This window comes from Brassica napus, unplaced genomic scaffold (assembly GCF_020379485.1).
Source record: "Brassica napus cultivar Da-Ae unplaced genomic scaffold, Da-Ae ScsIHWf_2707;HRSCAF=3468, whole genome shotgun sequence".
In the NCBI taxonomy this organism is placed as follows: Eukaryota; Viridiplantae; Streptophyta; class Magnoliopsida; order Brassicales; family Brassicaceae; genus Brassica; species Brassica napus.
This window is the reverse complement of record NW_026015991.1, coordinates 1-60,606: the sequence shown is the minus strand read 5'-3', so window position 1 is coordinate 60,606 and position 60,606 is coordinate 1. Positions and strand designations below refer to the sequence as shown.

Genomic DNA, 60,606 nt, shown 5'->3' with positions numbered 1-60,606 from the left:
ACATTATTACCCATTCAAATAAAAAGATTAAACAAACACATCCACATAGAAGATATCCAAGATAACCAATCTCGAAAGGGACACAAAGGGCGGCAACAACAGCTCCACTGGCTCCAGCCTCTTGTCTTTATTAAATATCTACATGTCCAATGTCAACATGCCAATGCTATTTTCTTCTTATGAGAAATACATAAATTCGTTTAAAACTCATTAAAGTCCAAATACTCAGAACTGTCACTCATTTTATAGTTATTTCTACAAGTCTTTATGTATTTGTTTTAAAGGTCCGGTAAGAGCAACATGTTAAAAATAAATAAAAACATATAACAAACATAATAAGGATAATAAAATTATTGCTTAATACACACAACTTTACACAACTAAACTCGAGAAAAAATACTCAACAACTTAATATAATTATGTACTCTCAACAGTACAAAAAAAAAATTAAAAAAGAACAAATAATAAGTCTCAGTGACACACAAACAAACAACACGAACTATATCATCACATTACTAACCAATTTAGTCCTTCATAAGTGGAATAACAATGATACACAATTCATCATCACAACTATAATCCTATAACAATAAAAAAACTTGAAAAACAACTCAAAACGTAAAATTCACAACTACAATAACCCTAGCAATATTGAAATAAAAACAAGACTCTTGTCCATAACTCCGCGCTTGCGCGGAGCAATATCCCAGTATAGGTGTACAGTTGATATTGTTCAGGTTTTCTTTAAGATTCTAAGAGCATCCTTATTGCTAGGACCAAGATGAAGTTCTTAGGATAGTTTATTAATATATGTAGATTAAGAGATGAAGTTAAGATACTTGCGTAAAAGTGGAGATTATTGGTAGATACTTTTGTTGGTTCTTAGTTAAATAGAAAATTTAATTTTTTAGTAAGTTATTTGTGTTTAAAATAAAACATATAACATTAAAATAGAAAACATAAGAAAACTACAAAGTTGAAAAAAAATTACAAGGTTGAAAAAAAAACATTAAAATGCAAAAAAACAATTTTTTTATTCAATTCATAAAAACTTAAACATGAAATGTTAATTTTTCAGTCCTAAATTGATCCCATATATTTTTGATCAAATCAAGTTTTAATTGTTTATGGACTGGTCTATCCCGAACTCTTACTCGACGATCAAGTGTATTGAAAAGCTCAGTAGGCATCTGACGCAAAAGAAAAATCCCCATCTTGAAACGTGTCATCTTGAGTCTCTGTACGTCGTTCATCTTCGACAATCATATTATGGAGTATGATACATGCTCTCATAATATTTGCTATCTTGGATTTGGGCATGAAATCGCCGGCGAAATTTGGGATGACGGAAGAAGAAATGAGAAGAACGATGGGATTTCAATTTTGCCACCTTGTCGGCGTCGAGAGAGTTCGAGAGAAGAAAGAAATGAGAAGAACGAGAGAGACACTCCTTTTCGTACACAAACCCTAGACCCAACTAACATGTGACACCTGCCCCTGAAAGACGTGTCCGAGAACTTCTTAACTAAGAAATGAGATGGCCCTTTTGCAAATGTTTTCAATATTTTTCATTTTTATTTCGACCCATAATACTAGAAATGGGCTTAAGATATGGCGATAACCATGCTCTAACTATTTTTTTTATCAAGTAAAATACATAGATGACGTTGAAAAAAAAAAAAACATAGATGACAACTGTGAGAACAATTGTTAAGTATTGGTCTTTTAATATGTCTACAGGAGAGCAAGCGTAAAGATGCAAGGCTTTTGCTCTTGTGTTCATAACATAGAGAAACCTCCCTGCAGCTGGAAAGAATTCGTCAAGGTTTACTCGCCCGTTCTCCTACTTGTATTCATGAGCGTTTTTTCTTGTTCTTATTCGTTCTTGATAATCTCTTCTTCTTATAAGACCTTAGGGTTGACATGACTGAGCGTTAATAGTATTAGCTTTAGTGGGATTGAAAAGGCTACGAGCTTGATGTGTTGGTGAAATGACACAAAGAGAGTGTTCCTTGACATGATTCTTTGTGTCATTGCACCACACATCAAGCTCCAAATCGTTGAGCTTAGCAGAACAATTCAAGAGTAACTTTGTTTTCTAAATTAAACAAATTTCGATTACTTGTGCTCCAAGCTCCATCCTTTGATTACATTTCATGTTTAATTTTTTTTTTTGAATTACCAGGATGTTCAGCCGTAATCACCAATGCCCGAAACACACATCATGTATTAATATTAGTTTCGTCCTAACGGTCAATCAAACTGGGGATCTGTGAATGGTCAGGATCCTTTCCAGTTGAGCTAATGTCGACCTATGGTCATGCTAATTTTTTTTCCTGCCTGTCTCCACTTTACTACTAACGATTTTGAATAATTTATTTGTTGATTCAAAATCTGGAGATGTTCCACGCCACCTAACTGATAATAGTCGTTGGTTATTAAAATCAAGAAGCCATGTATAGAATGAGTCTAGGCAAAATCTAAAGCAATACTATTTCTAAGAAGACATCTTATTCTTGGCTCTGAAACTTTAGTGATCGTCGGTTAGTCTCTTGTGCTTTTGGATAACTCACACTCCTTACTCAAATATGAAAACCCTTTACCAATTAGCATGACAAATCATCTTCAAAACATACATGGCACACTAGACTTATGTAGAATAAGGTTAAGCCAAAGTCTTAGCATATCCATTAAATACATGGAGGAGTGGTAGTTATTACTTATTTCTCTATACTATACCAGGAGTCAATACCATGACTCAGCTGATTTTTAACATTGTAATAGGTACCACAATTTCAGATTCTTAGAGATATTTTAGATGACAGAAGAGAGAGAGAGCCAACAGCATCTCTATCTATCTAATCTGTGGTCGCTTGAATGATGAGTTGGACATAGGAAGTGTCATCTCTACCCTTGATCTTTCTTGATTTTGCATCACCTGACTAGTTACTCCTCTTCGACCACCAGCCCCTTCTCCAAAACTCTCACCAGAGCTCTTCCTCCGCCTCTCGTTGTGTCCAGCTAAGCGTCTCCGACAGCTTCTTTTAGCTTCATCAAACTCTGGGAGCTCGTGAAACCTGTTTCAAACCATTCAAAGTTACAGCAAGTGTGTGGGCTAATAAAACTCAGCAAAATTTTGTATGGTACCTGCTGCATTGTTGACAGAAGCGTTGTTTAACGCCTGCGAGATAGACAGAAGATGCCTTTGCATGAACTTCGCACACTTTGTGTCTCCGGTGATACTGTTTAGCCTCTTTCAAGTCAGTTGTGCATCTATCTACTTGACAAAGCCGCGATGAGACACGGTTGCTGCTAGATCCTTTAAACCTATCCATCACTCCTTTCCTCTTTCTCCTCTCTCTCAACTTCCTCTTCTCCATCAGTATCATTCTCTAATTCTTCATCCGCATGGTAAGTTGACATAGGAGCCTTCTTTTTCAGATACCCTAGTCCTTGTGCTTTTTTTGCCCTCCATTTCTGGAGAGAAACTTAAAGCTCTAGTCTTATTGGAAGCTCTTGTAGGCTAAGAAATGTTGAGGAATGAGACTTGGTGATATTGTTGACGAGGTTGAAGCATTTTGAAGTGTCTAAAAGGTGAAGTAAAGTTGGGTCATGGACCACTGGTTTTTGTATGCTTCTCTGGTGGAATAAGTGCATGATTACGTTGATAAGCTACCTCAGAAAAAAAAGAGAAAATAGATTAGATAGATTGGGTATAGAAACTCATAAGATGTTTTTGACAGTTTTCATTTGTTTGTTTTTTAGTTATAGACTTTGGTTTATAGAAGTATGACATTTTCATTTGTTTGGTTGTTTCAGACCATTTTATCTTGAAGATATCATTGGTTGCCTTAGAGAAGATGTTTTTTATTGGCCTGCCACTGTATGCAATAGTACATACGGTCCATAGTTTACACATGGACTTAACTCTTTTTCTTTTTTTTGGAACACACACATGGACTTAACTCATAAACCAGTTTCTTCTGTTCTTTAGGAACCAAACAAAAGTTTATCAATTATTTGATGTGACTCTTGAATTCCTTTTCTTGCTGCAGCAAACCTTGAGTATTCTTTTGCTAGGCACAAATCTTAGGATTTGCTCTCTTGTTGGTTTTGCGTTTGATCGTGTTTACTTGATGTCATAAGCATGATGATGTATGTTAGATGTGTCTGGACCAGGACAAAAAATAGAATAGATGCTTGCTTATATACGATTCTCTTCTTCTTTTTTTTTTCTGCTAGGATTTATTGTCACCACGCTTATATAAAGACTAGGATCGGCCCGCCCTACGGGCGGGATGTAAATTTTAAATAATTAAAACAGTTATATATGAAACTTTACATATTAATTTGATTCTGTATATGTTATTGTACGTGGAGACTAAATAAACCAAGTTATTTGTATATATTATTATTTTTGCGTAGAATTATGTATTATTTTGAATCAATGAGTAGATCGCAGGAAAAAATCTTAGGGGTTTCTTACTTTTTTATATTTTTTCTGTATATATTGTGTATTAAATCTTAGTAATGAATATAAATTAATATACATTTCGTTACATTAGAATATGGGAAGAATATAATTTTAACCTAACAGTATTTGGATGTACAAATTTGTTATTTGTTTTTTTTTAACTATCACTATTATATTTATGTGTATCTAGTTATGTTAGGATAATTAATACTATATGGATTATATTTTATGGGGCTATATATTTTGTATGAATAAGCTAGTACGAATAAAACTAATTGTGTTGATTTATTTGACATATATTTGTATTTTGTTGTATGAATAATGTAGTAGATATATTCCATGGATATACTAAATCATTCGAAACACAGTAAACATGTATTATGGACCCTGTATTTGGTAACCAATAATTTGACGTATGTGTAAGTGTTAACATGCTTTTTTTTATTAAACCGAGAAATGTAAAACTCTTAAATATGACGGAGTCGTCTATACCGAAATCTAGGTGGTATAGACTGATGATACAAATTATGACTCAATCTATACCGAAGAACTCTCTTTTTCCTCTGCTCTTGTCACTCATGTTGGTTCAGATGGTGTTTGTCTCTCCTTTTACCTCCAGACTTCATATATATAACAAACACACAAATGCATGCAACTTTAAATCCAAAAAGAAACGGGTCCGTGATTGACACCAAAAAAATTTGAAGCGGACTATATGTTAAACCATACTAAACCAAAGAAGGCTGTATCTCCCTCCAGAACATAACCCTAAATGTATGACAGGAAACTTATATTTACAGGTTAGTGATTAACTCTGTGAGAATCTCCTAGTCATGTCACGGTTTTCATGCATGTGGCAACTGGTAAACGTAAATCAAAACTTGTAAATGGTCAGCGCCTTTCCTATCGAAACTGGTGTACCACTTAAAGAAGGGCAATAGAGATGGTTAGTTGTGTACTTAAGAAAAAAAAAAGAATATTATTGCTTAAAGATAATTTTAGACAATAGTTCAGAAAAAAATAGAAGAAGATAACTGTAAAACTTCAGTAAAAAAAGAAGATAATTGTAAACCTCGATTGTGAAAGCAAAGCTCTAAGTTTTTAACGTGACGATATAAACAAACTCCTTGGTTCTTACGAAAAGATGAGAAAGGGAATTCAAGTATCAAGACGTTCCATCAACCTGAAGAATCTCAGTGTCAAGATCTTAGCCAATGACTCTCAGTAATTGAATAGCATGAAAAGTAACAGACTAAAAATGATAATGGAACTCATTACAGCAGCTATATGAAGATACAAAAACAATAAGTATGATTCCCATATAATAAAAGCTTGAGGAAACTACGAAAGGAATTCGGCTAATTATCTACTATAAGTTAACAAAAGTATAATAATACCAGTTGAAGTGAATCCTGGTTTTGGTGGTTTGCATAGGATCTAACTCTTTCTTCAAGCATAGTTGCACATCTAGTCACACCCAGCAGACTACGCTCAGCACAGATCCCACCTAATACTGAGAAGATCAACTTATTATCTCTGAAAATATCACTGCGTTAATGCGTATAAGTTGATTGTTTTTACTTTTACCTGAGATTTCAGGGATGGTAAGACATTCCAGAACCTTAAGGTCGCATCTCCTCCTTCAGTTACAATCGTCTTTCCAACAGGTGAGGCCGCAAGGTACAACAGGTTCTAACAGTTTCAAAATTTAAAGGATCCATTTCCTTGAGCTTTTGCATGCAGCCTTTACTGTGAGGATCGAAGATACTCCAAACGAAGTTATAAACTTCAGAAAAATCAGTTATAAACTCCAATCACTAAAATAACGTCTACCATAAAATAAAAACTTAGAATCATGTCTGCAATTGTTTGAATAATTACCATACATTTAGCAAGCTTGATTCACCGTTCTTGAACATTGGGAATCTGATGGTCTTCTGCTTGACCTTCCTAAACCAGATGCTGAAGGAAGCAATTGTTGAGAAAGCAACTCGACTGGATGAGAGATGAAGATAGAAGATGTTTCAGTTATTAATCACCTAAATACTGAGTATACTCGATGTCAAATACACCTTGGATAAGAATATTGACTCACCTTAACGTCCACCATGAGCAATCGATATCTAGATGAGTATTTTGGAGATCGCGATTCCCAGAAGAGACATACTAACATATTTATAACCGATACTGCCGACGGAAACTACGGAAATGAAGATCTCGTAGTTGGCGTCTGAATTAATGGGATTAAAGACGTAAAAAAGACGTACAGAAACGGGTAGGACACTCGACCGGCACCGTCTCCGCTAAGAACACACCTGTTCATCACCACAGATTAGGGTTTGCGCAGTAAGGTGGTAGCATGGCCGAAAACAAAGAACGAACTTAAGCCCAATCTTTAGACAAAGCCCATCTGATTTCCAAGTTAATGAATCACTGCGTTTTGATAAAACTGGACACGTGTCAACCGCACAGAACTCGAATTTGTGACATGGAATCCCATGTGGCTTCACCAGGAGAGAATCAACTCTTCTTTATATAATTAGATTCTTTGTAGAAGTGGGGAATTACGGATTGAGAGATGAATATAGAACAATGAGATTACTTTAATTAAAAGGTTGATCCAAACAGACATCTTGAACCTGAAAGAGATTTGTTTTGAGTTTTTTTTTTTGGATCAATTTTTGTTTTGAGTTTAAGGTTATTTTTACCTGCTTAAAAGTAACAATATCTCTCAGTTTAGATTTTTTAACAGTGTGTTGTGTTGTGGAGGATTCATCGCTGACAGATTCCACTAACTACCTCATAACTATGAATTAATAGAGTCACTGAAACAAATGAATGTAACTTTGAATCTTTGAGTTGAACAGCTAAAGAAGTAGTAGCAAACAGATAAGTTGTTTTACTTACTCTTTCACCGGTTGACTGATAAACTTTGTCATCATCTTTTTTACAGTTGAACTTTTGTTTTCTTGGTGTTGAATTATATATCTGACTGAAACTGGAATACTAATTACTGGTTAGTGAAAGAGACAAGACACAAAGGTTTCACATGCCACATTGTACTCTCTCCCAGACGGAACTTAGTTTTTTTGTTTTATTTTGCAAAAGCTGCATTTGTTGTTTCTACAGAACTGAACATGTAAACTTGTCTCTATGAGTTTCCGGTTTGGTTTGGTCTGGTTAGATGATTAATTATTCGGTTAGAATTGTAGTTTATCTGGTAAACAAATAAAAGTATATGTAATTCAATGATGAAATTTGGATTCGGTTTGAGTTAGCTTGGTTTTAAAAGCATACACACTCTCTGTTTCTTAAAAAATGGCATTTTAACATTTTTTCTTGTTACACAAAAATATCATTTTAGAATTTCAAAGCAAATTCTATTTAATTTCTGCTTAATATTAATTGTAAACTGCATTGATCTTATAAATAATTTTATTTATCTCAAATAGAATTAGTCAAATATGTGTTATTAATAAAAATATAAATACATTTTAATCATTTTTTAGTCTGTATAAAAAATGTTAAAGTGACATTCTTTATGAAACGAAAAAAGAGTATAACTGATTGGTTCATTTTTGGTTTAGTGAAAATGATTAATTGTGGTATTAATGGACTCTATTTGTCCACTTGTCACATCTCCTTCACAAGGACACTGTATAACCAATAGATAATATTCATCCGTTGCACAAAAAAAGATAATATTCATCTGTTTCATTTTAGGTATCGTTTTAGATTTGTGCATAAAATTAATAAATATTTAATATTTAATATTTTTAAAATAAAAACATCGTTAACTATACATCTAACCATATTTAAACCAATAGATAAATAAACTGAAGAATATAAAGAATTATATATCATATAAAATTAAAAAAAATTGTATTGAAATTTGAAAACATCATCTAATTTGAAACGGAGGGAGTAATAAATAACAATAATGGTTCGTTATATGTTAACGTTCATTTGATTTTCTTTGGTTGGAAATGAAATTTTAATATAAAAGTAATTCCCTAGAAAGCTTCTCTAGTAAAATGTTTTTTTTCCTCTATATAAATTCATTCATACTCATGCAAACAATCCAAAGTTCAACCACAAAATAAGCTTCACATAAGAGCAGAGCAAAGCATCCTGCTAATAAAATAACAAAGCAAAACCAGACTTCTCATATTTTCAAGTGTCCATTTCCAACTCTTCATTTTGGCCAATATTATAGAATCAACCTGAGTATATGACCTTCAGCTGTGCATGAGGAGTTGGCCATTCTCGTTTCGGACCACCCATGGCCATGATGCTCCTGTTAATCTTTTTGCTGCTGACCAGAAAAACCAATGTTGCATTTGACTAGTAAAATGTTTGACATTCAAGTTTTGGACTATCTAAAAAGAATAGTAAAAAACAAAGATTCCAGAATGTGACACCCCGAAAAGAAGATCTTTTAAATCCACCAACATAAGAATATATGACAACTGAATAATTTATTTATTTGATTGGATCTCAGTCATATAGAAGAGTCCATGGGGTTGATATCTGCATTAGGCACGTGGGTTTGGTTTATTCGGTTAGTTCGGGTGGTTAGTTCAAAATTCAGTTCGTTTGGGTCAGTTGAAATTTTACCAAAGTAAAACGAAAAAATTTGGTTCAGTTTTGGTTAATTTGATTTCAAAAATTTTACCGAAGTTTTTGGTTATGCGGTTAGTTTAGTTAATTTTCAGTTCAAATTTACTTATTTTGAATTTTTTTTACTAATTTCTTTGGTTAATTCGGTTATTTTGATTCGGATGTTGGTTCAGAATTTCAGTTAGGATTGGTGTTGTTTGAATTTTTTTTAGAAAACCGAATTAACCGAGCAAAACCAAAAACCAAACTTTTTCTAGTTTCCGACCCGAACTTTCTAACCGAACACCAAACTTTTCGGGTCGGTTCGGTTTGGGTAATAGCCGCAGGCCTACTGTGCATGTTGCAGGCATTCAAACGTTTTTTTTTTAAATGGTTGGATCCTTTTAGTAAAGATTCTTCTCTGCATGATTTCCTTTGTTCCCCCGCGTCGTTCTTTAGACGTTACCAAACAAAATGGACGTAACTATCCGTAGGACCGTAACCCAACACTCCAATATATCAAAAGATGCCTTTGTTTTCTTTAAGAATTCAAACTATATATGTTTTGCTCATATCAATTATATTATGCCACGTATCAGGATCTGTTTGGATTTGCCAAGAAAACAAAATTATGTATATGGTTAACGCTAAATATAAAATAACTTTTTTCAAAAAAAAAATTTTGAATTTTTTATAAATGATTAAATCCCCTAGACTATATTTGCGAATTGATTTTGCCACATGTTTTTTCTACAATCAATTTCACAAAACAAATATGACATGACTACTGAAATTGATGACATATCTTATAGCTTAATATGACATGGACAATTGTATTTAATGTTAATTTATATTTTTGGTAAACTTTTCAAAATATGGTACTAACTCATATATTACATTTAATGTCAATTTATATTTTGGAATTTTTTTTAAAATATAGGAATAACTCATAAATTATTATTAAAATAAATATATTCAAATATGGTACTATAAATTTCGAAATATAATTTAATTATATATTTTCAAATTATACAATTTTATTACTAAAATTTTCAAAATTGTATACAATTTTTATAGAAAATTAGAAACATTTAATCGTAAAATCATTATTTTCTTATATATCTACAAATTTTATAAATATTGTTTAATTTTAATTTTTGGTAATTACACAACTCTTACAAATCTATTTAATATGTTTAATTAAAATAAATAGATAGAAAAATCTATCTAGGATTATAATTTCAAATATATACATGCATATTCTTAAATATTAATTTTATATTTAATTAAATAAAACTTATATTAAAATGTTGATATGAAAAAGAAAATTTAAAATATTAATAAAATTTTATTTTAAAATATAATTTATATTTATCTGTTAAAAAATATTTTAATTTTTTTTACTGCACATGGTGCAGGAAAACACCTAGTTCTATGGAAATGGTTCTATGGTTCTATTAAAAAAAATAGTTCTATGGCTTGCTATTTTTTTTTAATTATTCACAATGTATAGAGCCATTTTACATATACATTAAAACTATATAAATTAATAATTTTATAATTATGATAATTTATTTATTTATAGAGTTATCAGTTTAAAGATTCTTTTAGATTGTATTTATATAGTTTTTATTTTCAATTTCTTAGAAAGGAAGAAAATTTGATTTTCACAACAATATATACCAATTAAATTTTGTAAATTTGGATTTCGTCTCTTTTGTTAGATTATTTGATATTTAAAATATGAGAATTACATTTCATAAAATATAAATGATTTTTAGTTTTAATATGAAAAATACATAAAATATTGAAATGAAAAGACATAGATGAATTTATTTTTAAAATAAACATTAAAATATTTTCTTATGTTTATATAAATTGTCTGTAAATTGTATATAAGCAATTATGAATTTATAATTTTAATGGAACCATGTATATATTTAAAAGTTTTCAATTTTGTTTTTTTTTTTAATTGTATTGTCAAATCTTATAGTAATTTAGTTTGAAAATAAAACTTTTAGTTAATTATTGAATATTAATTTATAGAGTTTTTACTATATGTATTATATTTTCAGGGTTGTAGTAGATATGGTTTGTTGATATCAAACTACGAAACACAAGTTAATATTGTGATATATACATATATATCATTTTGAAACTAATAATCACTATCAGTTTCTTCTGATAATTCAAATTCTAATATTAATAATTTAGTTTTTATTTCTTGAATATCTGGTTTATTTTGGAATATTTCGTTTATTTTCTTTTTCATCTTGCATTATGTGAATCTATGTCCAGCTCTTTTACAATTTTAACAGACTAATTTTTGTGCATTTATTGGTTTATATTTTTTTTCTTCTTTGAATGATATTTGATTAGTTGTTTTTTGTCATCTGTGTATTTTATTATTGGTGTATATTACTTTGGTGTATATTACTGTTTGTTTCTACAAAATAATAAATAGAATATATTTGTACAAATACGAAAACTACTACCAAGAATCATGATGACAAACAAATGGAACCTACGAGAAAACTTATGCAACCAAGTGTAATTAAAAGACAAGATTCTCTATCAACCACCACTCAAAGTGTCGACACCACTCAGAAAAAAACACATATTAAAGCACTCAACATGCATCTTCTACGATAAATATCTCTTTTATCAATGAAGAGAGGGATATAAGAGAGACACAAGCAATTAAAGTTTTCAGATTTCAAGCTTTTAAAGTTTTAAAATCTACTTTTGTAATTGATATATTAAAATTTGTACTTTAATCCAAACTCAATAAAACGAGTTTATACTCGACATTTAGCGCCTCTCTTCTTTTAGACTTAAGCCTTAGCAACTCTCGACCTCAGTAAGTACCCTTTTAAAGGTTAATACTTAGTGTCTGGAAGTATCGAGTAGACTTCACATCATGTATCACTTAAAGACAATATTCCCATTCAAGTATCAACCACGATTCGAAGTGTCGGCATCACTAAGAAAGAGAGACGTATTGAAGCACTCAGCATGCATCTTCTACTATGAATACCACCTCTCTCAACATGGTTTATTTCCTTGTAAAGACCATTTTCTTCTTCTATTCTTCTTATTTCAACATGGTTTATTATTGAATTTTGGATACCTGTATCTAGTGAATTATCCCACCAATTGTTTAATGCTTCATTATATCATGTTACTAGCATAACATATGCTTGTTATTAGAATTATCTCTAACTTTAAATGTTATAGCGGCCTTCCTCGTTTCTTGAATTAAGTTCATTATTTTATATTCTCAACGTCCATCAATATTCCATTCATATATATCATCTCCAGTTTATACATTATTAGTATATTTATGGTATTTTTCAAATAATAGATCAGGTTGAGTATGTCGTCGATAATAACATTTTATAGATTTTATTTTTTATTCAATTAGTTTCTTGATTATTTTTTCTGATTGTGAGGATGTTTGAATAGAATCATTATCATCTGCATCTATAATATCCATTTATTTATTTTTGTTTAATTTATCAAAATTTGTAGAAATTGATCTAAAATTTCATTCTCATGAAATTTGATTTGTCTAGTTATCGGCTTAAAGATTGGTATGGTTACAAATGAAAATGGATGTTGATTACTTTGGTTAAATTGATCCAGTTGTTATTTTAATTGGCATTTATTTTATTTTCTGTGTTTTCTAATTGTTTAGAAATTGTATTTAATAATTTACTTTGGTAATTATTTTGTTAATATATGATTAAATATCTTGTAGAATTACAGAGTCTTTATCATATTTATTAGCTCTGGTTTTAAAAGATGTGGCTATTATTTGTCGATTTAAAGTATTTATTTTAAAATATTCTAGTGGTGGATGAATTGATTTAATATTATTAACATCTACTTGTTCCCATATTTGACTGAAAGATGAACTTGTATTAATTTTAAATAGATAATTGATATTATGTGTGATTAAATATGTTTAAAATGATGTAAAATGGAATATATATATTTATTTTAATATTATGCAATTATAAAAAAATTCTAAATTAAGTAGTTTTCTGCTTAGAGAATGTTTTGAAATACCAGTTATGTTTTTCTTCATTTTCTTTTGAATAAAAGTTGCCTTTGATATATTGTTTGTCAATTTCAAATTTATTGTAATGACATTTAAATATTTAAATGTATTGGTGTAGATACATACCTTGTTCAGGTTCATCTATGGGTACTTTAAATTTAATTGAATTTTCTTGTTTAATACTTTGGTTTACATTTTCTGTTTTCGAATCTGCACTAAATTGATCGGTATGATATTCTGAAATCGAAGCTCATGAATGATATGAACTAACTCTGGGTAGAAGTGGATTTTATATATGACCCGAATTGTAGTAATATTTTTCTATCCATTCGTTCAATTATTTTTGAAATATTGTTCAAACTTTCCAGGAGGTTGAGTAATTTCAAATTTCCATTGATCTGGAATAGTTATTTCATCCCTTTTAATTGTGTACATATGTATGTAGTTGTTAGATCATCTTTACTATGAACAGATAAAATTGTTGTTTCTCCTTTATCATCTTGTGATAAACATCTTGGGTTAAATTCAAAAGTTGAAGTTTAAAATAAATTCAATAGAGTAACAAATATCTATGTCGTTCATTTTGGAATTTAGTTTCTGGTAAATGAAGATTTAATGTTAGAGTTTGAGTATAGTTGGATCATATAAGCTTACTTGAAAATTAGGAGCGCAATTAAAATAGACTACCCCGTTGTAAAATGTAGATAGCACTGCTACAATGAGCGAATCTTCAAACTTTAACAAAGTTTTATCTCTTAATAACATAAGTATTGGTGAATCTAATACTGGTTCTTGATAAAGGTTATCAATTGTATTAAATCAAAATACACATATAATTGAATCCCTTTTGCATGTATTTGACTAAAGCGAGTGGAAATAATATTTTAATTTCTTCAAATTCATTTTGAAGATATGGGGTTTGCTCATGTTCTTTTATTTAATAAGCTGTTTTAAAGATTTCCAGTTTGATATATGTGTTCTGGCTGGATATGAGGTAGATGATATTTTGTTATTTCTTGATTAAATGTTGTTATTTAACATAATTTCTCTTGAATTAATTATTGTATATGATGCAGAAGTTGATGCATGTTTTGGTTAAAGAGTTTTCTAAACGAGGACGACATGACTTATTTAAATTTAAACTCATACTAGGAGGATACTAACCAATTTTACGATGACATGATTGTGGCTTGCCAACTGTCTTACTTCCTCTTTCAGGTATTTCTGCTTGGAACACCTACAGTAACAATTTTTTTGCAGAAAGGTAAGTGATATATGGTGTTTTATACATCTTGTATATATGCTTTTCAATTGGTTTTCAAGTCTTTATCGAGTCTTCCTAGTCTTTTTCGAGTCATTATAGGTCTGGAGTTGCATTGGATGGGAGATGGACCAGCTGGAACAAAAGAGGCAGAAAACAGTGCAATTTGGTGATTTTCAAGCATAACAGTCTTGACCTGTTCCGGATAGCGGAGAAAACCCGAATGACTGTTCCGAGTGTCTGTTCCAGCGGCAGAGATTTTTAAGAAAACTACAACATATTTCGGAATTTGCCCTAATCTCTCTATTTTCTCTCCGAGCCGCCTGTGGCTTTGATATATCTTCTTTTTCTGTTTTTCCTTATCATTCTATGCTAGTTTACAGAGAGGAACCAGACCCAAAAACTCCATTGTTGGATTTGCTTATTGTAAAGGGAGAAGGATCTCTACACTCTTGAGAAGAATCCTGAACTCTATCTCTTTTATTTTATTGATTCCGCATGTTTTCTTCATCTGTTATCTCTGTGTTCTCAGTAAGTATGGCTGAGTAGTCATCTTGCTTAGTCTAGGGTGTTAGGGTGTTTAGATCCATGAGCTAAATACAAATAAAGATTTATGTTTTGATTGTCTCTATTCATGATTGCGCTTACTGCCTACATTAAACATTTGGAAAGCATTAATATTTAGTAAATATTTTTCTAAATGCTTTTCTAACAATTGTTGATTGGATAATGTAGAGCATAATGATAATGATACTGCTAATATCTTACCAATTAAGGCCTTAGACTAGGGCTTTACAAAGAGAGTTAGTGAAAATATTCTACATTTCTTAACCCTAGAGATTCCTAAATCAATCATTGATATGATTAATCCTTAATATAGATTATAATATTACTTTCTAATAACAGACGAGGAACAAGATTTGTCTCTTCGTTTATGGGAATGTCATTTATTTCTTCAAAGATTGTTTCTATTTATGCGATCCAGCTTATAACTCTATTCTCCCTCTTCTCATTTCTTACGTCATAATAATACACTTTGACAAACAAAAAACAACACCAAAGCATTTGATTCTTGTGTTTTTTTTTTGGTTATTACAGAACAAACAAAAAACAACAACCTCAATTTTGTCATTTCAAGAAGAATATCACGTGTTTACAGAGAAAAGGAACATCGTTAGAAACAAATGATCATTCATTTCCATTACAATGAACGAGACACGGTTTTGAACTCAGTCAAGCAAGACTGAAGAATCTTCTGACGTTTCTGAAGCTGTTGACGTTCGTTTTGCAGCACATCAATAGCTCCAGGTGCAACGAACATGTCCATGAACTTCTCATCGTTTACTGCAAACAAATCCACACCAAGTGCAACCACTAGCCTGTCTCGGCTGCAATCACAAAACAATCAATTTTAAGTCAAACTCAAATCAAACCAGACGCAAACGATGTCTTCTTCAGCATGAAACAAGTAGAACTTACCAAGGTGTTAGAAACCCTGAGTTTAGGGTCGACGTTACGCTTCTTTCCACAAGAACTTCACGTATTCTAGCAAAATGTTGTGCAGCTGATGAACATATCTCAGTGTAAGCAGAGCTTGATTTCATTCCATTTTCCATGGTACCAAACAGAAGCCCACCTTCTCCGTTCTGAATCCTAAGTGGCTGTATGTTCCTGTTTCCTCCCATTCTCGCCACTCTTTTTCTGGCTCCACCACCATCATGATGATGACCATTGCCAATCTCTTTCTTTACCAAACCATATCCTATCTCACATGGCTGGTCTGGTGATGGTGTCTCAGGGACTGTTATATGTGTTTCCTCTCCTTTCCCTGGTGTTGTCTCTTGGGCCTTACTCTTCTCAGGAGGAATGTTTTCTTGATCTTTCATTGGCTCATCACGCCCTGTATCAGAGAGCTCGAAGCAAAACGAACCAATACCAGAGGCTTGGTTAGGTTTGTAATAAGAGCCAAAAGCTCCTCCTTGGTGGTAGTCACTCTCATAGCAGGCCATGGAGTATGGGCTCGTCACCGAATCAAGATGGTGTCTTACTAGTTGCTTGCACTGTTTCGCAAGATTCTTCACGAAACGACTGTAACAGTTCCGTAGAGCAGCATGAAAACCAACGTATCCATCCATATTTTCAGCTTTCTTCTCATCTGCTATCAAAGAAACTTCATGAGATGCAGGGGATCTATGAGTTTTTAGAAAATCAAGGATCGTATTCTTACATTCTGAGTTTTGGTTCAGGTTTCTTTCGAGAGCAATTTCAAAGAGACTTCCTAGCACAAAGGCAAGCCTGTCACAGGCTGTGTCCAGAAGAGGAGCGAGCCACGACCGTGCTGCGGTTCTAGCAATCTCTGCTGAAGCTTCTGTTACTCCTCTACCACCTCCCCGCCCAGCATGAGCTAGCAGAATGTTTGCTACCTGAAAAATTGAGGCTAACTTTGAGTTTATATGGAAAGTATAAAAATGTTGTTTTACAGATGAAGTGTACCTTCTCTCTTGACACTGGAGGGCACTCGATGGAGTAGGCAGCACAGCGGAACTCGTGAATGACTCTTTCAAAAGCGGCTCCTCCATAGAGTCTAAGAACAGCATTAGGCGGCTTAATATCCAGACACACGCCGGGCCAGCTTCCAATACCACTCTCGCCACGTTCTTCTTCGGTTGTTTTCCCCCATTGCTCAGGTGCTGGATTTGCAGCTCCATCAATCAAAGCTCCCTTAACAACCAAAGCAAAACAATGTTATTTTCAACTCATTTACGAAAGACTTAAAAACTGTACATTTACAATTTACTCACCACATGATTGCTAATAGAAGCCATATATAGCATTGCAGCTTTTCTGAGATGAGCAACATCAGAAGTAGCCTGAATCTTCATATCCATTCTCAGCATATCATCAGTTACCTCAGAGCATCGCTGTTCAAGCAAAGCTAGTGTTGCTGGAGCAGCGTCCTTGTACCTCTTCTGAAGCTCAGACTCTAAGAAATCTCTTAAAGACCCAAACCAATATGAGAACGGAACTTTTCTTCATCAAATCCTCCCTTGACACCCTCACGCAAATGCCTTATAACGTCCATGTCCACCTGAGATATCTGTCTGCGAAACTCATCGTTTGAGACAGTGCTCCTGTCTTTAGGCAAGGCCACAAAGTAAGGACGAGTGTTCTCCCCAAGGTACCCACTAGCACTGAGGTAACGATCAACCTCACCACGATCATTAAACTCCTGCGGAAACTCAAATTAGTAAAAAGAAACATCAACTTAAGTGATTGTGTGTTCAAACACTCTAGTACCTTGAGGCGATTATCAAACTTGGAGACAACAACAATCGTCCTCCGGAAGCTTGAGTCAATCTCACGAACAGCATCAAGCCACAGAGAAGAGCACCACTCCACACTACTCTGCTGAAGGAACAAGAGGATGCGATGTGGAGGAGAAGCCAGTGACTTGACCATCGATAGAATTTCATCAGGTGTGGTCTCAGGCTCTCCTTTCTTTGCCTGCACACACAAAACCGAATTTGTTATTAGTCTACCGAACCGAGCTTAACCGGAAATCAAAATCTGAACCCTACAGAGAGCTAGTGTTACCTTAAGAACAAAGCCAGGAGTATCGATGATGGTGAGATTGGGAGAATGAGCATACTCAGCTCTCATCACAATCGGCTTTGGCGAAACCGCAGTCTTCGTCTTCCTCAAAAGCGCCTCCGTTCTAGACCTAATCACATCCGCTACTGCTGTAGCCGAAACAATCGGACTTCCGTACTCTTCCGAATCTTCATCCTACCAAAATCCAAAACTCAACACCATTCATCTCAACCAAAGCAATCGAAAGATGATAGTTACCTGGAATCTACACCGCGGCTCTAACGCAGATACATCATGAACCATCTGGAGAATCAGAGGACGGCGCGTCCCCATTTCGACCTCGCGGACGTTGAATCGGAAACCTAAAAGCGCTTCGAGAAGAGAGCTTTTGCCGTCTGATTGACCACCGATGGCTACGATCTCCGGTATCGGAAGTTTCTCCCCGAAAGCGACGGCGGCTGCTTGGAGACGGTTGTAGGCTTCGAACCGTGACCTAGACTCCGAAGTGGCCGGATCCTGGGGGTGAGATTGCATCTTCGATTGAGACTGATTGTTTCTACGGGAAGATGGGGTTTTAGTGGGTGTGGTAAGGTATGATGAGTTTGAGTTCGCCATTGACGAGGGAAAGAGTGTTCAAGATTCGCAGAGATGAAACGTTGTGAGATGATGATACCGACGGAGAGCGTAAGAGAAAGTGTCGAATTTTAGATTTTGAAATTTGAATTAATTGGTTTTAATGGGCTTTCTAGAAGCCCATCTAATATGTTGGACAGTTGATGGAAAAGTTAAATCGTGTGCTATAACCGGGAAATGCAGGACCGTTCTAATTAAAGTATCTGATGGATTTTAAACCGGTTTGGTTTGGTCTTTGATCGTAATTTGTTAGTAAACCGTAAATGTATCCGTTAGAAAATTATTGTTAACAAAGAGGCAGAGATGCACATAATAAAAGCAGAGGAGGTCTCTCTCTCTCTCTCTCTTTCTCTTCCTCTTCTAGGAACTGGTGAGATTTCTAGATCAGTAAGTTTCTTTTTTGATTCATCTAATCTATAGATCATGAATTTGATTTTAATCCGTTGTTATCTTGTTTGGAGTTTGTGTGTGATCCGTTGGGTTTCGTAATCGTCTTCGCAATTTTGCTTTAGGGTTTCAAGTTTCCTAAATCGTTCGTTATTTTATTTGTTGCAGTGATGTTGAATCTACATGGAAGCGCTTGACTCATTCGTGAAACCCCCAGTTGAGGTACTTCTCTATCTTACGCTTACGCTAGAGTTTTTTGATCTATTGTAAAGCGTGATTGTGTTTTAATTTGGAGTTTTAGTTATGGATATTATCTATATCAAGATCTTAAAGATCGATTATATAAAGCGAATAGAGAGGTAGATACTTATATACACTTACGCGGATCTATTTGATTTCTTTCTTGTGCTAGCACCATTGTTGATTCCTTAATAGCATATTTGTGAGAGTAAGAGATTATGTTCATGCGAATAGACATAGGGAATCAATATTGAGACTGCAGATTTGTTTTGAGTTCCAAGTTTCGTTCTTTCACCTGTTTTGACCATACAAATAATATTTTCTCTCTGTTTTTGTTTACAGTATGTTTGTGTGGAGAAACCATGGCTGACAGATTCCATTACATCATACCTCTGGATAGAGTCACTGAAACAATTGAAGATAAGATCGGATCTTGGATTGGAGGCAAAGAAGTAGCAGCAGTAAAACAGATAAGCTCTTTTACTTTCTCTTTTTACTGTTTTGTTTCCAAGTTTGAGATTCGGTACCGCACTGCCGAGTCTTGCTTACTTTTGTTTTGGTTCTATCAAACCCCAAAAAAGATCATAAGGCAGACACTAATCTAATAGTGTTTTGTCAGATTCTTATTTGGGGACATTGTCCCATTGCGTGAAGCCTAGACCCTGATTTTTTTTTTGAAATCATGGGTCCAACAACTCTATTGGTTGGTGGTAGTGCATGTCTAAGTAAACGATGGAAAGTATGACAGAATTTTGTTACCCACGGCTTACAAAACACAACAAACGGCTTAAGAAAAGTCTTTAGACAGAGACTGTACCCACGGCTTACAAAAACGGTTTAAGAAAAGTCTTTAGACAAAGCTTTCACTAAAGTTTTTAGACAAAGGTTGGCTGGATCAAATGACCCGTGGCTTGCAAAAAAAAATGTCTTTAGGCAGAGACTGTACCCACGGCTTACAAAAACGGCTTAAGAAAAGTCTTTAGACAGAGCTTTCAATAAAGTTTTAAGACAAAGGTTGGATGGATCAAACGACCCATGGCTTGCAAAAAACAATGTCTTTAGGCAGACAAAGACTATGAATGTTTGGATGGATCAAATGTCCCGTGGCTTGCACAAAGGTCTTTAGACACAAAAAGACTATGAATGTTGGGATGGATAAAACGACCAACGGTACACCGTAAAGTCTTTAGACATAGAGTATGAGTTGCCCACGGCTTATAAAGTCTTTAAACAAAGTCCATGAGTTGATTAAGAGGCTTTAGAAAAAATTGCTACCCACGGCTTATGAAAAGTTCTTAGACAAAGACTTTGAGATTCTTGCTACACACAGCTTATGTAAAGTCTTTAGACAAAGACTGAATCTGGCCAACACTACAACATAAAGTCTTTAGACATAGACTATGAGTTACCCACGGCTTATAAAGTCTTTAAACAAAGTCCATGAGTTGATTAAGAAGGCTTTAGAAAATATTGGCTACCCACTGCTTATGAAAAGTTTTTAGACAAAGACTTTGAGATTCTTACTACACACAGCTTATGTAAAGTCTTTAGACAAAGACTGAATCTGGCCAACAAAATCTCTATGAGAAGAGTCTTTATGGAAGTCTTAAAGCCAAACAGAATTATTGCTTGACGACCACCCACGGCTTAAAGAATGTTTTCAGACAAAGACTACCCACGGCTTAAAGAATGTTTTCAGACAAAGACTAGGGGTTAGTCTTAACGAAGTCTAAATGCAAAGACTATGAATTGAAACGGTTCCCTGCTTTACCAGTACCCACGGCTTAGAAAAACAACAAACGGCTTAGACAAATTGTGATTGAACCCTCGGCTTGCAAAATCTTATAGACAAATCCTATGAATTAGTTTCTGCAGTTGTTGGATGAAAGAACGACCAACAGCTCTGGAAACGTCTTAAGGGGCTTATAAAAGGTCTTAAAGATGAAGACTATTATGAGTTGGATGTGAAAACGACATCACCACAAGCTGATATGAATCAAAAACAGACATACTTGACCACAACTCTTAAGACAGAGAGAGTATGAAAACAAACACAGAGTATGAAAACAGACAGATGACTGACTACATGTCAGTTTTTGGCTTGTTGGATGGAAAACAATGGCTTAATATTAAGACAGAGATTATGAAACAAACATTGAGTTGTTTTTGACTTGATTGCTGGGGAAAACTACCAACAACAGCTTAAACCAAGTCTTAAGACAGAGAGTATAGACCAAATTTGAGTTTCTTGCTACACACATCTTACGAAAGGTCTTCAAGATGAAGACTATGACCTGGATGTAAAAACGACTAACCGTGGATGGAGAAACATGACCACCGGTTTAATTGCACACAAACCTACTACTTGTTGGATGGAAAAAACTACCTGCGGCTTAGAAAAGTCTTACACAAAGACGATGGTTGTTTGAGTTGTTGTACGGTAAACACGGCTTAAACAGAGACTATGAACCAAAACAATAATCAAAAGGCTTAATAACCGCTAGACAGAGAAGGACCAAAAGCTGAAAAAGAGTTTAAGACAGGTTATATGAATCAAAAACAGACTCCTTACTTCACCACAAGCCTTGTCAAAGTATTTAGACAAATGGAAAACGAGCACTGGCTTAAACCAAGTCTTAAGACAGAGACTATGAGCCAAAGTAGAGTTCGTTTTTGGCTTGATGGAAGGGGAAAACGACCGATGGCTTAAACTAAGTCTTAAGACAGAGACTATGAGCCAAAATTGAGTTCGTTTCTGGCTTGATGGAAGGAGAAAACGACCAACTGAACGGCCTAAACCAAGTCTTAAGACAGAGACTATGATGAACCAAAATTGAGTTGGTTTTTGGCTTATTAGATGGAGAAAGTGACTAACAACTTAAACCAAGTCTTAAGACAGAGACAAATAAACTGAAAACTGATTTTGTGCTTTACTATCCGAGACTTAAAAAAGTTCTCAAGTAGTGTTACCCGAGACTATGAATGGGATATAGAAAGTCTTTAGACCAAAGTCGACTTGTTAGATAAGAAAAAGACTATGAATGTATAACACATTCATTACTTTACCACTCACAATGTAAAATTCACAAGGTAAGAATGAGGCATTTAAGTGAAGCAGAGACTGATTAATTCTGAAATTTACAGGTATGTATGTGCTACTTCAAACTGTTAGAGACTCATAGAAGATTTTCAAGTGTAGCAGATTTCTTTGACAGGTATGTGCATTTCAAACTTGTTTGTAATTTAATTGGTACAATTATGAAAATTGAGACACAAACATGAAGTAAAGATTAGTTTCATCTGTTCAGGTTTGTGCTTCAGAAACTGCTCATATCCTCATTGAGGCAAAGGCTTTTCTCAGGTATATGCTTTTCTTGACTTTGCTCTTGCATAAATGGGTTTCTTTACTTACGGAAATTTACAAAGCTAAGTGATATATGCGTAGATAAAAGAAACTCGAAATGAATATCTAAGCTCCATTTAAGCTGACTAGTCAACATTTCTATCATTGGTTTAGCTAGCATCCATGAGATTCTAGAAAATTAATTCCTAACATATCCACTGATAAACATGTAGATTTTCTATTTTGATTTTGGAGCATTACTTTTTGTGTTTTCAGTGTTTGTAATCTCTATTGCATGTATTATAAGGTCTCTAATTTTGTCAAATGAATGTATCTTGGAGCTCTTGTAGATCAAAGTAGGTGAGAGACACTCCTGCATATTGTGGTGCTAGTTTTCTTAAGTTCCGAATGTTTCTGTTTTGTGTTATTCTCCCAACCTTCACTGATCATTCTAAATAGTGTTAAATAAACTATTTATAGTTTGGTACTTGTATGCATTATAAGGTCTCTCATTTTGTGAAATGGATGTACCTTGTAGTAAGTGAGAGCCTTCTGCAGATTTGTGGTGCTAATTTCATTGAATTTCGAATGTTTCTGCTTTTGTGTAATCTCTCTCTATTGCATGTATTATAAGGTTTCTAATTTGTTGAAATGGATGTATCTTGTAGTCTCTTGTAGAACAAAGTAGGTGAGAGACTCCTGCAGATTATGTTGGTAGTTTTATTGAATTTCAAATGTTTCTGTTTTTGTGTCAATGCTCCTCCTAACCCTGAATGATCGTTCTAAACATGTACAGTGTTAGTATTCTCGTTAGTTTGGTGCTTGTATGAGCTATAAGGTTTCTCATCTTGTAAGATAGATGGATCTTGGAGTCGTAGATCAACTTATAGTATTCTCTTTAGTTTGGTGCTTGCATCATTCAAAATATCTGAAAGACTAGAGATGGTGGTAGTAGTTTCTTTGCAACTTGAATGTTATGTTTTCTTTAATGGTCCTTACCCTGGGTGATCATTTTAAACATGTGAAGTGAAATCTCTACGCTGATGATTATTATGTTAGATTCTTTAGATTGTATATGTTGACTTGAAAATTTCCATGTTATGGTATTTGTGTCTATTTGCTTTGGTTTCTGAGTCTTGTCAAAAAGTAGACATCATTTAATTTTCACAATTTATGGAATTCTTTATTGTATGCTGATGATTACACGTTACATTTATATATTTAAATGTTGAATTGAGTTTTTACTATAACATTGATCGAGAATTCTCTGTCATATACATGTGTCTATCCTGTGATCTCTTCGTCGTACAGAGCCGATGAAGCTTTTAAGTTTCTTTGATTGATGTCAAATTCAAGAAAGTAGCTGTATGTAAAGTCTAGTAGTTGTAAACATTTGAAATAGGTGCTCTGGTCTTCTCTTCTCTTCTCTTTAGGTCGACTAAATGTGATGTTAGATATTATTTTCTGGAAATTATTGACTCTAGTTTATGAACAAAATCATCCAATTTTCTGTTTGTTGTCCGGCAAATTATCACACTGAATTACTATTACATACTAAAATAATAAAGACTCGGATGTGTTATATGATCATCTAAGGAACGGCATAATGTGATTGGAGAGTCATGCTATTGTAGATAAGATTCAGCTGTAATCTTTAACGAAAAATAAACTTTGTTGTTGTCTGTCTAAACTAATATCATTTGAATTTTGATGTTATGTACATAAACAGGAATGTCTTTATGTACTTTTCAGCTGTGGTAGAATGTTTTTGCATTTTGGTTGGTTTATCCTATGGTGTATGAATTATTGCTTATCTTATTGCATATTGCTCTTTAGAATATAATTAGCTATTGTATAAATTGATTTCTCGACTCTTTCAGGCATAAATTTATTCTTGTACGATTATATGCAACTAAAAGTTGATTGGTATTTCGTATGGAGGATAGCTGAAGATTAATTTATTCCTTTGAAATTTACTATGATTCTACAAAATGTCAACAAACAAATAAAAAAAGTAAATATCAATTTATGAGAAGTAGAAGAAGAAGAAGTAAAGAGCCTTTGATAACTTGTTACAGCTTCATTCTACAGATATCTGATGATTTCAACTGCATATTTCCCTTTTTTCGTCTCGTTGATCTCTCCAATCTGTGCATTAAAAGTTAAAACACCAATTAACTCAAAACATTAACGTTTTTGAAACCAAACACTAACTAAACTCACTTCTTACAGTCTTACCTTGAGTCTCCCTTTCCCGCTAACAGAGACAACATCACCAGTCTTTACCGTGGTTCCGTTCTTGGTAACCGTAGCCCAGTTAACCCGAACGTCCCCACTACTGCGAGGTAACAACAAAGAAGAATGATCTTTTTTTCTCAGCAAACATGAGAATGCAATGGAAGATCAAAAAGAAAAGAAAGCTAATTTACCTAATCAGATCAACTAGCTTTGACCGCGAAATCTTGAAACCAGCACTAGCTACTGCATCAATTCTCAACGAGGCTTCCACCGTTTTGAATGAATTAGTCCTAACAAAACAAAAGAATCAAGCCAAAGCAGAAACTCTTTTTGAAGGTAAAGAAGAATCATTACCTAGGAGGTTCGTATTCAAGAGCAAGCAAAGGTATCTTACTACAAGTTACAGAAACATTCCCAACCTATATATGACAGATTCATTATCATAAGATCAGAGTACTGCTGATCCGAGATCTTGGTTTATGGGTTATATAAATAATCTAACCTTGTCGAGAGCTGAAACAATAAAGTCAACTAGTTCAGGAACTATCAGGACCTGAGCTCCTTTTTCTTCCTTCATTACCATCAAAGTAAAGTAGCCAAAAGAAACAATGTTAATGGGAGCTGAAGAATGTTTGTTTATACAGAGAATCATTCAGATGTTATAACCTGAATCAAGATATCCCCAAGCTTGTCCCTGGTGATTCCAGTGCCAAGAATGGCTCCAAGGAAGTCGCCATGAGAACAAGCTTGAAACCCAAAATTCCCTGTGATGCTAGAAATTGAAAAAAACAACATACTCAGACAAGAACAAAGCTCAAGAATTCATGAACTTGGTTGTTGTACCTCAAAGCTGCAACTATATCTGGATCATTGGTTAATACATCAGGATGTCCAACCGAGATCCTACACCGCTCAGCCTAAGACAAAAGCACAATTCCAGAGCTTTAAGGCTTACAATCTCAGAGGAAACATATACTTAAAAGGTGAAAAACTACCTCAGGGTAACCGCCCTGAGCAACAACTGCAACATCAGCAAGCTTTCCCAAGACTGAAACTGATTCCTTAACAACAGGTGGTGTGAGAAAATCTGTGTGAAGAACTTCTCTTCTTGATGTTGCGCGTCTCGCCTACAACAAACCCCCGCAAGAGAATGAGACTGAAACAGAGATAGACTTCAAAGGATAGACAAAAAAGGGCCAATACCATTTCAAGGATGTGTTTGACTTCCTTAGCAACAGCTTGGTCTCCAACTCCTTTGAGGAGAAGCTCTACATCTCCTTTCATTGCTTCTGCAACGTGGCATCTTCTCAAAGCTGCAATTTTTATTCGTGGGGTTACAATCAAGATAAACAACTTTTGATTGAATCTAAGTAACTAGAAGGTTCAGGCTCATACAGTTAGTTAGTTTGATGATAAGCATTGCTCTCAATTAAAGTTCCTAAATTTCCAATTAGTAAGAAGAATCAAATTGAGGGTGTTGAGAATGATGATGTTGAATCTAAAATATCAAGACTTTATGACAGAACACAAAGTAACATAACAGAACAAAGATAAGTTGTTATGGGAAATGAACCTGAGTGTCGGAGAGGCGACCAAGGAAGGACTGTGTGATTGTGAGTTGGGTGAAGATAAGAAGAAGAAGAGGAAGCTGCGACTGTTCGAAACGCTTGTCTCAGAACGAGCCATGGAGGTGCGAAGCTGGTGACAGCCATAGCTTCTCGTTCGTTTCTGAAACACTCGGCCCGCTTAAGGAAGGAGAAGCCTCTAAGTCCACTAGAAGGTTTCTCAACGTACAGGATAGATTTAAAAACACTGTCTGGGACAGAAGGTTCTCAACATTAATACATATCACAAACTCTGTGTGGCTTAGGAAGATCTACAAGCTTTGTTTATGCTGAAGATTCATGAGGTAAGGTCCCCTTTCATTCCAGGTATACACAATCTGAAGCTATACAAAAAAAAAAAAAAACTAATAGTAGAATGCTTTTTGATTCCTACGACTCAACAAAGATATCAAAAGATGTCTTGTGTTTGGAGTCATGAATTTCAAGATGGTCAAGCCATTTGCATCCATTAGAAAGCCAAATCAGGAAAGACTCAGTGTTAATAGCACACACAGATTGAAGAGATTTAAGGATTCCTTGTATGTCAAGTTACTTACTGGTTTAATTAGGGTTTACAATAAGTATACTACACATATACAAAGATGCTTCTATACACAAATACACAGTAGCAACCATGTTTCCACTTTTACTACTCACTCACTCTCCCAAAATTGTTTCCTATACCAATCAAACTAAGAATAAGAAACCTCTGAAACTATTATTTTTCCCTGGGTCACATTTGGTTCATACTATCTCCAGAATCTTGATGTTTCCAGTGGAGTTTGCAGCAACTAAGGTGGAAGATTGTCCGCGCCAGCAGACAGAAGATATGAACTGAGAGGCATCCTCTACTTCGAGCCCCGACACAGGGTCTACAGTTTTGAACTTGTATGACAAAACCGGCATTGGAAATGCCTTGTGGTACACATAAACCTGTCCAGTGAAGCACAACCAAGTCACTTTTTTATTCAACAATAGGTTCAAAGGTTCATCCTATTTTTTTTTGTTTATCATTGAAGTGAGAGTAGACATACCTCATTAGTCTCCGAGCCTGTTGCTAGATAGCCATCAGAGACCGATAATCCGACAAAGTTCTACACACAATGCAAGAACATAAATGTGTTTATCATCTAGACAAAGCAGGGCTTGAAAAAAAGCAGAGTTCCAACAGATCAATAGGTACCTTTACATTAGTGTGTCCCATGAATGAGTGAACAGGGGCTTCATTAACACCAGAAACAGACATCGATAAGTCCCATAGCTTCAGAGTGTTATCCGTTGAAGATGACACAAGTGTTGATGAATCTACAAACCTGACATAACTTACAGTCTTGGTGTGACCAATCATTGTGCAAAGAGGAAGCTTAGGGTTCCTTAAATCATAGTAGTAAACTCTGTGATCAGCTGAACCAAATGCTAAAGACCGACCCGAGTCTGAGGGAAACTGGACACAACATACATTTTCCTTTGTCTTAATTGTTCCAATACTAACCCCCTGAAACCACAAATTCAACCGTCAACAATGTACAACCCTTTAAAGTAGTCTAAAACTCTAGAAAATCCGAGAAACCGGTTTTTAAGTACATGTTGGTTTAGTTTTAGAGTTTTGCCTGATTGATACTCCACAGATTCACAGAACCATCATCGCTACCACTTGCTAACAATGTTGGATCTGCTGTTGATATATCAATGGACCATACACGCTTCTCATGCTCCTTCATCTCTGTAACTAACTGTCCTCTTGCAACATCCCATGCCTAACAAATAACACTTATGCCCTTAGCCATCAACTAATACTCCGTCCGTTTAATTTTAAGGGTAATTTCAGATTTTTACACACAGATTCAGAAAATATTTAATTTTGTATATTTTTTTAAAAACAACATCTATCTATCTATCTATCTATAATAATAAAGGAGAATTTTCTCCCACCTCCTGCAGCCACGTCATTCTTTAGGGGTGGGCATATGTCGCCACGTGTCGCCGCTTAATTGGTTACGGTTTTTTGTTTTTTTTTCCCTTATTCAGTATCTCTAACGCCTCCGATTTCACCGGTCTCCTCTCTCCTCTCTGCCATGCCGGATCTCTCTCTCTCTCTCCCGTGCCTCGCTCTAGAGAAGGCGAGAACCACCACCAGTCTCCTCTCTCCTCTCTGCCATGCCGGATCTCTCTCTCTCTCTCTCCCTCTCTCTCTCTCTCTCTCTCTCTCTCTCTCTCTCTCTCTCTCTCTCTCTCTCTCTCTCTCTCTCTCTCTCTCTCTCTCTCTCTCTCTCTCTCTCTCTCTCTCTCTCTCTCTCTCTCTCTCTGTGAGTTTTGATTTCGATTTGTTTTTGTCTTGGTAAAGAAAGTTGGAGGAGGCAGAGAAGCTTGATGGAGGAGGACGGAGAATTCACGAGGTGGAGGAAGTGAGGTGGAGGAAGCTGGACGAACAGACAGCGGAAGAGGCGGGATGAAAAGGCGAAGGAGGAGGCATGACGCTCAAGTTTGCCAGCGGTGGAGAGTTCAACAAGAAGATGGCGGCCTCTAGATTAGGTTTAGTGTTGTATTTTTAATTTTTTTTTTAATTTTGTTTAATGGTATAAACCGGTTCAAATATTTTGTAAACCTGTTTTAATATATACATTCTATGTTTATCTATATTCTAGAGTGATGAGAGGACGAGATCTTTGTAGAAGCAGTTTTGAGTGATGAGGTCTGACACAGAGGCCAAGCCGTGGACGTTAATGGCAGCGTAGAAGCTGGAGACAGCTTCAGAGTTCAGACACAGATGTGGGAGCTGTTCGGGACGCAACGTCGATGGCTGTCTCCCACCACTCAGCTGCTTTTACAGACGGACTACAGGATGTGAACTATTGCCACCGAGTGACGGTTGTTGGTTTCAAACTATTGCCAGAAAGGTGAATGAGAAGTTTCATCTCATTGGTTACATATATTCTGCAAATATATCTTTTTATTCCTCCACTGCAAGGTATATATTTTTATTCATCCAAGTATGCATCTTTATGGAGTTTTGTAGCTTGTGATTAAGTGTTTAGTGTAGCCAATCTTAAAGCTTCATTCGTGGAGGAGTTTAAGTCTGGAGTTTAAGTCTGAACGTTCTTTAAGATTTGAATAGTTTTCATTTTTGAAGGATTTGGTAAAGATCCCAACTTTTTAACGTTAACATGTGTGGATTCACAGGTTTATTCTTTGGACTGGACACCTGAGATGAACCAGATTGTCAGTGCATCTCAACAAGACACGCTCAGTTAGAAGAGAAAAGTGATGGAAAAGGGAAAGACACAACCAAAGGGCCAATTGATAAAGTCCTGAAAATGCAATCGTTTAGATCTTGAAAAGGTCAGACTTTTTTGGAATACGATTAGTTAAATTCTATTTTTATATACTAATATATATCTAAATGGGTATATCACTCTGCCCACCTGCACCAAACCAAACTCCCACGCTCACAGGTTTATATATACTATTTATGTATAATTTAGATACTGAAAATGTAGGAGATTGGCACATTTCTCCATTAGAGTTACTCCACAGTGGTCCTTTGCTTGATTTTGATCTTCTTCCAGGATGTTGTTCTTCAATGGCTGCCTTGAGTTTACCGTCTCTACCAAATGTCCTTATCTCAGACACTTGTGGATAAGCTTATGGTCTCTGTGAGTAACCAACTTGAACCGTAGATCTACATAGATAGTTCATTGTTTGTCTCATATAGTTTTGTTCATCAATTTTCAGGTCAAAGCTGCAGAGCCTTTTCAACCAGATATCTTTCCATACTTCACAGGCCAGGAATCTAAAAACAGAGACGCACATAGCTACGAAATGTTGTGTCTGAGACCCGCAAATGTTTGAGACAAACAACTGTTGTTAGTTTATTTCACTATGTATCTCTACAGACTCAGCTTTGTATTGACAAGCTTTTTCATGAGAAGGACAATATGCATTTACAAAACAGCTTCCTTATTGTTTTCATATCGTTAAATACGTTGCTGCAATTCTTCTGTGATTTTTTCTTCATGGGTTTACATTCCCCTGTCACTAGAAACATTCAAAAGTACACATAAAGATATTGGTTTAATGTTTGTGCGTTTGTGTGTGTTTTGACGTGTTTTTGACTACGTTCCGCATATATTATAACTTAATTGTATGAGAAATAGCATAAAATTTTTACAGGAAAATATAACAAACCTACAAACACAATGTAATTTACCTATAAGTGGCTCCGCTCACCCATGGGTCTTCTTCGTTAGGGCTGCCATAAGCCCTCATAAGAACTTAGCGTATTCCAAAAAAGGGTCACAATAAATAGACAAGAACACAAACTCTCAATTATGAGCTACTCAGCTGTTACCTCACCCACCCCTCTACAAACAACTAAGTGGGAGTTATTAAGTCTACAATAATATGTCATCCAAACAAGATCACTAAGAGATACCACCACTGCTATTATTTTATAAGAGAACTAGATTTTGATCCGCTCTCTAAAAACGCCGATAACTTTTTACTATTCTAATAAAATTCGATTGAGTTTATAACTTTTATTTTAAAATAATAATTTTCAAGTTTTTCTATTTGAATTTTCAAAAAAATTGTTCTATTATACTATTTGATTTTCTTATCCGAAAGACCCGCGAATCGATAGATCCAGTGACCTGTGTATAATCCGGTTCAAATTTAGTAAAAAGAATTTTAATTAAAAATTCTAGAAAACCAGTAAAAATCTAAAAATATGTACGATCCGATATCATTATTATGTAAAAACAATATAATAAATAATTTTTTTCAAAATAAAATTATTTATATATTCATATTCGATCGTTAAATAATACTATGCATGAAAAAATTATATTTAAATTTAATGGAGTGTATAGTTTGCATAAAAATTAGAATTATTATAATTCACAAAATATGGAAAGTATTAATTACCATAAATATAGGGAATATTCATATTATTAATTTAAATAAGTAATATATGTGAGATTTATATCTCTTACGAATTAAAAAATTACATCGCTCTTTTAGGATAAAAATAATACTAAATTGTCTATGTCATCTTTTTCCAAAATTTTAATTTCATTATGTCATACATGTGAACTTTCCCATAAACAAAAACAAACACATGCATTTACATGTTTTTTTGGAACATCAATTTTACTTTATGTTTTAAGTTCAACTATATTTATTTTGGTGCAGTTATCAGCTATTTATTCTATTTTTATTGAACCGATCAGTGAAACCACTTATACTATTCATTTTTGACATAAACAACTTTAAAATAAAGTAATAAACTACTATCTCTAACTACTATCAAATAAATAGATAAAAAATTGAATTCATTTGAAAATTATTAGAGGATAAAACATATGAACCCGGCGCGTAGCGCCGGAATACCACTAGTTACTTATACACCTAACTATATTCAAATCAATAGAAAAATAAACTGAAAAATAAATTAATAAATTTTGCATTGAAATTCTAAAACAAAATTTTACTCTATAATTCACTTGATATGAAACGGATGAAGTATTATAAAGAGCATTAACTTCAATAAAGCAGAACTAACCTGAACCACGCCTTCAAAGTTACTAGATGCAATTTGGCTCTTAATGTAGTTGTTCCAACATATACCACTTAGCTTAGACCGGCTAGCTAGTTCCACCACAGGTTAGTGAATGTCCCTGCCATCATTTATTATGGACTTGCATTCAAATATCTTGATCTTCTTGTTGACCCCAGCCGTGGGGAAAAGCTCCCCATCACGGTCAAACCCAATCGCGCAAACGAGGTTAGCTGAATTCAACAAGTCCCCTTGCTTCAAATCTGCTTTCACTGTCAGCTTACTGAAAGTCAGATACTTGCATAAACCCTCAAGGAATGGATCAATCCACCCGCCTTGTCTAGAATCCGGTTGTGTCAGGTTGCTTACTGAACTTTTACCATCACTACTCAACGCTGAGTAGTATCTTGCCAACGGTTTGTCTTTAGAAGCAGAAGCAGAAGCTTTGATTTGTCTGTATCTTGTTGCAAAGTAGACTGATTCAAGTTTCTTGAAGTTTCTCATTAACCGAGAGCTTTCAAGAAGCGTGCTGTTTAGAGTATCATCCTCGTTTTCTTCTGCTTCAACTCCCTCAGCTCCTTGTCTGATCCGTTTTCCTGAGACCGGTAACGAAAGGACATCGTTTCCTTTTTGCTTCAAGCTCAGCTGTCTTTTTAAGACTCAATGTCGGAAGAAAGAAGCGAAACCGTATCACGCAACTTGTCTGCCGTTTCTTGCTTTCTTTGTTGAATCAGAAACAAGAACTCTAGCAGTAACTCCTGCTCCTCGATTCTCTCCCTTAGATCTATCGCAACTTCACGCTCTTCCAAACTCTCTCTAGGTTCGTTGACAAACTCGCTTTTCAGCAACTCACTGCAAGGAGACAAGAAGACTCTATAAGGAAAGAACTTTTCTCATTAAAGAAAGAATCAATCACACCTCATGGACGGTCGATAGGTAGGCTCAGGGTGAAGTAACCACAAGCAGAAGGAAGCTTCTTTAGGCCAGTTGAGAAGTATCTGAGGCGGAAGAACACGATGTCTTAAGCTAGACATGGTTCTTGACTTCTCTTCTCTAGAAGAGACAGGACAAAACAGCTGCACAAACGGCTCAACATTCATCAATCTCAAGAAAGCAAAATCATATAAAGACATATTATTCCACAAACCTCAAAGAGAAGAACACCGAGACGGTAAACATCAGAAGCATAAGTAGTAGCACAACCAGTATCTTCTTCAGGACTTGTATACCAACTCATCTCCATAGCCAAGATCTCTTTCATAGGAAACGGTTGAAACTCCTCTTCTTTGCTCGAGCCACCAACCTCTTGAGACTTCTTCATTGTTGTCTCCTTTGGCCTTTCCTCATCAGACCCGTAATCCGAACAAGAAGCCGATTCGATAAACGAAACGCGGTTGAACGAAGACATAACGAAACAAGAAGGCCTAACATTATGAACAACAACGCCTTGGGAGTGAGCTGCATTCACAATCTCAACGATTTGTATGAAAACATGAAAACACTCGAACGCATCCACCGATCGTTCTGGGTTGTCTAACCACTGACGCAAGCTAACGTTTTCGCATTTCAAAGCTCTCACAATATCATCAGCTCTCAAGTTTTCTTCTTTGTGTGAGCCAAGTAAGCTTCTAACATAACCAATGTGAGACAAGAAGGACTTAGAACGATCTCTCTCGGCTGGTAAGAACTCTGAAAACCCAGAGGTGTTTAATCCTCTGGAATTAGATTCTGAAAAACCCTCCATACTACCAATACTTCATGTCTTAAACAAAGAGATTTAGGAAGAAAGAAATGATTTTTAAAGGATCCTTTAGACAGAAAAGACCAAACCTAAATATAAAATTGCAACCTTTGATGACATAAAGAGACAAACACAGAGGAAGGTTCTCGACCACTAAGCTTTTGATTGATCATTTCAAGATTAATATTGTTTGTGGATTTGTAAGACAAAAAGAAAAACTTTTGACGTTTGAATCAAGTCCTGCTCGCCACTCCCAACTATAATAATAGGTGGTTGCTTGAACTTTGTACATCGTTGCGAGATTGTAAACGCGTGTTCCATCGTCTTGTCCTCGAAGGAATATCCAAAAACAAAGGAATAAGGAAAAAAAAAAACACACATTTTTCTCTTTTATTAATCTCAACTAAAAACTACCGAATAAAGAATGAAAATACAGTTACTTAACCCTCTCGTAAGTTCCAAGTCTAAAAATAGATAGTCCTGCCTAATAAGTTGGAAACAAATCTTCTAAAGGTTTCCTTCCACATGGCCAAAACCCAAATTCAAAGATGTGTTTCAGCAACCGAGATAGACGTTGTATTTCTCTCGAATAAAAATGAAACAATCAGGTGAACAAGAAGAGTTCATATTTCTTTATATATTAAAAAGGTAATAATTTTTATTGATTTTGTTCTTCTAGATTTAAATTTATAAATATAGCCTGTTTCTACACATCGCTAAGAATAAGATAATATGACATTACATGAACCAAAACGTGACAAGACTTGATTCTATGATCATGAATCAATAAAAATTACATTATTTTTCACTCAAAATACGCCGCGTGTTAAGAAGTTTCAAGCAAATGAGTTTTTTCTTTGCGGTTTGATCATATACATTTTGCCTCTGAGATGGTCAACGGCTAGAAACAGATGAGGGATGATTGGTTGAGACTTGTTGGCTGGATGCTTCTTCAGCTTGATGTTTCCTAACTCGAGCCTTATCGATTCTTGCTCTTCTCACAGCTTCTTGGATATGTCGGTCATGGTCTTTCAACACCTGATCCATGTTTCCTGATGGAACCACCAAAGGTCCTGAGTAATGAATCTTGTGCCCTTTTGATCCATAACCCAACTGCAACCACATAACAAGACAAGTTAGTTCGCTAGTTACTAATAATAGAAAGGAGGACATTTTGGAGGACTTACAAGAACTGAGTCTTTCTTGTTGCTTCTACCATTCTCTTCTTGGTTAGCTTCTTCAGATGTTTCTTTGAAGGAACCTGGAAGCCGAGTCATTCCTCTGCAAGTCTCTTGCTGCGATGCGCTTGTTCTTGTTGCAGCAAAGCCAGGAATCGCCGAGTAATCAGCAGCAGCTATAGATAAAACTTTCTGAGAGGGATCTTGGTAGTTCCTTCTACCCCCCTTTGCGGAAGCAGATCTACGCGTAAGAGGACCTGAATGTGAAGCTCTCTTGTGAGGAACCATAATGTTTCCTTGTGATTCTCTGTTTGGTTCGAATGCTTGTGATGATGATCTTGGTGGATCGATTGGGAAACCAGAAGCAACTTCTTCAGGATGTGGATTAAACTTCTCGCTTCTGCTTCTATTATTATTAGCCTGGCTCTGCCTCTTCTGCAAGTAAAGGGAGAGAGAGAGAGTAAGCCAAAGAAGCTTTAACATCAAAAGAGATAATAAGTTTTATCAATGTTCTAAAATTCGGTTTAGGCGAAACAATTTTCTTAAAATCTAATTTAAAGCGATTCAAATCAGTTTAAACATCAGATTCTTTATACCTGCATAGATGCAACCAGCTCTGCATTGGCGTCAGGGGCAGGGATGGCTCGAGATTCCTTAGTTCCTCTCCTTTCTTGGTGTCCCTTGTTTCCTCCAGCTTGTCTACATACACAGAGAGAAAGAGAGATTCAAGCTTTTTTATTAAGAGCACTACTAGTGATCTAGCATAGTTTGCAGAGGAAAGATTCATGTCAGACCTTCTACTTTCTTCATCACGCATCCTCGCATCAAGCTCTTTGCTGGGAGGATATTTAGGCAAGCTTGAAGGATCACATGGCAGAGGTCTAGTGGAAAAGAACTGAGAACAAAAGAATCATAAATTTGAGGTTACTAAAATGCATAAGAACAGAGATCAATGACTGTCTGAGAACTGTGATTACCTCGCTTTGGAGAGCTGAGTTGGCGGTCCCACGATCGTCAGGATTGACTGAAAGCAGAGTTTCAAGAAGGGCTAAAGCTGGCTGAGGAAACTCCTTGAACGTTTCATCAACTATGCGTTTATAGGGCTGCGTAGGCTTGAAGATCGTCGCATGAGGCAACCTAGATTTCACCCAATAATCCTCTGAAGGCGAGCCGCATAGCTTGAAAATCTTGTGCAGCTGTTCCACCTGTAAACACCATAAGCAATTAAAGAAACTAGTCTCAACGAACTCAGAGCAGAGATTCAAACTAAAAACTGCAAATGTTACCTCGGTTCTACCAGGCATAATAGGCTTGCCTGCATATAGTTCAGCAAGAATACAACCTGTGCTCCACAAATCAACAGCTGCTCCATAGCGTGTTGCTCCGAGCAAAAGCTCAGGTGGACGGTACCAGAGAGTAACAACACGGCTAGTCAAAGGCTGAGTCTGATTCGGATCAAAGAAGCTAGCTAACCCAAAGTCAGCAATCTTTAAAACTCCGCTATTATCTATTAGAAGATTCGATCCTTTAATGTCCCTATGAAGTACACCACGGCTGTGACAATGGTCTAGTCCGCGTAACAGTTGCTGCAAGTAACATTTAACCTGCACACAATGAACAAAGGAAAGGTAAGACTCAGAGAACTGCACACACCGACACATTCAGTTGAAAACAAACATAAAAGGTACCTGTGATTCAGAAAATTTAACAGCAGGATGGGAGGCTAGTCCAGCTAGATCATGCTCCATGTACTCGAAAACAAGATACAAGCTGCAAGACATTCTTGATGTCACTAAGCCTTCTAGCTTTATGATGTTAGGGTGATCAAGGCGGCGCAATATCTGGATCTCTCTCGCCATAAACCTCACGCTCTCCGGCTCTAGATTATCAAACCTAACTTTCTTCAACGCCACAATCTTCTTCTGGTCCAGGTCTCGAGCTCTATACACATTACTATAAGTACCCTGCCCAATCTGCAATAAACCAATGGCATTAGAGATCTTTCTATACATTTTGGAAAGATGCCAATAGAAGAAAGAAGAGTTAGTTACTTTGTCCAACTTCTCGAAAGAGTCAGCACGGCGGGGAACCCATCCTTTGATAGCTTCTCCAGCAACAGAAGCCAACCATGGAGGCCAGCCTGCAGCTACATACTCTCCTTCAACTCCTTTAGCTATGGTGATGCCCATTGGGAAGTTGGAAGCAGCAACATTCTCTGTCTTCCTCTTCTCCCTTCTACTACTCAAACTCTCCCCACGCGAAACGTTTGGTCTAACACTAACAACATCAGGCTGTTCCTTTGTCCTCCTAAGAGGCTCTTCTCTTCTAGAAGAAGAAGTAACAGGTCTTGAAACAACAGAAGAAGACTTGTCTCTTGGGCTGTCTTCGATAGCAGAAGGCTTACACCAAACACAACCCATTGATCAATCTAAATAAGAAACTGCTTTGAAACTAAACAAGTGGCCCCACATGAAAAGGAACCCTAGCAACTATTTATTGAGTATAACCCAGAAAGGACAAAAAAAAAGAAGTGATTTTTATTCCGTAATGTGCCCCCAGATCAAGACGACGGTTTCAGGAACTTATGATTCGTGTAGGGAATAGAAAAGGCAACCAGAAGACTCTCAACAGCTATGAACTTGTCTGCGTAAAGCAACTACCTTTTTCGAGTGATTGTAGAGAGAGAGAGAGACTAAAACAGAGGAAGCAAATGTAAAGTTGAGAACTTTGCACGAAAATTCTTAAACAGAGAGAGAGAGAGAGAGAGAAATCAAAAGGGCTTAACAGAGGCTGCTTGAGAGAGGAACGGATCTAGGGGGCGGAGAGATTTTGAGAGACATGTGTGTGTGTTGAAGCAGACGGTGAATTACAAGTTTTGCAAAAATTGGAAAAAAACAACAGAGATTTTTTTTTAAATAGATAAATAATTATATTCGGGTAATAAAGATTTTCACCGTATATTTTTGAGTAGTGGGTGAGTTAAAATATGAAAAAAAAAAACTTATAAAAACAGTTCAATGTAAAATGTCGTATAACTTTTCTTTTTGGAAAATCGAAGCTGGGACATGCGAAAGACATTCTTGATTCGTCAAAACCACGCGCTTTTAAACACTTAACCAATCATAGATTAGAAAACTAATCAAAATCCTTCTTCTGATAAGTGTGTCTTTTCATTTTCTTTGGGCAGATGTATCTTCATAGAAAAACATTTTTTACCTTTTCTAATGGATTTTTACTTTTAGAAGACGTCTAAATCAATGAATGTTCGTTCTTACTTCTACTACAAAAACCGTAACGCGGTTTGTTTGTCTATAAATATTAAATTTTAGATTTTTAAAAGAAAATTAAATTTGTTTTTTTAATATTATATCATTTATTTGTTTCGATATATTTCTTTGTTTGAAATATCATTAATTTATGTTAACATATTAAATGTCTCTATTAATCTTTTCGTAACCATGTTTAAATCTTTCTTAAAATTTAAAATACTCTATATTTAATAAAATAAAAAAAATTCTATCATCTTATGTATATTATATATTTTCTTATATATCGTCTGATTGATTTTAAATTATTTTTTGAAGTATAGGTAAATAACCTTTATTTCATATAAATATATAATTTTATAAATGTGTAATAATTTTGAATACTTAAATCTGTAAATTTTGATAACCAATAAAATGATTCAGCAATTCTTTAAGTTTTGAAGCCATAATTTATTTTCAATATTAAACTTTTTGGTATTTTTTATTTTGTAAATAATTATTTGTTATAAAAATGTGAAATATGTAGTAGATTTCAATATGAAAAATTATGTATTTAGTTACTACATAAAAAGATATTGAGTACCATTAACATATTCACAGATGGTCACTTATTTAACTAATCTTTAAAAAAATTTCTTAACGTTAAAATTCTTAGATGTTAAGTTTCAAGATAGAATCTTATTAACATATTCTCTCTCTGTTAGAAAAAATCAGAGACATGTATGAAATCGGAAGCATAATATTAAAATATGGACACGTACCTCTTCATCAATCATCAGCATCTCAAGGCCGAGAAGGATACCTCCTTTGGAATTATTGCGAGCTTTCCAAAAATAGATTAGCTTAAAAAGCAACTGGGAATCTTCAGATCCTGATGAAACCTTACTGAAGAAAAGTGGAGAATGAACTTGGGTGGTGGTGACTGCCGTTTGATTTGCCATAAAGCTAGGAATGAATTTGAAGATCTGAGCAATAAATTTTTGGCTTGAGGAGGCATCGTTATGATTGATTAAGAGGAGGGATGTGGAGAGTTAGACGCCGATTTGTCTGGAGAAGTAATTAAATAGCTTTAATTCGTCATTATAGCCGTCGCAGGCGTCATACGGAGGAGATATGAAGACAATGAGTTCTGAAAGGTCTTATGTAAACGTCGTAACAAAATTAGGTTGGAGTAAGAAGATAACAAAACAAATGGGTCACTAAAGCTAAAATGCCTATTACACAGTACATATTCGTGGTCCAACAACTTAACATCCATGATGACATAGACAAATAATTGGTTGCAAATTTTTTCGCTGACGTATACAACTTAAAAAGGTTTCATATTCTCCTTTTAATAGTGTAAGATTTAAACACATCATGGTATCATAGATTGACCCCTTTCTTTTTGTATTTCTGAATTGTTGTTCAGATATTTTCATAGTTGCCCGTTACAAAATTAAAAATAAAAAATTTCATAGTTAAGTATTCTATTAACAGTCGGCAAAAAAAAATCTATTAACAACATATATTTCTAATTTCTACCTACCATAATTCAAAGTTATAGTTTACTGTTCTAGAAACTTTTCTTAAATAACGATATAACAAAAATAAACAAAAAATAACTGCTACATCAAAAACTCTTTTTAAATTGATGGATCTTGAAACTAAAAATAACCAAATAAAAAATTTATTTAATGTTTAGAAAGTAACTAGATGATAATCCGTGCAGTAATTTTTTTAAAAAGTATAATGTACTTAAATATTATAAACAATATACATTTTGTGATCAATAACATTTTTTATATTTGATTAGAGGTGGACACTTGAGTATCAATGGGTTCGATTCGGATCCTTGAGGACTTGGTTCGGTTCGGATCTTTGCGGGTTTGGTTCGAGCTTGGGTTCGGATAACCTATTTAAACTTTTCTGAATTAAAGTTTTTATATACTTTAAATTTTCAAAATCTGAAAATAAAAATAATATATAACATAGAAATTTTAATAATGTATGCCAAAATACTTAAACTTAACATTAAAAATTGGTTTAGCTTAAATATTTGGATAGGAAATCAATAGATATTTTAAGTATCTTAGGTATTATAAGTATCGTTAGCTATTTTAAACATGTATTTATAACTATTTGTATATATTTTCAAGTATTTTGGACAACTTAAAAACGTCTTATATATTTGTATATTCTTTTAGATATTAAACTTAAAAATAAATTGATATATTTAATTATATAAATCTTGTTATGATATATTCAGATACCTAAAATATTTTGGTTTGGATCGGTTTGGTTCCGGTTCTCTAGATACCAAAACTTTGAACCCATTTGGATATTTAACCAAATTTGATTAAAGTTCAGTACGATTCTTTGGATCAGCCTTGGTTTGGTTCTTCGGATTCAGTTTTTTTTAGCCTAACCCTATATTTTTATTGTGACAAAATTTTAAACGTAAATGATGATGATTCATATTGATTTTGGGTATGTAACAATTTTTAAACCACAACACATTTTATTATGTACGTGGCCCATTTAGTTAATCATTAAAAATTGTTCTCGACATGTTTAAGAATAACAATGTGCTGAACTTAAAATAAATTACCATTTCAGATTGTCAATCGACGTTTCCAAATATTTTTTGTCGGTATTGTGACGAATAGAAAGGGGGTTAGGGTTAGGAAATAAAATTTGTTGTGCAATTCATGTCCTTGCTAGGTAATTTCAATAACTTCTTAATAAATATTAGTTGTATCGATCTCTTGTAAGATTTTCGAACAATATTAATAAATAAAATCTTACACTTGCTAGAGTAATCAGTTGTTTGTCAATTAATATATAGGAGATTACAGTAATCACATAAATCAAAATAATACCTCTTGTTTATTTACAATATATTTATGGTAAATAAATCAAAATAATCATTTTATTTATTTTATATGGTATATAATTATATTTCAAAAATATTGACATAAATATATAGTATATTTTATATAAATATTTATTATTGAGATTTCCTACTCATATGGTTTTATTAACATTTGTATATCTGATGTAACAAAAAATTTAAACCATTAATCTCAAAATTTGTGATGTAGTATTTTTTGATGTAAATTTCAAAATTAAAATGTTTATGTATTTTTAAATGGTATATAGTTTAATTTAAACGATATACACACACACACACACACACACACACACACATATATATATATATATATATATATATATATATATATATATATTATATATATATATATATATATATATATATATATATAAATCAAAGGGATTTCTAACATTTTTTATAATTTAAAATCATTTTTGAAAATTGAAAATATAACATATAAAAAATCTAATTTGTATTATTATATGGTTAATGTGATTGTTTGATTTCTTTTAATAATATAAAATTAAACAAAAATGAGAAATGATGCAAAAATTGTTATCAAATATTTATTATTCATAATTATTAATTATCATATATATGTTAATCATATTAGATAACTCCATAACTTCTATTTAAGGAAAAAAATATATGTTTCTTATATTTTGGGTTAATGTAATGTTCCTTAGTAATTGGATTTTTGACTAATATTTTTTCAAACGATTTTTTAGCTACCACATAAAATTAATTGACATCTTAATTAAATGACAACTTGGCTCTTTTGTAATTATTAAAAATTACATGTCATAATTTTTTAAATGTTTTTCTATTAATATGTAGTGTATAATTGAGTAGACTAAAATACGAGCAAATATATTGTTTGAAATTACAACCAAGTGATATATTTACTCGATTTACTTTAAGTTACTCAATTACAAGCAAGTATTTACACCCAAAAAAATTACAAGCAAGTATGACGACTGACGAGGGTGTTGAAAGTTCTGTGGAAAAGAAGTAAAAGCCAAGTCGTCGTCTTGGGACGAAAGACGTTAGTGTTTTCGTATTCGCTTCCAGTTTCATTAATAAACTAAAATATTCTTGTTTATCTCCATAATCCTTGCACTGATGAGTTTGGCTTCAAAAAACAATTCTGTAATCTAATTTTGGTATTACTAAAATAAAAACAATAATTGCAATGGATGGTCAACTGGTACTAGTTTACACGCAATCAAACAAAAATCTTATTTCATACAATTATATGTATTTCTATTCTCATTACTGGCATTACAAACTAGGACTAACACTTTAATGATATCTACTAGATTTCCACCCGCACAACCGTGCGGGTATATATTTTCACATTTATATATATAGATATTTGTTTTACATAATTATTATATATATTTTTAATGTTACTCACATATTTAAATGTTTGTATAAATGTATAATTATGGTAAATATAATAATTTTATAGTTTTCATGCTGTAAATTAAAATCATCACATATATAGGTTGCTTATTATATATTTGTCTTATTGAATTTGCGTTGGATTACTAAACTAAATTTTTTAATGCATGAAACAACATATATGAAAACAATTTGGAGAAATTACATGTTTACCACTTTCATGGTACCACTTTTCATTTTTACAACCACTAAAGAGACATTTTCAAAAATACCTTCTTCATTAAGTGACAAAAGACTCTTATGCCCTTATTATTTATATATATATAATAAATCATTATTTAAATAGCAAAAAAATAAAAATTTAAAAATTTAAAAATTTAAAAAATTTAAAAAAATTTAAAAAAATAAAAAATAAAAAAAAATAAAAAAAAAGTAAATTTTTTTTTCGAATTATACTTTTTCAAATTCAAACTTTTCTATAAATTTTTTTTTCGAATTTTTTTTTTCAAATTTCTTTTTGCAAAACGAAAATTATGTTTGAAACTTTTTTTTTAATATTTATTTATATATTTATTAGAATCCTAAATTTCACATTCCAAAAACCATTCCTCACCCTTCAACTCTAAACCCTAAGTTTAGATTAGTTAACCGTAAGGGTATAATTGTCTTTTACCCTTCATTAAAAGTGAAGGTAAAAGTGGTTAGTGTAAACATAAAAAGTGATACTATGAATGTGCTATTTGTGGCAATATCCCAAACAATTTTGTATTTAATTTATCATAATCATGATCCGTAATTCAAATTGCTAGATTTTTTTAGTAATTTTTTAATGTTTATTAATTTTATATAATAAATTACTGTATATTAAAAAGTTTAAGATAAGCTAAATTTTTATAAATGTATTATATAGTTTACTAATATTAACCTGTTCTACCAACATATTATATTTTTAGCATAAATATTTTATATTTATTAAGTTGATAATATAATATACCTCTATCATATTATATTTTTAGCATAAATATTTTATATTTATTAAAATAAAATATATTAACTTATCAATTAAAAATAATTTTATCATATTTTCTTCAATATAACATTTTATTTTAAAATGATAGATATTATTATAAAATTTATAAAATATGATATAATTTTATTCTTTTAGTAACATTTCATTACTAATTACAAAATTAGTTGAAAATATTTATATTCAATTTATGACAATTAAGATCTTATTATAATCTTTTTCAAGAGATTTGTTAGAATTTTAATTTTTTTTTAAAAAGAAATTAAAAGATATTATGATTAAAGTAGTTAAAATATTATGTATATTAGCATTAGTGATATACATTTAATATAAAATTTAAATGATGGTCCAAATAAAAATATCACTCATCAAAAAATTATGATTTTTATTTTATTAGAAAACAAATTTGAAAAAATTAAAATAAAAATAAATACGTATTTATAACAAAATCTTTAAAAGTTATTAGTAAATGTATTTGTGAAATTAATTAATTTTATTTTATTTAAATTTTCGTTTATAAACCAAAACTATATTCAATTTTAATTTCTAATTATATTTTATGATAATTTAAATTAAAACTAACTAATTTTTGAAATTAAATTTAAAAAGATTCTAAGAAAATTTTAAAAAGATTTTGTTAGAACATTTTAAATATATAATTTGTATTTCAAACAAAATGATAAAGATATTAAAAGATATAATAATGAACTTATGTAAAATATGATATTTTCTAGGAATGGTCCAAACTAAAAAAATCACACATGAAAAAAAAAGTCATGACTTCTGTTTTAATATATAAGATTTGAACGAGAAACTTCAGTTTTATGGCAAAATGATTTGTTTGATATCGATAAAATAATATTTATAAGAATTTAGAAACACAATAATCAACATTTTAGACAATACAACACATTTGGGCCCATTTGTCTCTCTGAGGACGGCTAAGCTAGTTTTTTTTTTTTGACGTCGAACGGCCATTCTATTACTCAGGCTTGAGGTGGTCTGGGTAACCAGACCGGAATAGATACCATGGTACTAACACTATATTTAACTTTTAGATATGATTTATTATGTTTGTGTTTTAGTTTTATTTTTTGAAACGTAGATATAAGATAGAAGATAAGTAAAACAAGATGAATGTATAATAAAAACGCATTGGGACAAGCAGTATCGGTCCAATCCAAAGGTTGGAAGCAAAAAAAGAAATCAAGACCTATTTATCAAAGGTATTTTTTATAAAAAAAAAAAAGCTTTAAAGGAAATGGGGTAAAAGAGGAATAGAAGCCATTACCTCGCTCACACAAAACAGCTAAACTAACCACTAGCCTACTTGAAACTTTTGTATTTTATCGGTCAATTTAAAACTTAACTAAACTAGGGCTGGAAGCCCAAGCTTCTAATGCTTCCCCTCAGGGACGGTACTGGGGACAAGGTTTTAAATTTTAACAATAATTTTGATACGCTTAAACCATCTCAACGTATAACTGTAATATATGGAATCGAATCTTGATTTTGCTCATGTGTTCTTAGGTTGACTGACTTTTTTATCGAGAGTTATGGCTCATTGCAGAAACCCAAGCCTTAAGCTTTTGTGGGTGTTTCTTCTTCTTCTTCTTCTTCTTCTTCTTCCACGATGCTCACTTGAAATTCTAAAGAGAAGGAAAAGATCTGTCTCCTTCTTATGTTGCTGGTGCTTAGGCCGCCATGCTGCTCCTGCTGAACCTTGCATTTGTTGTATTTGTCTTGGCAACAAAGTTAAATTTAAATAGGAACAAAACCGGGCCATCAAACCGGTTTTGACATCGATATGGAATATCCTTCCTGTGTTGGACTGTTGGATATATATAGTAGTGAAGATGGAAGCATAACATTATCAAGAATAAGCGTGGAGAGGAAGTCTACAAGCTTATGGGAAGGATAACATGTTATCCTGGCTAGACTTAGCGACCTTAGTCAAACATGTGTGAACTGGATAAACGTGTTTTGTGCGCCCTGTTTTTCATCTTTTCTGTTTTGTTGTGCTTCTTCTCTCTGTTGTATGCAAAGCGTCATCTTCATCAATCTGACTCTCTTGTGCATTGATTTGCTTTTGGTACGTGTTTGACGCTAAAGGTTTTAGGGAGATGTCTTTGAAGCTGAAGTTTCATCACATGGACCAGTTCCATGCATGATGCAGCTGTTGCTTCACCTATATTTTGTATATGACATATATTATATATATATATAGCCTATTCAAAAAAAAAACACATGTATATATATATACTGTTTAGAGTATCTGGATAGTCAAGAAAAATCAATTCTATCTTTTGTTGTTTTTCAGGAAAAATGACAATTCAAGAACCGATAAACAACAACTGGTGAAAGAACGTCCATTTCTACATGTTTGTTGACGAAGAAACGCATTCATAACTTAAGAACACTTTGAGTTACACAAACAATACAAGAGAGTGGGATTGTGGAGGATCATTGTTGTTCATAATGTCATTCTTAAGAAGTCTTCTATTCAGGTATTGAAATAAGATTTCTTAAGAAGTCTACTCTACAAAAGATATTTTGAGAAGTTTTTCTTCGTAAATATTGGCTTAATTTTGAATTTAAATTTTTTTTCGAAAATGCCAGAGAAGACTTCTTGAGAAGTCTTCTTGGAATAACATGTTAATTTTACAATTGATCGAAGTTTGTCAGAAACTTGACTTTTTATAAAAGATTTCCCGAGAAGTCTTCTCGGGGAAGACTTCTATTGAAGTCTTCTCAATGTCGCAAGAAGTCTACATGGGATACTTTTGCAATTGACTATATTTGACTTTTCCACAGAAGACTATAGAAATCTTCTGTACCAAAGATTTGACCAAAATCCGAAATAAAATTTGAGAGAAGTCTTCTCATTAATATTAAATGTTTCACTATTATTTTTCAATTGCAAAAGTAACCCACACAGAATTCTTGCGACATTGAGAAGACTTTCAGGAGACTTCTATAGAAGTTTTTTTCGAGAAGACTTCACGAGAAATCTTCTATAAAAGTCAAATTTCTGACAAACTTCGGTTAATTGCAAAACTAACCTATTTATCCGAGAAAACTTCTCTGGGATTTTTGGGGTTTTTTTCTTAATAAAGGAAAGTTAAAGGACTTTTAAGGAAATCTTCTTGATGGAGAACACAATTTACGAAGTCTTCTACAAGTTTTCGCAAATAGATCTGAGAAAAAAAAAACGATTATATGTCTTGAGCCTGTGAGATTACTTGTTTAGCTTCTCCAACCAAAACTTCACTACAAAAGGTACCAAGTCGTTAATGACCATGAATCATGAGCTTCAATGTCTCTATGAACCTTACAGAGTTCATAATCAAAATCTTGGTTTTTTTGGATGAATTTGAAGAAAGAGTGAAAGAGATGTGATTTTTGTGCATAAGTAATGAGATATGAAGAGTAAAAATAGAAACTTTGGTTTATTAAAAGTTTTAAATTGGTTGTTCATGGTGGTTAGTGTATTGATGGTAATTGCAATATTGTAAATACTTGGTGAAAATGAGGATGATAGGGTAAAATAATCATTTTCAAAAAAAAAAAAAAGATAATGACATTTTCGTGAATAACTTGAACTTCTAGGGTTAATAGGAAAAAAATATGGGTTAGTTTTGTGTTTGACTTGAAATTTTAGGTCATATTTGAAAAAAAGCCCTTTTCAAAATTGGGTCAAGCAAAATATTTAGATTTATATCCTAATTTTTATTTGGGTTTTTATCAAATATGACCAAAAATTTCAACTCAAACATAAAAATAAGCTATGCTTTTTTGAAACTTTCTTTTTCCTTATTCACCTTAGAAGTTCGAGTTATTCACGAAAATGCAATTATTATTTTTTTCTTTTTTTTTCCGAAAATGAGTCTTTTACCCTATCATCCTCATCTTCACCAAGTATTTACAATATTGTCAATACTATCAATACACTAACCACCATGAACAACCAATTTGAAGCTCTTAATGAACCAACGTTTCAATTTTTACTCTTCATATCTCATTTCTTATGCACATAAATCACATCTCTTTTACTCTCTCTTCAAATTCATCCAAAAAAACCAATATTTTGATTTCAAGCTTTGTAACGTTCATAGAGACATTGAAGCTCATGATCTGTGGCCATTAACGACTTGGTAGCTTTTGTAGTGAAGTTCTAGGTGCTTGGAGAAGCTAAGCAAGCCATCTCATAGATTCAAAGTATGAAATCTTTTTTTTTCTCAGATCTGTTCGCAAAGACTTTCAGAAGACTTTGGGAAGACTTTCAGAAAACTTTGCTAGATGTGTTCTCCATCAAGAAGATTTCCCTAGAAGTCTTCTAACTTTCCTTTTTAAGAAAAAAAAACCACAAAAATCCCAGAGAAGACTTCTCGAAATGTCTTCTCGGATAAACATGTTAGTTTTGCAACTACCGAAGTTTGTCGGAAATTTGACTTTTTAAGACTTCTCAGGGAAAACTTCTATAGAAGTATTCTAAAAGTTTTTCCGAAGTCTTCACACTATCGCAAGAAGTCTGCGTGGGTTGCTTTTGCAATTGAAAAATAATAGTAAAAGATTTAATATTAATGAGAAGACTTCTTTGGAAGACTTCTATAGAAATCATTTCTGAAAATGTCGAATATAGTCAATTGCAAAAGTATCCAAGGTAGAATTCTTACGACATTGAGAAGACTTCGGTCAATTGCAAAACTAACATGTTTATCCAAAAAGACTTGTCGAGAAGTCTTTTCTGGCATTTTAGAGAATTTTCAAATTCAAAATTAAGCCAATATTTACCAAAGAAAACTTCTCAAAATGTCTTCTTTAAAGTAGACTTCTTAAGAAGTTTTTCTTCGTAAATTTGCAATTGCAAAAATGACCTAAATAGATGACCTTTTAGGAAGTCTTCTACGCCAATGTTTAATAAAATTTCATTTTCTCTACAATTAAAATGACTTTTTAATATTTTCTTATTAATTCATGTGTATTAGTAAATATTGGGCATTCTTGATGAAATTCATAACTTATTTGGTGATAATTATGAGATTTCAAATATTTATGTTTGCTGATGTTTCTAGCTAATCCGAGAAGACTTCTTAAGATTTTTCTAGAGAAGTCTTCTACGTTAGATTTTCAAGTGTAAAGTAACTTCAAGATATCTTTTTAACTTTCAATAGTGTTAACTAACTTCAAGAATATCAAGTCATGTGGTTTAATGTGTATTTTTGGATCGTAAGATATAATTTTTAACCTACATCAGATTTAAAATCTCAGCTTTCACTTAAAATTCAAGTTTGATCTTTTGTGGATTTGACTAAGTTTTCTTGTGAAGTCTTCTCTCTTAGTTTTAGTAAATTTGACTAAGTTTTTGTGTAGTTTTGTTTTGTTATGAGTTGATAGAATGATTTAAAATTTCTTGGTATGATGTATCAATAACTTCAATAATGTCAAGTACTTTTGAAAAAACGTGAACATATTTACCAAATTCTTTTGATTAACATTTCTTCAAGTTTATAAAAGAACTAGGTTAAGACCCGCGCCTTGCGCGGAATGAACATTATATATATATTATTTTATATATTAAATATTTTTACATATTATGAAATAATAAATATATATTGAATAATTAAAAGTCAGTAACTATTAAATATATAATTAAATTAGTGTGAACATATAAATCAATTTTATTAATCCAAATTTCTTTTTTAATATTTGATAAGATATGTAATTAAATTTAAATGATACTAACATACATAGTATATTTTAGTATATTTTTAATATTAATGTCTATTTAATGATGATTTCTACTCATATAGTTTTTTTTTATCATTTGTATCTTTTATAGAAAAAAAATTAAATTACTGATAACAAAATTTTCTTTGTGGGATTAATAGTTTTAATAATTTATAATAAAAAAAAATAAGTTGTCAATGTTCGTTCAAAACTTTTACCAAAAACGTTATTCAAAGTAAATTTTGAAACTAAAAGATTTATGTATTTTATATGGTTTATAGTTTAATTTAAAACGACATAACTATATATATATATATATATTAATCTTAATAATTAATTAAATTATACTTTTTACTTATATAATTTTGTAATCATTTGAATGTGAGACTTTTAACAGTTTTAGTAATTTATAGTCGTTTTTCAAAATTCAAAATATAACATATACAGAAAAATCTAATTTTTTTATTATATGGTTATTGTGGTTGTTTAATTTATTTAATAGTTTAAAATTAAACAAATATGATAGAAGATACACTAATTTTTATCAAATCTTTATTATTCAAAATCATTAATTGCCATATATACTCTAGCCACATTAGGCAATTCTGTAAATTTTATTTTTAAGGAAATAATGAAGTACATTAATAATGAATTGATTGTTAGTTTAATAAAAAGCTTATTATATAATTAGATGGACCAACATATTTCTCTAATGATTCTAAAAATCATTCTAGTGATGACATGTGGCAACAAAAAGAAGTTGTAATGCTTCTCAAATAATATATAGGGTATTCACAACTAAAATAGTACACATACAAATAATAAAACAGACCATAAACAAAACTACACATGGAGCTAGATATCATTTCTCAATATAGATAAACTTGAACTCCAGTTGACATCATTCATTTGTACCAATTTGGGCAGAATACTTCGGAAGACTTCCCGAAGACTTCGTGGGAAGTCTTCTAGCATAAATACATTAGAAGACTTCTTGGGAAGTCTTCCGAGAGTTTTCTAAGAAGTTTTCCAAAGTCTACTCAGATCTGAAAAATATATGCATATTCAAAAGCATTCAAACGGCTTCAAGACAGAGAAATCTTCAAAAATAAATTTTTAGGCTTAAATAATAAACAAAACAATCACATTTGGTTGAATCTATAACTTTTTAGAATCTAATACATATCCAAATTTTGTACCACTTTGGGCAGAAAACTTAGGAAGACTTTCTGAAGACTTCGTGGAATGTCTTCTAGCATAAAGTGCATTCGAAGACTTCTCAAGAATTCTTCTGAGAGTCTTCTAAGAGTCTTCTGGGAAGTCTTCTACCGTCTAACTCAGATCTGAAAAATTCAGATAAAACTTCAAAAATATTGTTTTTATGCTTAATAATAAACAAAACAGACACTTTAGGTTGAATCTATAACTTTTTAGAATCTCATATATAAAACACACAAAATACATATCAAAAATTTGTATCACTTTGGGCAGAAGTTCTAGCATAAAATGCATAGGCTTGCCTAGAAGTCTTCCGAGAGTCTTCTAAAGAAGTCTTTCGAAGTCTGTCTCAGATCTGAAAAATCTGCAAATTCAAAAACATTGACATGACTTCAAAATAGAAAAAAACTTTAAAAATATACTTTTATGCTTAAACAATAAACAAAGCAGTCACATTAGGTTGAATCTATAGTTTTTTTAGAATTTAATATATAAAACACACAATAATACATATCCAAAAGTTATAGATCTACTTTTGAAGGAGTGAAAGAAGAGAACCATGTAATGAAAAACCTGCAAAAACAAGATAAATTAGTGAAAAGACATAAAAGAAATGAGAAATGGATTAAGAGTTTGGTGTTTTGATGTTCAAAGAGATTAGAGAGAGGTTGAAGAGTTTTAGAGTGAGAAACATTGCATTTTTGTTGAAGCCATTTGAGAGGAAAAAGGAGAATGTGTAAATTTTATTTATAAATGAAGACAAAAAATTATAATTAGATAAAATATTTTTGACATAGAAGTCTTCTTGGAAAATAATTTCATACCCTAAAATAAAATACATGTGAAGACTGCTGGAAGACTTCGCTTTAGGCGAGAAACTTTAATTCTACTAAATTTTAGGCGGGAAACTTAAATTCTACAAAAATTTAAGCAGAAATATGCTAGAAGACTTATTGAAGTTCTTGGGAAGTCTTATTGGGAAGTTCTCTTGTGAAGTCTTCTGGAAGTCTTCTTGGAAGTCTTCCAAACCACAATATAATCAAATAACTAACTAAATAGTAAATAATAGTTCATTAAACTTAAAATAAACTTATAAAGTGTTTAATATACATAAAATTAAACACATGTAGGTCAGATTTTTGAAGTTAAGATACCAAAATCTAGCCCTAAATACAAATAATACTATAACATATGTTACTAAACCTAAACTAAAGTCTTTTCAGAGTCTTCCATACCCTATAATCAAATAACTAGGCAAAAAACACTTCTTTAAACTTAAAATGAAACTTAGAAAGTGTTTAAATCAAGTTATTAGATAGTCACTAAACAAGTCAAACTATTTTTTTTTTAAGATAAGGTTTCAAAATCTAACCCTAAAAATACCAACAATAATATAACATATGTTACCAAACCTAAACCAAAGGCTATCATGACTCAATCTACATTTTTAAAATAATTGAATTTTAGTAAAACTAAATTTCTATCATTTAGAAATGCTTATTAATACATGATTTTGATTTTTTCTCTTTCAAAATATTTTTTTTATAAAATTTATTAATTACTTTTAAAATCTAATACATGAGAAGATTTTCCTCAGAAGACTGGAAGACTTCGATTTAGGCGGAAAACCTAAATTCTTCTAAAATTTAGGTGGAACCATAAATTCTACTAAATTTAAGCGGGATATGCCAGAAGACATCTTGGGAAGTCTTTTGTGAGTCTTCGGATCCTATAATCGAATAACTAGCAAAAACACTTCCTTAAACTTTTAAGATACTTAGAAAGTGTTTAAATCAAGTTATTAGATAGTCTCTAAACACATATAGGTCAAAAACAGTTTTTAAAAAGATAAGATTTTGAAATCTAAACCTAAAAATACCAACAATACTATAACATTAGGTAGTAACCCGTGCTATGCGGAGAGTAAAATAGTTTATTAGATTATTTATTGTATGTCGTACCAAAGGATTTGTTGTATAGTTTTTTTTTCTGTGGATGAGCATCATATATTCCTTCGGATTTAGTTAATCTATTCGGATTTCAGATTTTTTGGGTTAGAAATTTAAATCGTATTCAGATATTTACAAATTTTGGTTTGGATTTGGTTCGAATCATTGCGAGTTCGATTCAGATTTGAGTCCGGATACCCATTTTAATTATGTATTTTTAACAAAAATCCAAATAAACTTAATATTAAAGTAAAATAATATAAAACATAAAAAAATTTAATAATGTAAGACTAAATATTTAAATTTACATAAAAATTAGTTTAATTTAAATATTTGGATGGAGAACAAATAAATATTTTTTGTATTTTGAACATTTTCTGTTATTTTTAGATATTTACTTGTGACTATGTTGATAATTTTAGATAATATCATATTTTTGAATATCTAACAGATATAAATTTAAAACAATTAACATATTTAAATATATAATTGTGATTTAGATATTTCTGGTATCCAAGTTATTTTAGTGTGGATCAGATTAAAGTCTGGTTATCTGGATATTAAATTTTTAGATCCATCTGAGTAATTAATCAGTTTTAGTTTATGGTTAGTATTGCTTTCAAATCTAGTTCAGTTTGGTTTTTTGGATTTTTATATTTTATCCAGACTTACTTTCTTTTACTAGTATAAAGCAAAATAAAATAAGTGTAAAACAAATATTCTCGGTTTATTTAACATACATAATTATTGAACTATACTTTAAAAATACCAATAAAATGGTTGAGAGTCGTGTCAATATTTTTGGGCATGTTGCAAATTGACGTAGTCTAAAACTAATAACTTGTATTTTCATATAATGTGATCTCTTCACCCATCGCATGAATTATGTTTTCAATCGATTTCACAAATTTTCTTTTTTTTAAAAAAACTTTTCTGATTTCTGATTTTTTTCTTGTAATCAAATTATAGTTCTAATTTTTGATCTGATAAGAAAACTCCGTAAAGAAAAACAATATTTGCTTAACTAAAGATCCTACTTTGTGTGTAGTATTTTTACCTCAATTTCCTTAATTCATAACAATCAAAATTATTTTTTGTTTTCGTGTACATAAGCCTCAACCATGACTAAGTTCGGCAAGATACAAAACTTTCAATTTCTAAAAACATTCTCATTCAATCATTTTAGTTGATGTGAATCACAATAATTTTTTAGTTTCTTTCTTTCAAAATGATATTGTTTAGTAGTTGTACGGAGAAAACTTTATTTTACTAATACAAAGGTTAAAAGTTGAAGAACTAAAAATAAGATGATTAAAAAAAATTAGTGTCAACACATTAAATTGTATGCGGTTGAATTAAAAAAATAATATTTGAACGCATTAATTTTTAAATGATTGTGAGGCCGACACGTCATCATACTCAAATTGAAATCGATGTGAGGTTGACACGTGTTCAATATAGTGTGAAAGCATTAACTCACAATTCTTCTCTTTTAATATATAGGGGATATGTTACCAAAACCTAAACCAATGACTATCATGAATTAATCTACATTCACTCATCTATGTTGAAAATAATTCAATTTTAGTAAAACTAAATTTACATCATTTAGAAATATTTATTATTACATGATTTCAATTTTTTCCCATCAAAATATTTTTATTAAAATTTTAAATTATTATAAAGATCTACTGAATGAGAAAACTTACAAAGAAGTTTTATCTGAAAATATTCTTTGTAAGTCTTCTCATGGGAAGGGTTATTATAGCAAAACTCAATACTTGTTTTATGTTTGATCATAAGGAGGTTGTTGTAATTTCATTAGATTTTTGGTTTATTTTTGCATTTGATTGAATTTTTGGTACACTTTTGTATTCAAAATCAAATTTTGAGTCATTTTTGACAATTTCTCTTTTTAATATACTTATTTAATTAAGTTCAAATAACTTGATAAATTAAAATTAATGACTCATCGGTTAAAATTATTGAGAACATGACAAATAAAAAAAACATTATCTAAAATTCTAAAAACATGACAAATAAAAAAAACATTATCTAAAATTCTAAAAACATGACAAGTGATCAAATTCAATTCTCAAATAATAGTATTGATTTCAGAATTTAATTTAATCAATATAATGAAGAATTAGTTGGGACGTGGGATTTAAAATTGTCTAGCTGCCCTTCCTAGAAGAGAGAAAATAAAATTGTTCATAGAGTGACCCACATCAAACCAAGAAACTTATTATAAAACCCTTTCTATATAAAGAGTATATATACTAATTAAAGAAATTAAAAATCATGTAATCTGTCAAAAGTCCAAATCCCAAAATCAGATCATCTCTCTTCCCAAAAGCCAAGTCCATACCTTCCTCCTTCATTCATTTCCTAAACCAGCAAGATCCTGTGAACAAAAGCTTTCCATTTTTCCTTTTTAACTCACAATCATCGTTTACTCCATCTGATAAAACCCACAAACTCTCTTTCTTTTTCATCATGACTACAGCAACTTCGATGAACCCATCTCTCTTTCGTGTAATCTGTATACTCCATTCTGTAATAGCTCTAACGAGTGGAACCCTGATGATGTTCTACACAGAGAAAGCGTCCATCTTTGGACCAGGAAGTGAGATTGCTAGCAAACTAAAGGGTTCAACGCCACATGATGAGCTTCTCATTCAGATTTCTCAGTCGTTCTCTGGTTTGCTTCTCTTTGCCATTGGGTTTGTACTGTTCATGGTGTCTTTCGTGAAAGACAGAGAGTTTCATAGCTTCTTCGCTGGAGGGTCTGTGATTCTTTCTTTACGTGTTAATGGCTTCGTGGAGGGTTTTGTTCGAGTGGAGAATCGAAGATCTTGCTTATGAATGGCCTAAACAAGCTCTTGGAGACATAGCTTTGGGGATCTCTTGGGTTTTCTTTCTTGTTTATTCATGGAGAGAAAAGTACGATTGATTGGTTGATGATGTAATTAGTTTTTGTTCTAACTTGTGGGATAAGTAAAAAGATTTCATCTTCAGATTTGGTTAAAAGGAAACTGGAAACATTTGTCCGAATTCAGACAAGATCAAACAATAAACAGTTTGGTTCACATATATATTCAGAAGATCAAAGTAAAACGGCTGATTTTTTTAAATAAATTTTGTGTTGTTTTTTAATGTCTTGTTCTATATTAATATATGCTGTGTAGATCCCCTATTTATCCATCGAAAATCATTCTGAAAGGAGAATCTGATATTTTTATTTTAAATTACGTTAGGTGATAACCCGCGCCCTGCGCAGAGGGAGGAGATTTTTAAAGTATTATAACTTTTAATATGTAGACATAATAAAAGTTAAAATCATAGTAAGAAAAAAATATATAAGAAAGTACGGATTATAGTTAAGAATTTTAGTATGTCAATATAAATTTATATGCGATGGACTTTAAAATTAAATTGTATATTTGTTTGCATGCGGGTAAATTATAAATATAATATTAAATGAAACATACGCAATAGTCTAATAAAATATAAAAGGAACAATGTATAAAAAAACAAAAGAAAATAAAAAATAGAAACAAAATAACTGTTGTCAATAATGCCTTCAAAAGTCTTCGTTTGCAATCATATTATGAGCAAGCAAAGAGATCATCTAGAGAAATTCAAAATATTATTTAACAAAATATGTGAATGCATGTATTACCTCAATCGTAAAGCATCAATTTCGGGAACACCAATGGGTTCGAAGACAATTTTGGAAAACTCATCAATGTTAGTAACCCTTTTAAGTCGGCCTTATTATGAAATATGAAAAATATTAGCAAAATATACATATAATATCAGCTCCTATTAATCTATTGTATATACAATAAATACAATAGATTACTTTGTCCCCAATTAATTTGCCAACACTGTAAAACACATAATACTATGTCTGCATCTATAGAATTCCATAAATCATTGAAAACATGAGCAAGTGCACCATAAGCGACACACTTAATGACGACGTTACTGTAAAAAAAAAGGGGATCAAACCATGTGATACTATACAAGTGTATATCTTTCTTTTTACAGATGTTGAATACTTACGGGATGTGTAGTACAAAAAAAACGGATTTTGTGGTCGATGATACCATTATTTCCGTTAGTAGGTTCCATCATATATTCTTCAGGAAATCATACTCCTATCACTTGACCATAAATATCTGATTGGATAGGCCAAAATATTTACACATATTTAGATACATAATATTATCAATATGAACACATTCATCGATTATTTCGCTGCTCTCAATTTTCATTTAATTATATAGAAGAGAAAACATACCAATAGGAAATTTAGGATGATGTAAGCCGCGGTAGAGATCATCCCAGTTTGGAAAACAATAAAAGCTGGAATGTTTTATAGGATCGATCTTCACAATGACAGAGGAGTTAGTGAGGTTAATATTGTATCGGTTCCTTGTCAATCGAACACGCTCTGCTGCATGGGATAGCTCGAAATCTTTAATTTCATAGGAGTGACCTTCCTCCAATGGCATATCAGCTGAGAAACGATTTGACATAATGCCTTGAATACATTGTACCACGTTTAAAGAAACACTTATTTTGTTGCCTTATTTAAATGAAACACTTCTAAATTTTCGAACATACCATAAAGTTTTTCATAGGAAGGAGTTAATATGCTGTCTTAGTTAAATCCCCGTTTTTTTTTTGAAATCGGAATGTAATCAAGTGTAAATGACTTACCATAGACAATCCCTTTTGAAATAGGAATGTAATCGATGTTATTTTTGAAATCTGAAATCATATAGTATAATGTAATGACCAGTGGCATTTGTTAGTAATTATTCTAGTTGATAAATGTTTTTTTTTTAAGTAAGTGAAAGTGCATGTGGTGATGACACCTAGGAAATGGCACTCATGTAATAAACACATGAAGTCAATGTTTATTTCTATCAATGCTCCTCATTTAATAAGAAAAGGATATCCCCTATATATTAAAAGAGAAGCATTACAATATATTTTGTAGCCACATGTCATCACCACAATCATTCTTAGAATCCCATATAAATATATAATAAGTTTTTTATTAAAACTAACCATAAATTAATCATAAATGTTCATCATTGTTTCCTTAAATAAAAATCACGCAATTACCTAATGTGGCTAAAGTATATATGACAATTAATAATTTTGAATAATAAAGATTTGATAAAAATTAGTATATTCGCTATCATTTTTTAAAAACTTTAACTTATTAAAATAAAATAAACAACTACATTAACTATATAATAAAAATTTAGATTTTTTCGTATATGTTATATTTTGAATTTTTAAAAACAAATATTAATGACTAAAGTTATTAAAAATCTCACATAGAAATTTTTGTGATCCATGATTTAGAATTTATGTTATAACAAGATACAAATGATTACGAAATTATATAAGTAGGAAGTCTCATTTAATAAATATTATATATATATGTATATTAATAGTTTTAAAATAAATTATATACCATATAAAATACATAAGTATTTTAATTTTAAATTTAAATTTGTTCTGAATTTTTTTGATAAAAATTTTGAACAATTATTGACAACTTAATATTTAGATTTTAAACTTTGCATTGATAGTTTTTAAAATTATAAATTATTAAAATTATTAAACATCCCACAAATGTTTTACTGTTATCATTGATTTAATTTTTTTTATAAATAAATACAAATGATCAAAAATAATATGAATATAAAATCTTTTTTAACTGATGTCAATATTTAAAAAGTATTATATATCTATGTTAATATCTTTTAAACTTAATTTTATACCATATAAAATAGAAAAAAATGTTTGCCTGGATTAATAAAATCTATTTAAGTATTTGTACCAATTTAATTATATACGTAATAGTTACTAAAATTTTAATTATTCAATATATAGTTATTATTTCATAATATGTAAAAAATATATAATACTTAAAAATAATTTATATAATATTCATCATGCGCAAGGCGCGGATCTTAACCTAGTTTACATTATTATATTTGTTACTCTTGTCAATTTGTGAAAATAGCGTAAACATATGTTTACATGCTAGTTATAATAAATGATGGAATTTTGAAGGATCATATGACTGTACAGGTTGTTTCATGAGTGTCTTGCACACGCACTATTAGCTTACTATGATTTCCTTAGAAAACTAACCATAAATTAATCATTGTTAGAATCCTTAGAAAATATGTTGGTCCATATAAATATATAATAAGTTTTTTATTAAACTAACCATAAATTAATCATAAATGTTCATCATTGTTTCCTTAAATAAAATCACGGAATTACCTAATGTGGCTAAAGTATATATGACAATTAATAATTTTGAATAATAAAGATTTGATAAAAATTAGTATATTCTCTATCATTTCTTAAAAACTTTAACTTATTAAAATAAAATAAACAACTACATTAACTATATAATAAAAATTTAGATTTTTCGTATATGTTATATTTGAATTTTAAAAACAAATATTAATGACTAAAGTTATTAAAAATCTCACATAGAAATTTTGTGATCCATGATTAGAATTTATGTTATAACAAGATACAAATGATTACGAAATTATATAAGTAGGAAGTCTCATTTAATAAATATTAAATATATATATATATATTAATAGTTTTAAAAAATAAATTATATACCATATAAAATACATAAGTATTTTAATTTTAAATTTGTTTTGAATTTTTTTATAAACATTTTGAACAATTATTGACAACTTAATATTTAGATTTTAAACTTTGCATTGATAGTTTTTAAAATTATAAATTACTAAAATTATTAAACATCCCACAAATGTTTTACTGTTATCATTGATTTAATTTTTTTATAAATAAATACAAATGATCAAAAATAATATGAATATAAAATATTTTTTAACTGATGTCAATATTTAAAAAGTATTATATATCTATGTTAATATCTTTTAAACTTAATTTTATACCATATAAAATAGAAAAAAAATGTTTGGCTGGATTAATAAATCTATTTAAGTATTTGTACCAATTTAATTATATATGTAATAGTTACTAAATTTTTAATTATTCAATATATATTTATTATTTCATAATATGTAAAATATATATAATACTTAAATAATTAAATATAATATTCATCCTGCATAAGGCGCGGGTCTTAACCTAGTTTACATTATTATATTTGTTACTCTTGTCAATTTGTGAAAATAGCGTAAACATATGTTTACATGCTAGTTATAATAAATGATGGAATTTTGAAGGATCATATGACTGTACAGGTTGTTTCATGAGTGTCTTGCACACGCACTATTAGCTTACCTTAGTTGGTAAATCGTGCACATGGCCGGGAATGACATTATGTACGGGTCCGAAGCTTCCTTACAGTCAAATCCTAACATATAGAAATCAGCAACGTTCTTACTGACACTCCTTGCATTCTTAGTTGTCTCATCTTCCCCAAATTGCACTTAAACTACCAACGCGAGTTTCCCTAACATAATTCTTAATAAAAATATAATAAGACAATTCTCTTGCATGCTTAAATCCATGAACATTGATTTGGTTTTACTATATGAAATTCACGAGTTCCCCTAACATTATTTACGTACATAAAAAATATAATATGGCAATCTCTTGCTTTGAATAACAGCATATTGGGAAGCCTAGAATCTATTAAAGACAGAGAAGAAAAAGAAGTGGTTGGAGCCAAGTATCACTAAGCTCCAAACCTTTGCTTAAAAATTAAAGTTGCCTAAGAAAATATGTCCATCTTATATGGTAAATGTTAATCGGTCATGTGGCAGTAACGAAGAACTTAGTAAGGCGTATTATGAGTGTGATAACTATTGCCTAAGGTGTGTTAAACCAAGTGAATCTGTAACTCATGCCAATTTTGAATGTCCGCCAGCTCTGCAAGTTGGTCACTATCATCAACTCCAACAAGTTCTGATGTTTTTCCCCGTACCAAACGTCTACACAAATATGGATTACTTCATTGGTTCACCATGAATTCATTCAACACCCCCACCTTGTGATTGATTTGCCATTCCCCACACATGTTTGAGGCCCTAAACAAGCGTCTTTACCAACTTATGCTTCTCCACATAAAATATGGTCTTAATATCCTATTTTTGGCTGATAGGAATCATTATTTTTTGAAATATTTGCTCGTAAACTGATTGTATTTCGTGTGTAATTTTACTAATTATTTATCTTATAAA

General features: G+C 32.0%; 2 protein-coding genes, 4 long non-coding RNA genes and 4 pseudogenes across 10 annotated transcripts; 3 read left to right on the top strand and 7 right to left on the bottom strand.

Moving 5' to 3' along the window:
• Positions 1–2,650: 2,650 nt before the first annotated feature.
• Positions 2,651–3,908, bottom strand: LOC125601954 (annotated as a pseudogene).
• Positions 3,909–5,679: 1,771 nt separating this feature from the next.
• Positions 5,680–7,126, bottom strand: LOC125601953. 4 transcript variants are annotated; one of them, XR_007334512.1, is made up of 4 exons: positions 6,570–7,125; positions 6,361–6,469; positions 6,062–6,223; positions 5,680–5,987 (listed from the first exon to the last, which is right to left on the bottom strand). It is a non-coding gene; the product is annotated as an uncharacterized LOC125601953 (long non-coding RNA). The 4 variants fall into 4 exon arrangements; XR_007334515.1 differs by having other exon boundaries at positions 6,062–6,260; positions 6,570–7,124; XR_007334513.1 differs by having other exon boundaries at positions 6,062–6,469; positions 6,570–7,126.
• Positions 7,127–8,496: 1,370 nt separating this feature from the next.
• Positions 8,497–14,489, bottom strand: LOC125601951. Its single transcript, XR_007334510.1, has 2 exons — positions 14,301–14,489; positions 8,497–8,786 (listed from the first exon to the last, which is right to left on the bottom strand). It is a non-coding gene; the product is annotated as an uncharacterized LOC125601951 (long non-coding RNA).
• LOC125601952 lies at positions 11,788–14,607 on the top strand. The gene is made up of 3 exons (XR_007334511.1): positions 11,788–12,138; positions 14,355–14,400; positions 14,500–14,607. It is a non-coding gene; the product is annotated as an uncharacterized LOC125601952 (long non-coding RNA).
• An 899-nt stretch (positions 14,608–15,506) lies between these two features.
• Positions 15,507–18,683, bottom strand: LOC106445733 (annotated as a pseudogene). The gene is made up of 8 exons (XR_007334509.1): positions 18,247–18,683; positions 17,992–18,183; positions 17,695–17,901; positions 17,199–17,626; positions 16,891–17,118; positions 16,625–16,820; positions 15,877–16,552; positions 15,507–15,785 (listed from the first exon to the last, which is right to left on the bottom strand). The product of XR_007334509.1 is annotated as a dynamin-related protein 5A-like (transcript).
• A 5,851-nt stretch (positions 18,684–24,534) lies between these two features.
• Positions 24,535–26,613, bottom strand: LOC106445730 (putative RNA-binding protein YlmH). The gene is made up of 10 exons (XM_048773872.1): positions 26,403–26,613; positions 26,033–26,142; positions 25,825–25,956; positions 25,673–25,746; positions 25,496–25,601; positions 25,332–25,400; positions 25,184–25,248; positions 25,021–25,119; positions 24,830–24,929; positions 24,535–24,739 (listed from the first exon to the last, which is right to left on the bottom strand). The coding sequence occupies exons 1-10, from the start codon at positions 26,539–26,541 to the stop codon at positions 24,677–24,679; spliced, it is 957 nt and encodes a 318-aa protein (XP_048629829.1). The 5' UTR covers positions 26,542–26,613; the 3' UTR covers positions 24,535–24,676.
• Positions 26,614–27,177: 564 nt separating this feature from the next.
• LOC106448095 lies at positions 27,178–34,035 on the bottom strand (annotated as a pseudogene).
• On the top strand, positions 28,644–29,772 carry LOC125601955. Its single transcript, XR_007334516.1, has 3 exons — positions 28,644–28,965; positions 29,079–29,330; positions 29,614–29,772. It is a non-coding gene; the product is annotated as an uncharacterized LOC125601955 (long non-coding RNA).
• A 438-nt stretch (positions 34,036–34,473) lies between the features above and the next one.
• On the bottom strand, positions 34,474–37,797 carry LOC106445729 (probable serine/threonine-protein kinase At1g54610). Its single transcript, XM_013887349.3, has 8 exons — positions 36,958–37,797; positions 36,595–36,879; positions 36,193–36,510; positions 35,884–36,111; positions 35,701–35,801; positions 35,503–35,605; positions 34,916–35,341; positions 34,474–34,841 (listed from the first exon to the last, which is right to left on the bottom strand). Exons 1-8 carry the CDS (start codon positions 37,324–37,326, stop codon positions 34,623–34,625), a joined length of 2,049 nt encoding a protein of 682 aa, XP_013742803.1. The 5' UTR covers positions 37,327–37,797; the 3' UTR covers positions 34,474–34,622.
• A 16,534-nt stretch (positions 37,798–54,331) lies between these two features.
• On the top strand, positions 54,332–56,409 carry LOC125601956 (annotated as a pseudogene).
• The last annotated feature ends 4,197 nt before the right edge of the window (positions 56,410–60,606 follow it).

What these genes read in the sequence shown, in the direction of transcription:
- LOC106445730 (XM_048773872.1), bottom strand. Translation starts at nt 26,541, where the DNA reads ATGGCTGTCACCAGCTTCGCACCTCCATGGCTCGTTCTGAGACAAGCG. An exon ending in GTCGCCTCTCCGACACTCAG is followed by an intron (nt 26,143 to 26,402) that starts GTTCATTTCCCA and finishes TAAAAATTGCAG; the next exon opens with CTTTGAGAAGATGCCACGTT. An exon ending in GATATAGTTGCAGCTTTGAG is followed by an intron (nt 25,602 to 25,672) that starts GTACAACAACCA and finishes TTCAATTTCTAG; the next exon opens with CATCACAGGGAATTTTGGGT.
- LOC106445729 (XM_013887349.3), bottom strand. Translation starts at nt 37,326, where the DNA reads ATGGGTTGTGTTTGGTGTAAGCCTTCTGCTATCGAAGACAGCCCAAGA. An exon ending in TTAAATTTTCTGAATCACAG is followed by an intron (nt 36,511 to 36,594) that starts GTACCTTTTATG and finishes CATTGTGTGCAG; the next exon opens with GTTAAATGTTACTTGCAGCA. An exon ending in AGCTGGTTGCATCTATGCAG is followed by an intron (nt 35,342 to 35,502) that starts GTATAAAGAATC and finishes CTTTACTTGCAG; the next exon opens with AAGAGGCAGAGCCAGGCTAA.